The 70721-nt window shown below is 34.0% G+C and overlaps 7 protein-coding genes and 2 non-coding genes across 13 annotated transcripts; 6 read left to right on the forward strand and 3 right to left on the reverse strand.

The window, feature by feature from the left end:
- Positions 1–1922: 1922 nt before the first annotated feature.
- LOC114424639 (mitochondrial-processing peptidase subunit alpha-like) lies at positions 1923–6073 on the reverse strand. 2 transcript variants are annotated; one of them, XM_028391503.1, is made up of 8 exons: positions 5645–6073; positions 4829–5099; positions 3488–3632; positions 3170–3242; positions 3019–3089; positions 2365–2427; positions 2234–2290; positions 1923–2148 (listed from the first exon to the last, which is right to left on the reverse strand). In XM_028391503.1, exons 3-8 carry the CDS (start codon positions 3557–3559, stop codon positions 2074–2076), a joined length of 411 nt encoding a protein of 136 aa, XP_028247304.1. In that variant the 5' UTR covers positions 3560–3632; positions 4829–5099; positions 5645–6073; the 3' UTR covers positions 1923–2073. The 2 variants fall into 2 exon arrangements, 1 of the variants encoding a protein (XP_028247304.1); XR_003669045.1 differs by having other exon boundaries at positions 2234–2285; positions 3019–3242.
- An 8081-nt stretch (positions 6074–14154) lies between these two features.
- On the forward strand, positions 14155–25449 carry LOC114423295 (PH, RCC1 and FYVE domains-containing protein 1-like). 2 transcript variants are annotated; one of them, XM_028390000.1, is made up of 9 exons: positions 14155–14781; positions 16408–16494; positions 18178–18267; positions 18948–19028; positions 19459–19653; positions 19749–21887; positions 23104–23250; positions 24069–24445; positions 24882–25449. In XM_028390000.1, the coding sequence occupies exons 1-9, from the start codon at positions 14701–14703 to the stop codon at positions 25012–25014; spliced, it is 3330 nt and encodes a 1109-aa protein (XP_028245801.1). In that variant the 5' UTR covers positions 14155–14700; the 3' UTR covers positions 25015–25449. The 2 variants fall into 2 exon arrangements, with proteins under 2 accessions (XP_028245801.1, XP_028245802.1); XM_028390001.1 differs by lacking the exon at positions 18948–19028.
- A 746-nt stretch (positions 25450–26195) lies between these two features.
- LOC114424197 (homeobox-DDT domain protein RLT1-like) lies at positions 26196–27931 on the reverse strand. The gene is made up of 5 exons (XM_028391049.1): positions 27703–27931; positions 27443–27550; positions 26691–27353; positions 26326–26405; positions 26196–26222 (listed from the first exon to the last, which is right to left on the reverse strand). The coding sequence occupies exons 1-5, from the start codon at positions 27737–27739 to the stop codon at positions 26196–26198; spliced, it is 915 nt and encodes a 304-aa protein (XP_028246850.1). The 5' UTR covers positions 27740–27931.
- Positions 27932–29033: 1102 nt separating this feature from the next.
- On the forward strand, positions 29034–29194 carry LOC114424860. Its single transcript, XR_003669150.1, has one exon. It is a non-coding gene; the product is annotated as a U1 spliceosomal RNA (small nuclear RNA).
- Positions 29195–31357: 2163 nt separating this feature from the next.
- On the forward strand, positions 31358–31508 carry LOC114424840. Its single transcript, XR_003669133.1, has one exon. It is a non-coding gene; the product is annotated as a U4 spliceosomal RNA (small nuclear RNA).
- A 5543-nt stretch (positions 31509–37051) lies between these two features.
- Positions 37052–40216, forward strand: LOC114423296 (reactive oxygen species modulator 1-like). Its single transcript, XM_028390002.1, has 3 exons — positions 37052–37228; positions 39090–39127; positions 39827–40216. Exons 1-3 carry the CDS (start codon positions 37156–37158, stop codon positions 39938–39940), a joined length of 225 nt encoding a protein of 74 aa, XP_028245803.1. The 5' UTR covers positions 37052–37155; the 3' UTR covers positions 39941–40216.
- A 1490-nt stretch (positions 40217–41706) lies between these two features.
- LOC114423297 (pentatricopeptide repeat-containing protein At3g49710-like) lies at positions 41707–44248 on the reverse strand. The gene has a single exon (XM_028390003.1). The coding sequence runs from the start codon at positions 43976–43978 to the stop codon at positions 41810–41812; it is 2169 nt and encodes a 722-aa protein (XP_028245804.1). The 5' UTR covers positions 43979–44248; the 3' UTR covers positions 41707–41809.
- A 1609-nt stretch (positions 44249–45857) lies between these two features.
- On the forward strand, positions 45858–51824 carry LOC114423299 (pre-mRNA-splicing factor CWC22 homolog). Of its 3 annotated transcripts, none has more exons than XM_028390005.1 (8): positions 45858–46103; positions 46229–47499; positions 47607–47796; positions 48606–48709; positions 48836–48938; positions 49032–49333; positions 49746–50051; positions 50263–51824. In XM_028390005.1, exons 2-8 carry the CDS (start codon positions 46237–46239, stop codon positions 50608–50610), a joined length of 2616 nt encoding a protein of 871 aa, XP_028245806.1. In that variant the 5' UTR covers positions 45858–46103; positions 46229–46236; the 3' UTR covers positions 50611–51824. The 3 variants fall into 3 exon arrangements, with proteins under 3 accessions (XP_028245806.1, XP_028245805.1, XP_028245807.1); XM_028390004.1 differs by having other exon boundaries at positions 45858–46052; XM_028390006.1 differs by having other exon boundaries at positions 45858–46006.
- A 10487-nt stretch (positions 51825–62311) lies between these two features.
- On the forward strand, positions 62312–65882 carry LOC114423300 (cellulose synthase A catalytic subunit 1 [UDP-forming]-like). The gene is made up of 7 exons (XM_028390007.1): positions 62312–62472; positions 63253–63448; positions 63530–63714; positions 64140–64251; positions 64580–64760; positions 64847–65003; positions 65535–65882. The coding sequence occupies exons 1-7, from the start codon at positions 62392–62394 to the stop codon at positions 65595–65597; spliced, it is 975 nt and encodes a 324-aa protein (XP_028245808.1). The 5' UTR covers positions 62312–62391; the 3' UTR covers positions 65598–65882.
- Positions 65883–70721: the final 4839 nt, after the last annotated feature.

The raw sequence follows: 70721 nt of genomic DNA on the forward strand, positions 1-70721 counted from the left end.
CTATACCTTATCGTGAGACGTGAGGTCATCTACACCTTGCAATTGTGTATTAACTATTAAGTACTATTCAGTTAAAAAAATATAAGTTATTTGTTTTTATTTTTTTTATTAAATATTATTGTGACTTTAATTCAATCATTTTGTTTAACATATAACTAGTCAATATAACTAGTTAATAACTCGTGTGTACGCATGGGTCACTCGATCAACCAAACTTCAAAGGTTGATGTTCATGTGAATTTGAAATCCATTCTTTATGCGAATTTAAAATCTGTGCATACACATAGATAACTTGATTAAGGAAACTTGATGTTCATGCAAAACAATTGTTTCAGATCACAAAATTAATAAACTATATTAAGATGAATCTCATAAGGCTCAAACATAATAATCAAAATAAGTGTTTAAAACTAAAAGGGTTAAAAAGTAAAAAGAAAGTGTAATTAAATATAGAATTGAAATTTCAAATAAGTAAAATAGTTTTTTTTATAAATATATCACAGTATGTCAATTATAATATAAATTACTTCATATTTACATTTGTCAGGTCACATAACAATTGTTAATTTACAGTTAAACACTTGAATTTCAAGCACCTCAACAGTTACCACACTATTTTCTCTAATTACCTGACATAAGAGAGAAAAATTATCAATTTCAAATCCATGTTCATGTTCTATTAACTGCATTTAAAGAAGAAACTATACACATATAAATAAACAATTCTAAATACAAATCTATTAAAATGCTGAAATGAAAATATATCCCATGTGAAAAATAAATAGCTTTTAAAGTGCCACAAATTTAAAATTACTCACTATTAATTTTTAAAGTGCTAAATAAACAATTTTTTATATAATTACTCACTATTGTATATGTCTGATTTTAAAAATAAAACATCAAAAAAGATATATAATAAGTTGAAAAGTTAATAAGATAAAAAATAAATACTTTTGCTAAAGTTAAGTCAACAACACATTATAATAATAATAATAATAATAATAATAATAATAATAATAATAATAATAACAAAATAAATAAATAAATTAATTAAATACAAAAAGAGAAAGTAAGGAAAATTGCTACTTTTCATTGCACTACCGACGTGATTTGTCTCCCGTGTGAATATCAACATTAAAGTTGGTAGAGTATTTTCAATTACAATAAATAAGAAATTCAGAGTATAATTTGATTTCACCCATAAATATAAAGAGAAATAATTAAAATACACAGAAAATCAGAAATATATTATGTAAATAAAAATACAGGAAACAATCAGCAAGATAAAAATAGAAACATTATAAATTAACTGAAAAAGAAAAATGTGATTTAAAAAATAAAACATCAAAAAGGATATATAATAAGTTGAAAAGTTAATAAGATAAAAAATAAACACACTTGCTAAAGTTAAATTAACAACACATAATAATAATAATAATAATAATAATAACAACAACAAAATTATAGCAGCGGGTCACTCAATTATTATTAGTAATAATAACCAATCTCCCTTTTAAATTTGTGGCACTTTAAAAATTATTTATTTTTCACATGGGATATATTTTCATTCCAGCATTTTAATAGATTTGTATTTAGAATTGTATATTTATATGTGTATAGTTTCTTTTTTAAATAACACTGATATTCGAGCACTATGAATTTATATATGAAATCCTCTTTTGTCATGTCTATTCCCATTGTCTGTAGGATTATTTTTAGTAACACTTTATTTAATTAAAGACCAAACCTTATTTTGTAATCATCAAAGCTCAGGGGAACATAAATATTTAACTTTGTGTATATCATTTACGTTGAATTATCTATGTAGCCTTATGCTCGTAATTTTTTAATTTGCAAATGCTTTGACCAGTTCTTTTGTGGCATGAAGTTTTGTAATATGGAAGATGATATAACCAACAAAGTTTCCTTTATACACAATCAAATAAGAAGAAGAAAAATTAACTTTCTTTTCATTTTCTCTCCTATCAAAAAATCATCTCAATTTTCACTCTTTATCTTTCTTTTTCCTTCCACTTTTCTCTCCCAAACTAAGCATAACCTTAAAGTAAACCACTAATTCTCCTGAGACGGATGACCATAGCCGATACATGTGTAGAAAGTAGTTTGCCCTTTGTCTGCTGATCTCATCTGAAATTAGAATGATTAAAATAAATAAATTTAGACTGTTAAATAAGAGCTTCAAATTGAATTGGCAAATATACATTAAAGATACCAGTCTAGTATAATAGGTAGCTTCCCCATGGCCACATTTTTCACATTTCTTGCTGACCTGTCAAAAAACAATAACATATAAACATACAAAAATCTGCTAAAAAAACTACTAAGTATTGCAGGATGCATCACCTTAGAATATTCCATCACCATATGTTCCTCAATTATTTCCATTCCAAGCTCTCTTCTGATATCCTACCAAGCACATGATAACATAAGGAACAATTGCCAATACTCAACATAAAATGAAATATGTTCATGGTTACGATGAAAAAGTCATAATACTTAAATCCAATTTGGTAGTGTGTGGATCCAAAATCAGTGCCATAAGAAAGCTTTTCTATAATATCAAAGTAATGGTATGATGAACTCAAGAGTCTCTTTCCTCCACTGAGTCCAATAACTGCAGCAATAGCCATTATATCCTTTCCTAGCCACTATGTACGATCACCATCAATTTTGCCTATTATAACAATGATCCTAAACAGTATCCACTACTCCTTCTGATAAACCAAAGGATATAAAAAATATTAATTATTGTAATAATATAAATAATGAATTATTCAAGATTTCCTTTATAAAGAAGATTAATAATATACCTAATTTCCCTATTTACATTCAATCATTTTTTTTGTTGTTTTGGGGATTTGGCAAAATATATCATAATATTGAAGGAAGCAAAGATGCAAGAGGGACACATTATTTTTAATTCAGGTGCGGAGAGAAGAGTAAATGAAAGAAATTAGATATCATTCAAACTACCAGTGAGAGTTAGAAAGAGCATACTCTGGACTCTAAATTCATTAGAACTGCAGACTTCGTGGATACCTTGGCACGGTCAAGCTGTACCTGTGTAACTACCATTGCAGGAAGCCTATATTCAATTTGGCACATATCAGGATTCACAGCAAGAGACAAAAAGCAACGCAGATCAAACCTTGTCCTAGTGATGCACTTGTTATTAATTCTCTGGCTGCTAAATCCACAGCTTTTGCCACAAAATCAGAGCCCTATATTGATGCATAAGAAAAAGCACTAAATTTTGATATATAAAGCAGTAACTACTATTGTAAAAAATTCCAAAGAGCCTAAAAGGAGGGAAAAAAAAAGAGAAAGTTGTCATGGTTACACGGTATCCATATAGCAAGAGTTGAGCAATTATTATATAGTTGTAATTCTTCCCTAATTCAGGGAAACCATTTGAGTCATCAGCATTAAATCACATCTAAGAAGAGCCTACAGATGCAATTTTTACCTCCCCTTTACTAATCACGACTGATTCCTTTGCTCTTTTTTTCCAAGAATTCTTGACAACCTCAGCCAACATATCATTGGAATCCCTACCCGGCTTTGCATGTTAACACTGGCTGCTCAAGGCAACCAATTCGACCTATTAAAGCCTGCAACAATACATTAATATTATCAGCCAATATGTGTGCATGATTTAGGAAAAAAAATGGGAAAATAGAGCAAGGCAAAGAATGTGTTTAAAAGAATTGAGAAATATCAGTAAAGTACTAAGCAATTTCTTTAACTATATATCAACGTTCCAACAAAAATACTTGTATGCATCAAAAACCCCAGGTTTGTCGAGGTAAATGTATAAAAAAGGGATAAATTTTAGCGGATGGCGAGGAGTTATTTTTCAAAAGAATGAAACAGGTACATACATTATAATTTTTTATATCAAGGGATGCAATTTAAACATTTTTTTAATTAAATACAAAATATTGACTAAAAGAATGAAACAGGGAAGCAAAAGTTTGCAGCCTCATCAAATAAAAGTGAATAATTAGTACAATGGATATATTATGAAATGATAGAAGTTCTTGTTTAATGTAAAAATACATTCCCATGTGTGTAACCCTCAGTTGCACCCACCATATCAAAATCAAAATAAAAAATTCAAACAAAACTTTAAATGAATAAGAACAAATTAACAATACCCCACATTATCTTCTTAGTATATGCCACTACAACAAATTAGCAATACACCACATCATTTTTAGCATCAATAATGCAAGAAAGAGATCAATGCTCTTAACCATCAAGTCTCTCGGGAGGCTAACAATGGTTGGCAGAACACACAAAAGTTAAATGTGATTGGCTTTCTCATTTGTCTCTTTACTGATGCCATTTTCCCTAAAGAATGCTTATCCACACCAGTGCTGTTTATCCACGTCCTAAGCCAAACTTAAAAGGAGGACTATGATTTAGGTGCATTAGTTACTCGAACCCATTAAAAGAAGTGAACCAATCAAAATAAAATAAAGTGTGCTTCTTTTCTACTGCTTGAGAAGCAAAATGTTAAAAATAATTGCCCAAAGAATTTCCTTCATATGTTATAAACTTAAAATAGATATTAGAGACTATTTAATTTCAAAGTTCACTCGGTCATTATAACAAAAAAAAGGACATCCAGCTAAATAATAATAATAATAATAATAATAATAATAATAATAATAATAGCTTCTAAAATGGTCTCTATAAAAACTCACATTTTTCAGAATCTTAAAATCATTTTTTTTAAAGCTTTTGACTAACAATAGTTATAAAGACTTTAAGCACAGGCAATAGAACCAAGTCAAGGGAGTACCTTTTTAATCTTCTACGACCTTTTTTGGTTTTCTTTATTATCACCACCTACACACACCAGGAACCTCAAAGAAAAATTTCAAAGTTCACTCGGCCATTATAACATAAAAAAGGACACCTAACTACATAATAATAATAATAATAATAATAATAATAATAATAATAATAATAATAATAATAATAATAAAAGAAAATAAAAAAAACACAAACTAAGAGAGAGCAAGAAAAAAACCTGCGCTTCTTCCTGTTGAACAAAAAACCTGGGCTTCTTCCTGTTGAACAATAGATTAAAATAATTAAAGAATATAAATGATATCAATACCAATCAATTGTTACAATGATTATCATCAAAGTCTTGCATGTATCATTCATTAGACACCCAGCGTGGAATTTGCAGGATGCGCACTGATGCACATGAATTTTTAAGATTAAAAACTAAAACTTCATTTAGGCATTTCATCAAACACATAACTTACAACCCATATGGGGAAGATGACAAAAAAATTAGCTCGGGAAAATAAAAAAGGAACCAAAAACAGAGTTGAAAAATCAGTAAAAAAAAACTATTATTAAGAAGCAAACATGCATAACAACAAACAAAATTAGAACCTTGCAAATAAAAACAAATAGCAATGAAACAAACATGCATAACAGCAAAAGAGGAAAAAACATGCTTGTTGGATGCTTCTTCGTCGATAGCCCGACAAAATAAAAAGGAACCAAAAACAAAATTGAAAAATCAGTAAGAAAAAATATAACACTGAGATGTTAATGCTATAAAAGGACACTCGTGAAGAAAACTGCAAAGCAGTGAAACCTGATAATCTTCTGAACTGAGAAGAAGCCATGGCAGTGAGAATAAACGGCTCCATTCAAAACACCCTCTGTCTCCTTAACCCTCCCTTGTTTTCCCTTCGTTACAGAGCTTTTCCCCTGAAGCTGAAACCTCAATTGCATTTTTGTCAAAACCCCTCTCGAGGAGCTTTGTTTTGAGAGAGAGAAAGCTTCCAAGTTGTACAGAGAAAGAAAGTGAGTGAGAGAGAAAGAGAAATGAGTCTTTTGCCACGGGAGAAAGAGAAATGGAAAAATAAAAAGAAAACTGAAAAGACTTGGGATGAAGATTGGAAAAGGAGACACCTGCAACAATACGTGGAGCAACCAAGGGAGTGAAAAATGAAAAGGTTAGAAAAGAGGACATCTGGAACAATACGTGGAGCAACCAAGGGAGTGGGAAATGAAAAGCCTAAAAGACAAAAAAACCAAGGAAATGGACCAAAAAACACATGGCAGCAAGGTGACAGAAAACCAACCCAACCTAGAAGGGCATAAATGACCAAAAAACAAAAAACTTGGACAGGTGTCAAGCTCTCAGCTATGGGTATTTTGACCAAAAAACCAAAATTTTGGACAGCTGTCAACCTCTCAGCCATGGGTATTTCAATATTTTCCATTTACTTCTTTTTTAGTATATATATATTGATTTTACACATGCAGCGGACATTTTTTCTCACTTTCATTTTCATATATACAAGTTACAAGATATGAAAGCAACATAACTGTTATATATGGAAACAAGGGGTTTTAGCCTAGGCCCTTTACAACATGTGCTTGGCCTTGCAACCTCTCCCTCATAGACACACATTACCACCCCCACAGTGATTTTGGGACTAAAAAGAACTTAGAAAGTCCACGGAAATTAGGACCACTTGGAGCAAAAGGAAACCATAAATTCTCTTACCTATGGCTAAGCCAAACTCTTCTTATAAAGTGTAGAAACAATGCTGAGTGTTGTTGGTCTCAATCACTACCAAAGCTTGCAAAAGACAATGCAATAAGGGCCTTATCCATGGGCTCTTGCGAACTCCATCCAACAACCATGATGCACATGGATCTTCAACTTGGTTTCTACATTAGCCAATTAATATAAGTGATGTGGATTGTTCTACATTAGTAGGTCCTTGCATGTCCTTATTGCCATATCTTTTAATAATTAAGTCACTTTATTTATTTATCGGAGTTTTCTAAGTTGTGAATCTTGATTCCAAAACATCAACCACATCAAATAATGATGAAAATAACCCAAACATTTGATTAATTAAACGAAATAATAAGAAGATGAGTCAATCCTTTGCGATGGTTACGATAAGATTTCAATGAATTTTCATTTGGTTATCATATCTCTAGGATATTAAAATAACATAAAAATCTTATTATCATTTTGGGGGGGGGGTGTTGTCATTCCAAAAAGGGGCCATAAAAGGGAAAAAATGATGACATTGATGGTTTCATTTGTGCAAATAAGAGCATGACCATTCTTAGATGTTTTGACATTTTTATAAATTCTTGAAGATTTAAGCATGGTCGGGCTCTTCAAGGGCTTGATTCCAGTGCCTTTTTAAGTTTTTTCATATTTTTTTACTTATGCCTTAGTTATTCCACACTTAAAAAAAATGTGAGTTTGGCCAATAAATTTAGTAAAAAATAAATATAGGTGAAAACTCATACTCAAACATGCATAAAATTTCAGTTTGACTTATTTATCATACTCCGTTGGTTCAACTTATCATAGGTAGGCCTTTGTGTGTTATGCGTATGCATGGCATGGGACGGGACGAGTTTAGTCTCGTCAATCCCCGCCCCCAATTCCCCAAGTTCTTTTTTTTCGTCTCCGATCTTATCTTTTTTTTTTATTCATAAAAATAGAGAAAATAAGATAATTTTTTTTGTAATTGGACTGAATCTATTACCATATGTTAAATTAAAATTTTCAAGTAAAAATTGTTTGATCTCATTTATTTTGATAACTTAAAGAAATAGTAATCATGACACCTTGTTTACCAATGTTGAAATTCCAAGTGCTTAGTAACAGATTAAGTAAAAATTGCTTGCTCTCATTTATTTTTTGAGCTCAACATGAAATTAAATAAAAATTGTACACAATTATAAGATAAGCAATAATGTTATGAATAAAATAAGCATTAATCCATTAAAATTAATAATAGGAACTAGGGTATTGTAAGGTTATAATAGTAATTTAAAATATTTATTGTATCAGAATAGTAGTGGGATAGGAGCGGGGGTGGGGACCAACATACCCGATCCCATCCCCGAACCTAACTTTCTCAATCGAGAAAAACCCAAATTCAACCTTGGTCAACTCGGTTTTTTCCATCAAAGTTGGGGTAGGTCTAGGTCTATCTCCGTGGGGACGAGTACACTTGCCATGCCTTGTTGTGTGAAGGGAACCTAGAAAATGTGTGGCATTCCTTTATTGATTGTTCACAAGCCCAAGCATGTTAGGTAGAGGCAAATCCCTGACAAGTTGTTGAACCTTTCCTATTGCAAGCAAAGAGCCTCATCGAGCTTATTTTCTTGATTATGGACATGACTAATGCTCAACAAAGATCAAAGATTGTTATGCTTCTGCGGAGACTCCTAACTAGGTGGTTACAAGAGTAAAGGATGTTGGACAAGTGACCTCAATAACTTAAGAGAGGGGTGAATTAAGTTTCAAAATTTCTACTAATAAACTTTTAACCCCCTTCTAAATGTGCTCAAAATGCAGAAAAAGAAACATCAATCAATTTAATTATGTTCTTTATGTAACTACCTGTCTCGTCGCTACGATATCACCACTCTAATAACTCAAGAAATTAAATTCTTTTTCTTTCTTTTATGAAAACTCCATTATTTTTGCTTATGAAAATCATAGTAAATTTGAATTTCACAGATATATATATATATATATATATATATATATATATATATATATATATATATATATATATATGTCCCCAAACACGCACCAATGTTTAACCGAATACATGAATATTAATATAGTAGCTCGGTACACATCATACACATAATGAAGATTAAACCAGTTCGTAGATATAATTAAATCTGTGATTTATATCCTTAATCCAAAAAAAAATCATGAACCACTATGGAGGGTTGATTAACAAAACACAACTTTCTTCCCAAAATAATCCCAACGTCATCACGTCGGCTTGGCGGCTTCTCAACAGAATCTCATCCCTTCACCCTACTATTGTCATTCTGCTCCCACAAACAAGGTTCGCGATCATCACAGGTATCAACCACACGATACAAAATTGCAAGGGTGAGTTCATTATAAAAAGAACCAATGTTAAATCCAAATAATCACAGTTAGCAAGAAAACATAAGCAAACATCATGAGCTTACACAACATTCATTATCCAACACTCACATCCAACAATTGTTCATTGTCCACATTCAACAATTACTCATCATCCATCCATGGATCCAATCAAGACTGTACAGAATGATGAATGCACCTGACTCAACTCTCAGATGCAATGTGGTACGTACCAACAACCAAATCCTAGGAAATAGCCTAAGCGTGTCCACACAACACTCTCACTTAGGAAACCATTCAGAGTTCGTCGAAGCCACCCGGTTGTGCACGTAACTGCCCCCCCCATAGGTGATCAACCTGGGGCCCAAAGGAGTTCCTTACCAGGTGACAAGCCCCCTCAGTACAAAGTACACTCTGCCATAATTATTCTATTTCTCGTGTCATATGAGCTATGAACATGGCCAAAAGCAAGTGTCAAAGACCATGAACCAATTAAAGCGCCTAAGCATCCCCTTAGAACTGCTTAGATTCTTTAACCACTTTAGTTTCCCACACAAGGAACGTCCGACAAGGTCAATGCACCCCCCATAAACATACACTACATACGACGTATGAACGTGGCCAAAAGCAAGTGTCAAAGACCATGGACCAATTAAAGCGCTTAAGCATCCCCGCAGCGAATGCTTAGATTCTTTAACCACGCTTGTCCCCACGAATGGGCCATCCGACAAGGTCAGTGCACTCCGCCCCCCATGAACATACACAACATGCACTTGTCAATGCATTTTCCAACATCATCAACATTCCATTTCAATGACATCACCAATAACCACAATAACCTCATTCCATATTGACATAACCATCAATAATAACATCAATTCATGTTGACATGATCACCATTAACAACGTCATCTCAAATCAATATCATCGTAAATATCAACATCACTACATATCAATTAAAGTCACCAATAGCAACATCGACAATGAGTCGCATTCCACATATAAATATATTTTCCATGCATGAGGTTCGCACTCCCCAGGTCTTCAAACAACACAAGTTTAATAAACAATAATGTTATTCATCAACAATAGATATATCGCATCTCATTCGTTAAAAACATAGTTTTTCTTGAAAGAAAATCAGCATGCAATAGGGACAGGCAGATATTCTCATAGCTAGGTTCCCTGACCCTAACTATGGTGTCAAAACGGTAAATTTTATAATGACTCCCCTCACCTATCGTGAGCTCTCCGTCAGTTCCTCTTTGTGTCACTTAGAGGTCTCTCTCTCGTTCGCGCTTGTCGGTCCAACGCAAGTCTCTATTACGCCAAAACGAAAGGAATTTAGTATGGATTTCAAAAACAAGGTCAAAGGTAACATTCAGGGTCAAATACTCCTGTCAAAATATAAAGGGCTGAGGGGTGTTTTAGATTCTACAAATGGAAACATCATTTTAAAATTCCGATCACGCCAATGTGACTGGGGTTCAATGAATGCCACAAAAATAACCTCAATGTTATAAAAAGATAACTTTTACAATGTCTCATTCTCTAGGGTTTTTCAAAGGAAGTATAAAAACAACCTATTACAGTACCTAACACATAAGAGACACTAAGAGGAACTCAACTAGTTAGGAGAAGGCTTAGAAGTCAAGATCACCTCAGAGAAACTATGAAATGGAGGATTGAGGGATTTTCTCCATCGAATCTTCGAGGAGGATTCTGAGGATTCTGCTCCGATTAAAGTGTTCCTCTTGGTGTGGGGGTCCAATGACAAGCAACGGTGGCTCACAGCGGCCACCGGTGGTCTTGGGTGGTGGAAAATAAGGTTTTAAGGTTTGGGAGATGTTTTTGGGAGAAGAGGAGAGTGAAAATTGTATTTTTCACGTTAAGGACGTATTTATAACTTACAACTTTCGCTTAGCGGGCCTGTCGCGCTAAGTCAAAGTCCACTTCTTGCGCTTAACGCAAGGATTTAGGCTTAGCGCAACCCCCTCTGCACTAGGGCTCACTTAGCGCACCTTTTGGCCACTCAGTGCAATTTCCCTCGGTTGGAGTTGGGCTTAGCGCAGCTTTTGGCCGCTCAGCGTAATTCCCCTTGGTTGGAGTTGCGCTTAGCGCGCCATACTCGCTTAGCGAGAGACCAAAATTTATTATTTTCAAGATCCCAACAGTCAGTCTGTAGAAACATATCTTAGAGATATCTAGGAAAAATTTGAAGACGATCCAACGGTTAACGAATCCGGTATCGTGATTTCATCGAACTAGGTTTTGGTAAAATCTAAAATCTCATACTTTCAACTTAGCTCAACAAAACTCCACATAATTCAACATCTATATCAAGAAATTCACACATGAATAGTTCAAGGCATACTTCAACTTATTCAAGTCTATCATATAGTCAAACAACACAATAAATGCAATTAAACATTGATTTATAACTTATAATATCTCAGGGTGTTACACTTTAAACATGCAAGACAAAATTGATTGTAATAACATAAATGAGATAAGGGAAGAGAGAAATGTAAACTCGATTTATACTGGTTCGGCCACTTTCTGTGCCTACGTCCAGTCCTCAAGCAACCTACTTGAGATTTTCGCTAACTTTGTAAAAAAACCTTTTTACAATTTCTGAACACCCAAGGAATCCCTTTCCCTTGTGTTCAAGAAACTCATAATTCAAGAAACAATCAGTCTCTTGATTACAACTTACTTTCTGAGATGAACAAAAAAATTTCTCTCTTTTAGAGTGGATAATACAATTTAATGTTCCTGTATGAACTCTCAATAGATTTGCAAGTGTTTGCCCAAGAGTTGTTGAGAGAGCATTTGACAATGAAGTTCTCCTAGACTATCTCTCTCTTACTTTTCAAAGTCAGACACACATATATATAGACCCTTCACGCCTTTTCAAAATGGTTTGAAGAGATGTGTCTTTTCAAAAAGCTTTTTTTGAAATTCTTCACTGGTAATCGATTACAGGTTTCTGGAAATCGATTACACAGTTATATTTTGAAGGGTCATGATTTTTCAAATTGAATTTCAAGAGTTCCATTGTTGATAATCGATTACACATCAATGGTAATCGATTATAACTTTTAAATTCAAATTTCAAAATCTTTCTAAAAGCTGATTTTTTAAAATTGTCTTCTGGTAATCGATTACCAGAGCCTTGATATGTTGGAAACAATGTGTTTTGAGGCAAAAACTGATCTTGAATAAATCTTGAAGCAATGCTTATTTGTTGATGCAACCTTGTCTTAATCTTGAAGCAATGCTTAACCTTTGAATGTTTGTTGAAGTGATCTTGAAAGCAACCTTGTTTGATTATTCTTTAACTTCATCAAAATCATGTATTCATACATTCATAATCTCCCCCTTTTTGATGATGACAATCATTATCAAGTGAATTCTTCTCAGCATCATCAAAACCTGCATTACTCACATTCAAGAAATCCATTTCCCAAGGAATCCCTTTCCCTTGTATTCAGGAAACTCACAATTCAAGAGACAACTAGTCTCTTGATTACAACTTACTTTTTGAGATGAACAGAAAGATTTCTCTCTTTTAGAGTGGATAATACAATTGGATGTTCCTTGATGAACTCTCAATAGATTTGCAAGTGTTTGTCTAAGAGTTGTTGAGAGAGCATTTGACAATGAAGTTCTCTTAGACTATCTCTCTCTTACTTTTCAAAGTCAGACACACATATATATAGACCCTTCACGCCTTTTCAAAATGGTTTGAAGAGATGTGTCTTTTCAAAAAGCTTTTTCTGAAATTCTTTACTGGTAATCGATTACAAGTTTCTAGAAATCGATTACACAGTTATATTTTGAAGGGTCATGACTTTTCAAATTGAATTTCAAGAGTTTCGTTGCTGATAATCGATTACACATCAATGGTAATCGATTACAACTTTTAAATTCAAATTTCAAAACCCTTCTAAAAGCTGATTTTTCAAAATTGTCTTCTGGTAATCGATTACACTGCTTGACAATCGATTACCAGAGCCTTGATATGTTGGAAACAATGTGTTTTGAGGCAAAAGATGATCTTGAATAAATCTTGAAGCAATGCTTGTTTGTTGATGCAACCTTGTCTTAATCTTGAAGCAATGTTTGACTTTTGAATGTTTGTTGAAGTGATCTTGAAAACAACCTTATTTAATTATTCTTTGACATCATCAAAATCATGTATTCATACATTCACAAATGAGATTCTGGAGGATTGGAGTAAAACAAAGCAATCTAGAAGACCATTGGCTCATCCAATTACTAGGGAGGAGCTTAGATGGATTGCACCACCAAAGGTTTCTTTAAGTATATTGTTGATGCAATGTTCTTCGCTAAACATGTGTGTGTGTGTGTGTTGGCTTTGACATATGCATTAAGGATGAGCTTGATAGATTCCTACAGAAAAAATCGAGCAGAAGATAGTTTTTGTCAAGGTGGACGAAGTGGAAGTAATGACGTTGGAAGAAACCATCTCATAATTGAAGGAACTAGATATCCATGATACTATTATTGAAATAGTCAGAAGATGATCAATATAATAAATAACAATAAGAGATTTGACAAAATTTAAATAAATAATAAAAAATATAGCTTCCTTTTTAACGATTTATCTAACTTTAGTCTAAAGATTATTTTGTTAGGAGACAAACAAGTTTAATTGCTTATTCTCTTTTTGCTAAGACAACTAATATTAATGCTAGTCACCAAGTGTATTAACAAATACCCCAATGTATTGCTGAACAGATTTGTATTGAAATAATATAAGGCAAATTTCATAAAAAAAGGTATTATAATAAAGATATAACAAAAAAACAAAATATAATCATAGAAAAGGAGAATACTAGTATTAAATACCACCCCCTTGGGCCATTGACTCAACAACGACTAGAAGACCCTCACTAATTTCTTTCAAAAATTAATTAAACAGTCAATTCGTACCTTTTTCTTTCCCACTCACTCTCGATTTTCTCGCGAAAAATCACCGAACAAAACGAAAAAGCGCAGTGGCAATCTCGCAATTTAGCCCAACAGCAAGGCCAATCTTCTTCGTCCCTTCACTTTTATTAGTTGCTTTCCCTTTCGCCCATTTTCTTTTCCTTTCTTTATTTTTTCACTTCCTTTTCTCACTCACACTGAAGTTTTTTTTTTATGCTTTTTTTTTCCCCTTCTTCTTCACTCTATCTGTCTAACACACACACACACACACACACACTCTCTCTCTCTCTCTCTCTCTCACATTCGATTTCTCTCTCTTCTCCAACTTCGCAATCAGATCACAGCTTCGTCGGAGATTTTCTCACTCCGATTTCCTCGGTTTTGTTCAATCGCCGGAAACCGCAGAGTTTTCCGATCGTGTCGGTTTTCCGTGACCTAGAAGCATCTTCCGGTGCCAATCGGCGCCGGAGCTAGCCGGAGTTCGCCCGAGCTGTTGTCGTGCTCGGTGGCGTGGAGTTCCAAAGCATTGCGATGACGACGACGACGACGGTGCCGTAGTTGCGCGAATTGGAGTTCGATTATGATGGCGGAGGTTTCGAATTTGAGCGCGCGTGAGGAATTTGAGGCTTCGGAGCGTGCGAATTCGGGGTTTAGCGAGGGTTTGGGAGGGTTATTGGGTGAATGGAAGGGTTCGGGTGCGGGCACGAGAACGGGTGAATGAATGAGTGAGTGTGAAATTGGTGTTTGAATTTGGGGGAAGAATAGTTTTCTTCTGAGCGGTGAATTTTGTGTTTCGAGTGATGTCACGCACTGATACGATGACAACGACGATGACTGCGGATCTTAATAGAACTGGTCCGGTGGAAAGAGACATTGAGCAGGTATAATATTGGTTAGTTCGTGACTACTTAAATTGTTAAATATTTATTGATATTTAATATTTAGTATTCAATAGGTTTTTTTTAGTTTGAATTTATTTTTTTATTTAATTGGATTTTATTGTGAAATATTTATGGATATTCAAATAGGTTTTTAAATGTGTTAATAAATGATGATAGCTTGGTACTATACTGGAAGTCAAGTTTGGTTGGTTCATCAATTTGCTTGACTGCCAGGTAGGGGGTGTTTGTCATACTAAAGTCAGCTTTTTGGGTTTTCTTTTGGCCTTTTCTAGCAATGGGTTTGATTCTGCATTGAATATATACGTGTGTTCTACAACAACATCTTGCAATGTGGAAATTCTTTGTGATTTTGCTTATTTGTTTGATCTCTGTAATTGTGAATGGTGGGAGAGGGGTAAAACTGACATTTGGTTCAGTGAGTGGAAATGTTGGGTGGCATTAGCATTTAGTAGTAATGCTTGGAGAAGGGAAAAGGTGGTAGTGTGGTGTATGATGCTTACTTGCAATATTTTGTGATTTGGGAAAATGAATGAACATGTGGAATCAGAAAACTGATGCTTTATGGATCTTAACACATGAACATTCTGGTTTCTTGTTAGTGTGGAAGGAGCATTTCACTCATATTGTAGATACTTCAGGGATAAGGACTTTGACTTGCAGAAGAGCAACAGTTTTGCAAGTGTGTTATATCATATATAGGGAGAGGATAAAATATAAGCATTTTCCAATTATATATGGTCTTCATTTCTAAATGCCATGCCAAGTCTTTTTCTACTTTTAAATCTTTTGTTTGCAGAAACCCTGGCCAGTTTTTGTATCTGTGAAGTATTGAGTTAATAATCAATTTGGTTTTGATAAGTTTCTGTTTGTGTTGCTTTTGTCTTTGAAACTTGAAAGTGCTTGTCTATACAAATTGGTTTGATGAAGGATAATCTAACAACTAGAGGTAAAGATAGGCCAAGAAAGATTGATTCTAAGGCAAATGATTAAAAAGGATGTAGAATTGTTGAAGAATTTGTTTTGTTCAAAACAAAATGACATCATTTGATTCATATAGTTGAACCTGCATAGTGGTAAATGGCTTTGGTTATTGCATCTGACTATCTGGTTATTTATGCTTTGATGAGCTCAACACTGTAGTGGATAAAGTTGGCTTTGAAAATTACCATAGGATCTATTGCTCTTTAAATATGGATTGTGATATTTAGGTTGTAGCCAAGAGTGAGAGCAAGTGCATCTTCTTGAATTTTCCTGTCTGCTTGTGTCCTTGCTTGTTGAGATGCTAATAGCAAATCAGGATAAAAGAAGGAACAGTCTCTGCAGAACTAATGGGTTCATGGTTGTCAAAGTTTTTTCCTTCAAAATTTCTAGCTGCTTCTTTTGGGGACTAAATTTTTCAGAGATTTTCCAAATAGTAAAGGGTATGGGATAATAATCTCATCATGGTAACGTATGCTATAAAGTTTTTTCATTTTTCATCTAAGTTGATGTGCATTCAGTCTATTGTTGTTCTGTGCTGTGGAATTTGAGACTTCATACATAATTTTGTGCTTGCCAAATGTGCTGACTATATGGACTGAGGTTCTTTATTGGTCTTAACTACAGGCTATTACTGCTTTAAAAAAAGGGGCTTACTTGCTCAAGTATGGAAGGAGAGGGAAGCCCAAGTTTTGTCCCTTTCGGCTTTCCAATGTGAGTTTTGTGCTCCTTTTTCTGTACATATAGATTAATCCTTGTGAAAGTGTATTTCACTCTTTTCTTCCTAAGATATGTGTTTGCCATTACTCTGTCCCTGTATTATTTTGAAAGACAAACTTAGAGCCTCAGTCTCTTTTTTCTTTTAGTTTTGTATTTTAATATTTTACTCTATAAATAGTTGTATCAAAATTTCTTGATAAGGCAGAAGTAGGGAGAAATATAGTAGATGGCCTTGAAGTTGACAGATGAAGAGTGTTTGTAATTTGTTGAAGAGGGGCAAAAATATATTCATCCAACTAATTATAGTGTAAAAGGAGATTTCAAAAGTGCATACTTAAAAAGTTTCAAATAACCACAGATATGGATTAACTACAGTAAGATTAGATAGAGATTAGGTTTCTAAAATGTTTGCAGTATCACTGTGAAATTATGGGAAATCACGGACTCACGGTTGCTATGGCTGATTACAAAGTTTCAATCAACTAATTGAAAATGTTAAAACTTGATACTGCTTTAGCTAAACCATGGGGAGCCTTGACTAGTTTATCAGAAATATAATTTTCATCACAATAATATTCATAGTAGAAGATGGGGGAAGGACTTCTCTCATTCATGAGACTGCTGATTGGATCTGTGTTAGACACCCTTCATGCAAATGCTAAAAAATGGAAGCTTTACCTTGCCAAAGGCCTTATATATTAAATTTGGAGTGATGCAAATCTACTTTTACCTTATTGACTATATCAAGAATCAAGATCTGCTGCATGGTGTGATTATGTGTATTGTGTGGTATTTATAGAATCTACTTGCTAACATTTCGTTTCTCCCTAGCCTCATCCTTGTTTTGTTATTGCTATAGTATTGCTTATGGTTTATTTTGCATTACCTTCAATACGTTATTGGTTTATGTTAGATATATCAAACCATTTACATGGTCTTGCTAAACAGTATGCTTTTGAGAATTGAGATAATTGAGTCATGATGACATACATGGAATCAGAGTTTAGAGCTTCTTGGCCTAGTGGTCATGACTTCTATCCTTGACACTCTTCTTCTAAATAAAAAGTTGAATTTCAGCACAGGGTATGTGGGGCCTGTGCATTATCCATGCTTTGAGCCTGAAGGACTTTTGCGTGGGGTAGTGTGTTAGATATAAGAACCATTCATGAGTCTTCACCTAATTGCTCTAGTTTTTATGTGAGTTAGTTCTTGACCATAGAATTAGAGCTTCTGGAACCAAGTGGTTAGGAGTTTGATCCTCACCATCCCCATTCTTCTAAACAGAACCTGCACAAGATAGATTGGGCATGTACATTATACATGCTTCAAGCCTAAAAGGGTTTTACATGGGAATGTGTTGGAGATATGAAATTGTAGTAATAATGTAAAATGTCAAAGATATTTTTAGGATAGATAAATATCACATTGTTTTGTTTTGATATTTTTTTTCTCTCAAAAAAAGGAAAGTAGGAAAATAAATACCTAAGATACAATGTGATATTTATCTATCCTGAAAATATCTTCAAAATTTTACTACAAAATTTTTTCACCTGGTAACTTAAGTTTTTGGGATAGTTGGTTCGTGACAGTTTCTATTTTTTGCTGTTGTTTTTTTTTCCTTCCAATAATGTTGGGTTATCAAAAGTTGAAAGTATTTGATTTGTCTATTGCTTTCAGGATGAATCTGTTTTGATATGGTTCTCAGGGAAAGAAGAGAAGCGCCTTAAACTAACTAATGTTTCTAGGATTATATCTGGACAACGCACGGTGAGTATTTTAAAATCACAAGGAAATCATTGATACTATTTTGCTGTTTCTGGTTTAGCCAAGAATGTCATTCCTTATCTAAATAAATAATTGTAAGATAGTTGTGTAATTCGTACAATTAATAAAACTTGCATTTTATGCATGCATTATTGTGATCTCACAATTTGTTCCTAGTTGATATATATAAATGAGTTGTCATTCACTGTTTCCATCTTCTACTAAGAAGCTTGGTCTCTGTTGTTGTTCTGAATCATTTCCATTATATACCTGTTTATGGAAATTTTTGGATCCTGTTTCCCTTTAGGACTTAGGAGAGGCTTCAGATTTATTAGGATTTATTGGTTACAGAGGATTAATTTGTTTGGGTTGTGGATTTTCTCTTTCCCTTGCTATCATTTATGTAATTTCTTATAGCAACTATTATGCTGTTTCTTTCCAGGAATTTATATACATGCTGATGTACTTTTGTGCTGTCTTTTCTAATAAGTTGTCATTTATGTAAAAGTTACACTACACACGGTCATGTTGTTCCGGTGAGCATGAGCATGGGTTTATTTAATAATTTTAAATATATTCAGAGTTCCTTCTTGACTGAGCATCTGCAGTGAATTCATCACAAGTGATAAGGTTCTCTTGTTTATCTCTGTTATGACTGATTAAACATGACCCTTTTTTTTCAGCCAATCTTTCAAAGATATCCGCGGCCTGAGAAGGAGTACCAGTCGTTTTCTCTCATTTACAATGATAGATCATTAGACTTGGTATAAATTTCTATATTCCTCTCCCCTTCCCCCTCTTCTTGAAAAATGGCCCATAGATGGGGCTCAGGAAAAAAATATGATTACCTAAGTATCAATTAATTTAATCAATAATCTACCCTACAGTCAACCACAAATTTGTAAAAGGGGGTGGTGGGCGGTGACAGAAATGTGTGGTAGATTCATGGTTAACTATGGATAGATTATTTGTTAAATTAAATTGATGCTGGGTTAATCAAATATTGTACTCACAAACTATAAATGGAAAACTTTTTTACAAGCGTATTATATGGGTTGTTTTCCCACTTTTTTGGGGGGTTGTGCTTGGCCTGCTGCTTTGATTGCACAGATTTAATTTATATTATGAGCATTATTGAGGTATTTTGTTTGTAGAAGCTTTATATAATGTTGTGATCTGATTCTCTTGTACCAGATTTGTAAGGATAAAGATGAAGCTGAGGTTTGGTTCAGTGGATTGAAAGCGTTAATTTCTCGCGGCCATCACTGGAAGTGGAGACCAGAGTCAAGAACTGATGGTATTCCGTCTGAAGCTAATAGTCCTCGAACATACACTAGAAGAAGTTCTCCCTTGAATTCTCCATTTGGTAGTAATGAAAGCTTGCAAAAGGTATTAATATATTATGTATCCTTTTATTTTCTCCCTGTTTGACTACATTTCAGTTAAAGATGTTTATTAAGAGGATTTTCATTTTCCATGTTCAGGATAGTGGGGATCATCTTCGCCTTCATAGCCCATATGAAAGCCCCCCTAAGAATGGTTTGGATAAAGCATTTTCTGATGTGGTTTATTATCCTATTCCTCCAATGGGTTTCTTCCCTCCAGATTCTGCCAGTGGTTCGGTCCACTCTGTGTCATCAGGAGGATCAGATAGCATGCATGGTCAAATGAAGACAATGCCTATGGATGCTTTTAGAGTTAGTCTATCAAGTGCTGTTAGCTCATCTAGCCAAGGTTCTGGTCATGATGATGGTGATGCCTTAGGGGATGTTTTCATTTGGGGGGAAGGCACAGGTGATGGTGTACTCGGTGGTGGGGCTCACCATGTTGGGAGTAATTTTGGTGTCAAAATGGACTCTCTGTTGCCCAAAGCCTTGGAATCAGCAGTAGTTCTTGATGTACAGAATATTGCTTGTGGTGGGGAACATGCTGCCATGGTGACCAAACAAGGTGAAGTTTTTTCCTGGGGGGGAGAATCAGGAGGAAGGCTTGGACATGGAGTTGATTCTGATGTTCCCCATCCAAAGCTTATTGAATCTCTAAGTAATACAAATATTGAACTTGTAGCTTGTGGGGAGTATCATACATGTGCTGTGACACTTTCTGGTGATCTTTATACATGGGGTGATGGCACTTACAATTATGGTCTTCTGGGGCATGGAAATCAGGTGAGCCACTGGGTCCCAAAAAGAGTAAATGGCCCTTTGGAGGGCATACATGTTTCATCTATTTCTTGTGGTCCATGGCACACTGCTGTTGTTACCTCTTCGGGGCAATTATTTACTTTTGGTGATGGTACATTTGGTGTTCTTGGTCATGGAGACCGAAAAAGTGTTTCCTTGCCTAGGGAAATAGAGTCCCTGAAAGGTCTTCGTACTGTGCAGGCTGCTTGTGGTGTTTGGCATACTGCTGCTGTTGTGGAGGTCATGGTTGGAAATTCAAGTTCCAGCAACTGCTCTTCAGGGAAGCTGTTTACATGGGGCGATGGAGACAAAGGTCGACTTGGACATGGTGACAAGGAATCAAAACTTGTTCCCACCCGTGTTGTGACTCTTGATGAACCTAATTTTTGTCAAGTTGCTTGTGGTCATAGTATGACTGTAGCACTTTCTAGATTAGGCCATGTCTATACAATGGGCAGTTGTGTCTATGGCCATTTGGGAAATACTCAAGCTGATGGGAAGCTACCAACCCCTGTCGAAGGAAAGCTTTCAAAGAGTTTTGTGGAGGAGATAGCTTGTGGTGCATATCATGTTGCAGTTTTAACTTCAAGGACTGAAGTTTTCACATGGGGGAAGGGTGCAAATGGTTGTTTAGGCCATGGGGATACTAATGATAGAAACACCCCAACATTAGTAGAAGCGCTGAAAGACAAACAAGTAAAAAGTATTGCTTGTGGTACAAATTTCACTGCAGCTATATGCCTGCATAAGTGGGTATCTGGTGTTGACCAGTCCATGTGTTCTGGCTGCCGTGTGCCATTCAACTTCAAAAGGAAACGCCACAATTGTTATAATTGTGGACTTGCTTTTTGTCATTCATGCAGTAATAAGAAATCTGTTAAGGCTTCAATGGCACCAAACCCCAACAAACCTTATCGTGTCTGTGATAATTGTTTTAATAAAATAAGGAAAACTACAGAAACCGATTCTTCATCTCAGGCTTCTATGAGCAGAAGAGGAAGTGTTAATCAGGGGTCACTTGAGTTTAATGGTAAGGATGATAAATTGGATTCCAGATCTCATAATCAACTTGCCAGGTTTTCTTCAATGGAATCCTTGAAACAAGTGGACAGCAGATCTTCAAAGAAAAACAAAAAATTGGAATTCAACAGTAGCCGTGTCTCACCTGCTCCAAATGGTGGTTCACAGTGGGGAGCAATGAATATTTCTAAATCTTTTAATCCTGTTTTTGGATCATCGAAGAAATTTTTTTCAGCTTCTGTTCCTGGGTCTAGAATTGTTTCCCGGGCAACATCCCCAATATCTAGACGACCTAGTCCACCCCGTTCAACTACTCCAACCCCAACACTGGGGGGACTTTCATCGCCAAAGATAGTTGTGGATGATGCTAAGAGAATCAATGATAACCTCAGTCAGGAGGTTGTTAAATTAAGATCACAGGTATTTTATCTTATGCTTTCATTGATGGATGGTACTACCTCCGGTCCTATACATAAGAAACAATTACCTAATTCATGAAAACTAATAAAAGTAGTTAGATTAGTTAATTTGCCATAAATTTTAGTTTTATTCCAAGACTACCAATAAAAGTGATTGATATGATTAATTTTCAAAAGATAATTTTTCAACCAATGAGTGTGCCTTGTTTAGTTAATAGCTCAATAAATGCACCCACTTTCATGGGGAAAAGAGAGTAATCATTAGGTGTAAAAAGGAAATTTAGCAATAAAGTAGTCCTATGTTTCTTATAATTAGGACTAAGAAAATGTTGTCTTTTATTTCTTATATATAGGACTGGAGGTAGTATTCCCTTGCTGAAATGAATGTTGTTTTATACCTATTATGCTTTGCTGTGTCTTGCTAAATGCATATTTAATTTGAAGCGACTTCATTATTTGCTGTATTATCTGTTAATGGTTTAATTGGATAATAGTTTACAAGCCAGATAATATATAATTTAGATATATGTGCAGAGATGTAATATTGTCATGTAAATTTTAATTTTTAATTATTGTTACGTTTGAGCATGTGCATGCAACTGTTTCAGAGAGGCTGGTGATAAGTGAAGCTAGCTCACAAACAATTCAAGATGCAGTTAGCTCTATAAGCTCAATAAGCTAGGCTCATGAGTCATGATTTGAGTCTGATTTGAGAATTCAATTTTTGACCCTGTTTAGTAAATGAGCTGAGCTTGAGCTTTTAATGATTTGTTCTGATAGAGGTCCATTAGTAGCAGGCCAAGGAGATAGACCTTGGATATGCAGGGTTTACATTAGAGAAATAAAGAAAGAAAAACAAAATTAAATAGACTAGGCTAGGACACATAGTCTTGTCATATTTCTTTTTTGGTTGGGATGCACTGATAGTGGAGAGGTAGTTATATAGGAGTAAAACAGGAGGGCTATGACTTTTCTTTCTGTTGTTCCATTCGGCATTTTGGCTTCTAGCTTGGGCTGGGATAGTTTTTCTGCGGAGTATAGCTCTTGGGCAGGAGTTAACAGTCTTTTCTATACCCCCACAAGATGTTTAACTCTCGCTTTCATAGGGTGGAAATAGTTTACTTCTCATGTTCATTTATTTTTCTAAACCATAACTTGATGAAATCTCTTGGCTATCTATTTGTAGTGAGCCTGATGAATTTTTTATCCCCTATTAGGTGGAAAACCTGACTCGGAAAGCCCAGCTTCAAGAAGTTGAGTTGGAAAGAACAACTAAACAGTTAAAAGAAGCAATAGCAATTGCAAGCGAAGAAACTGCCAAATGCAAAGCAGCAAAGGAAGTGATCAAGTCACTCACTGCCCAGGTAGAAACCCTTACCCCTCTAGCCATTTTTCGAAACTATATTCCTATGACAGCTAAAAGTTCTCACTCATGAAGCCAAATATGAACAACCCCCCAAAAAATTCATTTTCATGCATTGCATTGGGTTTGCACACAAGTAGTGGGTTGGTAACTTTTTTTTCCCCATTTAAAATAAGCTAACTATATCTAGAAAAACTATATTCAAGTGGATTCTATGCCTATTTATATTTTCTTGAGTTGTTTGATTAGCCCTTGTCTAACTCAAGTTTCAACAGGATGAGTAGAAAAGCAACACTAATGGATGAAAGGGTTGTAGATGAAAAAATAAATGTTATTGCTACTGTAAATGTGATTTGTTGGCTGTAATAGAGTCTTATTCCAGGCAAGTAGTTAAGAGCCTAGGTAATTGCCTTTGTTCATCAGAAATAATATCTAGAAAATTTTCATTCAAGTACCATGCTTACTTGGAGACCAAGTAGTGTACATTAATAAATAACCAGCCTCTGAAAACAAGCCTAAATGACCACAAGAATGAGGAAAACCTCACAAAACGGATGCCTATGCATTGATTTGACATAACTATACCAAAGTTTAATATCCTAATGAAATTTGCAAAACTAACTCTGGGACTAAAAGTAATATTAACTGAATTAACACTATGTGAAAGCATGAATGGTTACAGTTGGGCTCAATTCAACTATAAACTGAACTGGAGGATTTTTAATTTTAAATTTTAAGCTTATGTCTTATCGATTTCTACTGGATGTATCAGAACTAGTCTCACTAATCTTACATGTCTTTGTTTCTTGCACTGAATAGTGGAAGGACATGGCTGAGAGGCTACCTGTAGGAGCATCTAGGAATGCCAGATCACCACCCTCTCTTGCTTCCTTTGGCTTAAATCCTGGTTCCAATGACCTTACTAATGCTTCCTTTGATCGATTGAATATTCAAGCAACAAGCCCAGAATCAGACTTAAATGGATCCACTAACCAGTTACTTTCAAATGGATCAAGCACCATCACCAACCGGAGTGCAGGTCACATTAAACACAGTCAATCAGATGCAACTAGCAGAAATGGGAGCAAAACAAAGGATAATGAGACTGAATGGGTTGAGCAAGATGAACCTGGTGTATATATTACTCTTACCTCCTTACCAGGAGGTGTAATAGATCTTAAAAGAGTTCGCTTCAGGTATAGAATGCTTTATCGTACTAACCTTTTTTTTTTTGGTCAACTTACATAACTCCACCTCCAAATTTTGCTGATGCAGAGTAGAGGAATGCTAGCAATATACCGTCTGATACACTTTTCCTAACACATTCTCTAATATTGGTTGAAATTCATGTGAGTTCTACAATTGTAGATATAGAACTACAAGTGAGACCTACACGAATTTCAACCGACTGTGTTGGAAAGAGTGCGTAATGTGTTGGCATTTCTCATGTTGAGTATAATATACATAGAGTGTAATCTTTGACAAGCAATTTCCTACCTAGATGCTATATTCTTTAATTTGGTTAATGATGGGGAAAAAAAAGCTTTACAAGCAATTCAGATAACTATGTTGCATTTCAAACGTTGAGCCATATTATAACGAGGGTTTAACCCTTTGAATTGGTGAATGCAGCCGGAAGCGGTTTAGTGAGAAACAAGCAGAACAATGGTGGGCTGAGAATCGGGCAAGAGTATATGAACAATACAACGTGCACATGATTGACAAGTCGACAATTGGCGTTGGGAGTGAGGACCTGGCTCATTGATGTGATATCCTGTACATGAGGATTTTTAACCCGTTTTGGCAGGACCTGAAGCAAGAATGTGCCATGAATTATATTTGGCTTTCATCCAAGATAAAGCATCAAGGGAAGCTGGGATTGGCATAATAGGAGAGAATAGGGATTTGATTGTGATTTTGTAATTCCACTTTCATTTTTTTTCTTTCTAATTTGATTACACTTTTCATTTTTTTTCCCTATATGTAGCTTGCGTGGGGGTTGAGGGTGAGAAATGTAAATTCGTGGTAGGTTATTGGCTCTTGTTTAAAGTAGCTGCAATGTAAATTTCACAAGCAAATGCATTCACTAATTTTTCTTTTACACCAGTTATATAATACCTTAAGCCATGGGATAGATGGCTTTAAGTAGTTAATATAGATAGCCTCTGGCAAATGCTATATTTTTCGTGCTCGTACAGTATTTCAAAGCATTATTGTATGGCATTCATCTATTATTTCCATAGGTTAACATCGGCCACTTCCGTCTGAAAATTGGTGAACTAGCTAAGTCATTATGATATATAACCGAGCAATATGTAAACTGCAAAACAAAACATCAGTGAAGACCGATTAAATTAGTCCAGAATTACGGTTTGATTTTTTTAAAATGTTTTTTTCTTTTGTAAAAATTGTATATTTTAAATAAGTTGAGATAAAGAAAGATTTATCGATGGAGTTAATGTATGGATTGTTGTTATTTAATTTTTATCTGGTTGAATATATGTTTTTTGTTAATTTATATTACTTTGTAATTTACCACATCATATAATGTTTAAATGGTATATTTATTACTCATTCTAACGTGATTTAACCGTAATTTGACTCTTGAACCTATTATTTAAAGCTTGATTTGATTTTTAAAATGTTTGAATGTACTTTCTTTCTCTCGTGTACCACATGTCAAAATTTATTGAACCAAATCCGATTCAGTAATTTTTGGATTTAATTATAAAAAAAAAGACATTCAAAAGATTGGAGGGGGAGCAGTGCGAGTCAGTAGTGAGTTTACTTGGTTACAACCATTCTCATTTTGTTTGTTGTGGAATAGACCTGATCCTCAGTAGGGGAAATCCTTGACTACACATGCATGGTACTTTCTTTTTGAACTTTGAACTCACGTACCACTTTTGAGTGTGTGACATGATTGTTATTTCAGATGTGAATTATTCACAACATTAGCTGCTTTTTACAAGTCTGCATAAGATTAAGACAGTTTTAGAATTGTTTTACTATTTGTTAACATTGTTGAACTTTCAGAACTTTCTAATGCATATAAGCATAAGAAAGTTCAACTTACAGAACTGAGACTGGACTGTTTTTTCACTGCAGAGACTTCTGGAGAATTTGGAAGAGCAGGATTTGCAGCATAGTATGCTTCTGCCATAGCATTCATCAGATTAGACAGGTAACAATCTCAATCTATTCTCATAATGACAGTATGCAATCAGAAATTAGATTTAGAATTAAGAGAATCAATATAATAAAGAAAATACACCCTTACACCTAACCTAAGATCAAATCTATCTAGTAAAACGCTCAAACTCAAAGATCATGAACTTTCTTGACCTGATGTGACCAACAATATTCCTTCAACCCAAAGCATCTGCAAACCTAGTGAGCCTTGGAAAAATCGGATAACTGAATACATAGAGTACAACCTACCATTAGCTAGATCTGCAATTTGACATTCAAATGCCTCAGGAGGAATTGTATCAAATTCAACACTAAGTAGTGGACCATCTTCCCGATAATGCTTTCCTAATTGCTTTTTAACAGCAGTAATAGCAGCATGCTCTATCTCTCCCTTCACTTTCAAATATCCTGATGGTTTATGTCCCATGTTATTTGCACCCTTGGTATTGGGAGGCAGAAGAGATCCATTAGGTGTTACATGACTAGAAGGCTCCATATCATACGGATCCTGTCCTTGACAAAGCAATCGATCTTGCAAAGATGAGCTACTCTCAGATGATGTGTTATCTGTTGCACTATCATTTTCTGCATAACGATGGTTTTTGTGTCCATAGGTTATATCTGCAGCTGAAAATCCATGGTTATAGAGGCCATGACTCTCAACCTCTTTGGGATCCAGATACCTATAGTGAACATGTTTAGTGCTTCCGCATGAATCCTGCACTAGACCACTGCCACGATCCTGAATGACACCACTTGAACGATCTTGTCGTCCATTAGCACATACTTCATCATTCAACATTTTTTTATCTTTCAATCTTCTGTGGCAAAACCATCCAGATATTTGCTTTTCTGTCAATTCTAACTCATCGGCAAGTTCTGATTTCATTTCCTCCGTGGGATATTTGTTATCTGGAAAAAAAGGTGAAAAAAGAAATTCGTCAAGAATTAGCACTCGGCAAGATGCATTAACACCCATGTGACAAAAGAAGTACACCTACCATTATAAAAATCTTCCAAGGCCTTAAGCTGGGCTGGTGTTTTGAGCCTTCTTTTCTTATTTTTCTCCATAGACAATTTATTTTCTTCAGACTGCAACTCAGTTACTTCTGAATACCAACAGAAAAGCAGAAGTAGTGTTAGGATGGAAAAAATAACAATAGTATGCAATAAAAAAAAGACAACAAAACAAGAAAACAATGTAATGCAATACAATCCACTTCAATTGATAAAAATGTTATGAAATCACACGGTTACATACTTAACTGCAATGACAACATGGAAAAGGATGGATGCATGGACAATCAAAGTCGACCTAATGTTGGGAAATTTTCCTTAAGTGCAAGAAAGCTGCTTCCTTTGAATCTTGAAGAGGAAATATACTTGTTTTGTTGAAATATGTATAAGGAAATGATTTCATAGCAAAAATAGGTTTATGAATTTCAAGAGGCTGCTACAGAAGATCACTAGCAACACGTAGTTAATGAATTTCATTCTTAACTGCCAAGAAAAATTCTTATCAGTGGATATAAAATATAAAAACAGAACATCATAAGCAACCATTTCATTCTACCCTCACAATTTTTGTCAACAAAGTTATTTAAAAAAAAAAAAAAAGTAAGTTCTAGATAAGTTAATATGCATGCTTCATATTTACATATTATACAACAAAACTTGATATTTGAAGAAAAAATAAAAAAAAAGGAAACAACTTTAAAATAAAAATTAAAAAGTTGCAAAACCAGTATTTTGCAAAAGCACATGGGATACAGTACATGCAGTAGATCCAACCGTAGGCATCATTTTATGACATTAACAAAGCAAACAAAAGCCGTTCCAAATTAAGGTCGTAACAAAAAATGTAAAAGACCTAAAAATCTGAACACATCAAATATCAAATTTCAAATTATAACTGAAATTCAACCAAATCCCAATTTCCCTTCACTTTGATTAACTACCCCAAAACCCAAAGATCCCAAATTCAAGACCTTGATGCCAGATTAACCATCAAAACAAACACCCCACAATGCAAACAATTCACTTCCAGGATCTAGATTCGAACCAAGCAATGAAAAAACAGTCCAGTCTCAGTCCTGGACTTTCAGAATTGTTGACATCTTTTAATATTGCTATAAGCATATTCTGTAAGTTGAACTTTCTAATGCAGACATCTTTTAAGTTGAACTTTGATTTCTAAATGCTTTTTCAACAGCCTTTTGTTAACTTGATTCGACTTCCTTCATCTTTTGAATAAGTTTATAGCAATATACCACAATATGCATGCTGACCAGATTCATCTTGTTGAAATTCATATTTGTGATATTATTTTTTGTTCTTCAAAGTGTGTAGCCCGTGAGAAAACATGCATATGGATTTCTGTGAAGAAAACAAAGGATCTTTATGCTCATGTGGGGTAGTGAACGTAGATGAAGAGAGCCACTTTTAAAGGTGAATGGTGTTGTTCAGTTAAAGCACTTGCGAAGGTAGCACACCAATATAACTATATGAGTGTGTAGAGTCCCACATCGCTGAAGATAAGTGAAGCAGGGAGGAGCCAGTGCTATAAAATACAAGTGTGTGTGATAGGGTAACATACTTACCTGGATGGGGTCAATGGGTGATCAAGAAGGCCCATGGCCTAGGGCAGTGACCTCCATTGCACTTAGGAGGGGTGCTGTTCTAAGGTCTGTCCAAGTGACAGAGCCTACATCATAATTTGTGGTAGAGGGGGCCTGCGTTCGCGCGGCCCCTTTCAATTTTAGTTCCGAAATTTTTCTATTAAAATTTGTGATTTTGAACTGTTGAACTTTAATATAAGAATGTTACAATAAACTGTTTCATTACAATGAAGCAATTGTATAAATGCTTTCTTGTTCGTGATTTTAGGAGATATCCTAAACCTGCTACAATGGAACGGGAATTGTGCTACTAATCTCCAATCCGCTTGTGTTAAATGAATGAAAGTGTAAACGACCAAACCCTGCAACAACAAAAAAAAATGGAGGACTAAATACTTGGTGTGGTTCCTTTCTGATTTTAATTGAATTTTCCCCCTAACAGGGTTGGTTTTGGTGGTGAAGGGAGGAAGAGATAGGTCTTGAATTCAAATTTTTCTAACTAAAACTAACAAACTAAACTACCGATTAACATTTATTGATAAAAAAAGAAAATAGCTGAATTTCTGCCCAAAGCAGTCCATGTTTGAAGTTCAATAACAGTGAATTTTCCTTTTGTGAAGCACTTGGCAATTTCAGTGTGAGAAGTTCCACATCGCTGAACTTGATATCAAAATTATGTGTGGTAGAACAGCGTTTGCGCTTGAAAGGAGTTACATTTTTTAATTAATTATAATTACAATTACGAATATATTGTATATTATATATTTGGATTTATTTAAGTTTACTAATTAAGGAAGAAGACCCTTCTATAATTCTCCAGTCACTATCATTGCCCTTACAAACTTATTTTAAAAATTCCACAATGGTAATTTATTTCTGTTGCTTTTATTTTCTTTTAATTATTTACTTTTAATTTTTTCCTAATAATTGTTTTGCCATAATTGGTTTAATTTTTTTTTATTTTTCAAATCTTTTAGTATAATAATCCTTTTGTTGCCACAATTCATTGCCACCCTAATTTACAACTAGAGGAGAAATTACATTTTTTTTTCTTTTTGTTTAATTTTTTTAATGATATGATGTGTATTTTCTTGTTAGTTATGAACAATATATACTGAGTACATATCTACTAAGTTTCATATGCTTAAAAAACAAAATTATACGGAGATAAAAATGTTAAATGAAAGTATAACCAGAAAAGGATTAAACAAACTCATAAAATTATTAGAGTAGAATTTATGAGTTTCTTAATAAAATAAGATTCAGTCGTGGAAATTCTGTCGCGGCTTCCGGTGAAGGTTGTCATGCAATTCAGATGTATTTCCAAGACTTGAAATTCCCTCTTCTTCCATCCTACATTCATTAAATTGCACCTTCAAAGCTTGTCCAGAAACACTCACGTCCTGATAACATTCAGGGAAGCTATGAAACGTGGACACAAACACTTCAACAACACAACTAATGTCTAAAATATAGGATACAGTAACATCGCATAGATACACAAACAGCTAAATTTCTAACATATTACAAAATATCTGAATTGATGACATTTTCATTTTTTTAAAACCAACCTTTTATATTTTTTTTAAGTGTACGAGTTGTTTAAAAGTAAAAACTTAAGTGTTCAAGCCAAAAAAAATAATTTTTAAATTAGACACTTGACAAGATAAGAAGTGTCGGGATGTGTCGTGTTGAAAATATGTTCGACACGACGAAATTTTGAACAAAAGAGGTGTTCGTGCTTCATAGCATGAAAGACATAGAATGCCAAGATTGGCATGCAAACCCATCATCCACTATTGATGATTGTTGCCTCCGATTCGACCACGATCACAATGTCCTGGGTGCCTGCAATGGTATGGTTTGCTTGCAGGATTGTTTAGTTGGAGATGAATTTGAAGAAAACTGGTTCTGATTTTGGAACCTAGCCACAAGGATCATGTCCAAAGATTCCACATGCTTACACCATTCGAGTTATCATTATAAATTGGAAACTGTTACCATTGACCTGATTGTAATTTTTTCATATGATCTAAGGATGCCTGCTGGTCTTTTTAAAGTGTCTGATTTGAATAATTTGTTGGATAGTTTTATTGGCTATTGCTAATGGTTGAATTTATTTTTGTGTGTAAATCAAACACAGGTACATAGAGAATGCCATGAAGGTCAGATTTGATCTACATTTTGTGGGTGTCTTAGAACAACAGGGATATTGGCCGAAGTCCCACATCGACTATACCAGTAGATGAGACTGACATAGGTTATTATAAAATGACTTGTCAGACGTTGTAGCAAACCATCTTTGCGCTTGGGGCAATGACGCAGCTAGTGAGGTTCTAACCGAGGCGCGTCTATTGCTGGTTGAAAACTATTTCCAAACCCCCTCTTAGGCCTGGGTTTGGCTCAGGCCTTTGAGAATTTCTGAAAGGGCTCCCTTTGGGGTAAAGCCCTACAATCTAGTTCAAAAGTGGAATGTGAAATGGTTATAGACTTTGGTGGTTGTGTTTGAGTTTTGTAGTTTCCAGATGGGTAGTGAAATGTGTAATCTCTTATGTCCCTCAAACTTCAATTATGCAAGCTCTCTTCATACAGGGATTTGAGGAAGGGGGTGGGGGTGTGCAAGAAAAAGTTATGCAAGTTTTTGTTTGTTACCTTGACCTGGACAGTTAAATTCTTGTCTTTCTACTGTACAGTTTTGGTTCTTTTGAGTTTCTTCAAATAATGAAAATATACAAGGATGAAAAGTAATAAAATACTTAAAAAAAAAAAGTTTCGAATAATGATTACTTTCAGTATTATATGCTTAAAAATTAATCTTTAATTTTGTTAATAGTATGACAGCACCAGAAATATTTTACTTCTACTTCCCAAAAAAAAAAGTTGAAATTTCTCCAAATAATGAAAATATATAAGGATGAGTAGTAAGATACTTGTTAAAGAAACAGAGAAATAAAATACTTGTTACAAAACAATAATAATGATTACTTTCAATATTATACTTATAATTATTTTTTTTAATTTTAGTGCTTGTATTACAGTACCAGAAATTTTTTACTTTCAATTCCAAAAAAGTCTTATTTTTGAATTGATTTTATTTAATACTCCTATGTGACACGTATATTAATGTAACACAAATAATAGGTAACTTTTTCTTTCCATAACTACCAGTACAAGTCATGATTTACATATAATGATGTTAACATGTAATTTTCTGTTCTGTAAATCCATTCTGGTCCCAAGTATCCCCCCTCTTTGGTACAATAATGTGTGCTGAAGGAAAAAAAAACAAGACAGGAATATATTACATATATAAGCACACAATTTTCGGGTTGACAATGTCTATTTACTTTTTTTCTTTTGGTACAATGAAAGTAAAAGGCCAAAGGGTTTGACCAATTAGCTCCTAAAACCTATTGAAACCCCTCATCAATAATCCCTTCCAAGTGGCATAATAAATGTCCTTTGCGTCCATCGAAATCCGCTTTGATTTCAAGACAAATTAATTGAAAATGCATTGTAGGCAGAAAAACGGTTCCCTTACTCCTCAATTCATCACCTATCAGGAGGAGCTCTATAAAATGTCGGTATGGATATGGGGAAAAACATTTGCCTTACTCCTTCACCCTTTATGATGGGAAATATTATGCCAAATGCACACTGAAAAATATTAATTGGTTAAGACTTACAGAACTGAGACAGTCACTGTCATCATATACTACTAAAACAATGATCATCGACACTGCAAAAGAAACCTCAACTTCTGTGAATATAATGAAAAAAAGTTGAAACAAGAATGATACAATTTTTTGTGAACTATGCTGCACAATGGTCAAATTATTGCATAACAGGCTTCCTATTCAAGCTTTTAGAAGATAAGGAAAACATGCTACAACGAAACTTGTCAATAGAGAAAAATATTAACCAAAAGCCAAATTCCATGACTAGAAACTAAATGAACGGTAGATGGGTGGAAGTATTAAACCCATAGAAAGCAACAGCAAAAAAATGGAGAATTAAACCCAGCGGGTTAGGGTTTAGACCAGAGAGTAAAGCAATGGGTCCACTTAAAAAAAGATGTCCAAGGTCAATAGTCAAAACATGCTTGTCGCAGTTCCTTTCTGGCTTCATTGGGTGAAGCCGAAAAAACCTTGTATAGGGTACCTGCCAGAGTATTTATGGTGGATGCCATAGGCTGCAAACAGCATGTCAAGTCATGAGTTGAAGTCCACATATTGTGAAGACTAGAGATTCTGAATTTACTTCCATATTTTAATGTTAGAAACGGAATATAAAACTATTCATGTGTCTTTTGTCTTCACCTTTCAGGTTTAAGCCTTAGGAATAACTGGTTCGTGATGTGTATCAAAGCCTCTATGAGTAAGTAGTCTAAAGTTCAACTCTTGCCAGTTGCCACCCCAATTGCTCTGAGTTGAATTTCAGCACAAAGTAGGTGGCCTGCAAATTATCCATGTTTTCAAGTTCAACTTGATCCTTTAATTTTGTTTTAGTTCAATTTCATCTTCTAATTTTTAAAATCGATTCAATTTGTTTGTCAGGGAACTGATTTTTATTATTTGAATATTTGTTTGTCAGGGAACTGATTTTATTGAAGGTATAACTTTAGATTTGGATTTGCATAATTTAAAAAGGGATCTATGTTTGAACTTCAATTCTCTTGCAAAGATGACTAACCTGAGATTTCTTCAAATAATTTTTTTTTGGAGAAACAAATTTAATTTGCACCTTCCTCCTACTGGTCTTTAGTCATTGCCTGATAAATTGATGTACCTTGAATGGGATAGATTCTATCTCAAGTCTTTGCCGTCTAACTTTTGTGCTGAACAAATTGTAGAGCTCCACATGCCTGATAGCAAGCTTAAAAAGCCTTGGGACGGGGTTCAGGTATGAATGTTGCATACATGCTAATTTTTCTTTCAATTTGTAAAGGTACATGAGAGAGTTGTCAATGGTAACTGGTTTTGTGCTGCCTCATGTGAAGCTCATTCGCAAGAGTCATGCTTAGGTTTCTCTTTCAGTTAAGGCTCATGGTTATGATTTTAACAATTTCTGAACAATGTGATGCATCTTTCTTGTCACAGAATCTTGCTAATTTAAAGATAATTAGCCTTTGTGGTTGTCGAAACCTTATTGAGATCCCTGACTTATCCAATACAGAAAAACTTGAATCTGTTTTTCTCCACGAATGTGTAAGCTTGCATCAGCTCCATCATGTTCATGCAAAATCTCTCCAAAGACTTTTAGCCTATGGTTGTTCATCTCTCAAGGAATTCTCAGTGATATCAGAGGAAATAACAGAATTGAACTTAGGTCACACAGCTATATGTGCATTGCTGTCATCAATTTGGCAGAAGAGGAAACTTACTATTCTTTCTCTAGACAATTGTAACAATCTTGAGTTTGTTGGGATCAACATTGTCCACTTATCATCTTTAGAAAGGTTAGACCTATCAAAATTAACTGCATTTCTCTGGAGACAGACTTTACTCGACAGCTAGTGTTACAACACATCTTACAGAGCCACATACCGTACTTAAACCAACAATATCTTAATAATCCTTCTTATATTGATGATGGTGCATGTTTCTTCTTCCCCGGAGACCATGTCACTAACGAGTGTGGGTTTTGTATAGCAGACAGTTCAATAACTATTCCTTATCTTCCCAAATCTGACTTGTGTGGTTTCATTTACTGCGTTTTTCTTACTAAGTGATCAACCAAATATGGTGGACGTGTTTCGTGTTCTATCTATCAAGATGGCATAAAGGTTGGCTGGGTTCTGAAATATTACAAAAACTTTATTTCAGATCATGTGTTGTTTTGCTATCATGGCATCAAAAAATTTGACAGAATAAGTTAAGTGTGTGATCATTTCAGCAACATAACATTTATATTTGAATATGAACACAACGACAGCAAGACAGAAAATAGTATATGCCACAGAAACAGGGTTCAAGCTGGTTACTAGTAATAACAAGGAGATTTTTGAAAGGGAATCCATTACTCAAATCCCTAATGATCATGAGTCAGAGCCCAGATTAATCGGAGTTGGAGTTGGTGGCTCTAATAATGAAAATGAAGAAGACAAGGAACAACTTCTTCCCACAACCAAGACGATGAGAACTTCTCCATAAATGATAATCTTCCTGTGATTATTTCATTGGTATCAAACTTCAGCCACTCCTTGATTGTATGCTTATTTAAGTGCTTTTTTCATAAATGAAATTAGTTCTTCAAATATAGAAATTATCAGTTGCAAAAATCCTTGATTCTAGAAAATTATGCAAGTGTTTTGCAATAACATTGTGTTGTACTTAGATGTTGAGCAGGTTTTCTTTTTAAACACTTTTTTGGAGAATATTGATGGGAAATGAGCTATGAAGCACCAACACTCCAGTCTGTTGTCGTGTCCGGTGTCCGACATGCGTCCGAGTCTATGTCCGACACCGACACGACACTCGTGTTACGTTCTATATTTTGGACATTATAAGTATTTACGTGTCCATATCTATGTCGTGTCCGGTATTCGTGTTTCATAAAAAATGAGTACTAGCTTGCTGGGAGAGCCAAAGCAGAACTCAAAAGAATTGTTTGGTGATCTACTTCTCTTCATTCAGAAATAAAAAGGGATCGATAACATTATGGTATTCATTCTACATTCTTGGACAAAATATATGAGTGATACGATGAAGTTGTATGTTGCTTATGACGGATACCTTTCTAGCTATCCAATTGTGGAAATTAATTGTGATTTTGGTTCTGTACTCGGGTGTTTTATACATCTAACATCATGATAGTGTAAGAAAGTTTTTGGCATTCATTTATTTATATTATTTGCCACAGAGATCGTTATTAAACCAAAGTAATAGAAAATATCATGAGGAGATAGGTATGAACTAAGCTAAAAAGATATGGCAAAATTCTATTGCAAACAAAAAATTAAGGTGATTGAGTCTCAAGATTATACATCAAAATTCTGGAGATATAATAAAGTGAAATTCGGTTGTAAAAAAAAATGAAATTCATATCGATAAAACTCTTAAATTTTTAAACAGAATAAACAAAATATTTTCTAAATATCATATTTAAACCAAACCAAGTGAATTTAGCTTAGTTAGTCGTAAGAATTATTATACAACAACAACAACAATGCCTTATCCCACTAGGTGGGGTCGGCTACATGGATCAACTTCCGCCATAATGTTCTATCAAGTACCATACTTCTATCCAAACCATTAATTTCGAGATCCTTTTTTATAACCTCTCTTATAGTCTTTTTGGGTCTTCCTCTGCCTCGAATTGTTTGTCTTCTCTCCATCTGTTTACTCTCCTCATTTATTATCTCTTCAATTGCCTATAGATAAAAAACAAAAACTAATCCATTTTAGCTTAGATTTAATCGGAATATCAAATTCATAAAATAAAATTCCTCCTCACAAAACTACCATAATATGAAGAGAATTGGTTGTAAAATTTCCTTTTCACTTTAATTTTCATGCACTGTTAATATAAAAAAAATTACATTATCAACTAATCAGAAATTATGATAAATATTTTTCTAAGAGAAGTTTTGCAAAAATCAATAAATTTATAATACCTGCCAATTTAGTTTAAATGACACAAATAAAAACTCTTTATATTAGCAGTGTACTATTTACGCTCTTTTATTTTACTTATCAAAAAATTAAAATATTCTTTTATAACATAGAGAAAAAAAAATCTTACATTTTTAAAAAGTGGATATAGTAAAATGTTTAATTAAATTAAATTTTTAATCTGTGTTATTTTTTACATCACCCCAATTTGTTTCCTTAGTCCAAAAATGTACTGTTAGTTGATTCTAGCTGAAATAGTCAAGTAGAATGTGTTAATTTTGTAAACTCTTTAATAGGATATAAAAAATTCATTAGTTAATCCATTTTAAAAATTAATTCGATGTATTCCCAAAACAAACTAGAGTTAGGCTAGGGATAGTAAAACGCAGAAGCAACAAATTGGTTCGGTTTTCACTTTCAGACTCTTTTTTCTCCTAACAACAAAACACGTCACTCGCAGTGTGCCTCTCACGCCGACTTCCTATGGCAAGGGATAGCTGCCTCACTCGTGTCACCGCCGGCGCCGCTATGGGCGGCGCTGTCGGCGGCGCCGTCGGTTAGTCACTCATACCCGTTATCTTCACCTTCTACAATACCTTAAGCTTTATTTCTATTCCATTTATAGTTTTTTTTTTAAAAATAAATTATTTGTTTTGGGGCTGATACGTGTGTTTAGCATTACTTATTGTAGCTTCGGTCTTTTAATTTCAACGCCTTTGGCACTTTTGAAGTTCGATGGTTCAATTGCACTGATTTGATTTTATTAGAGAAAATTATTCTTCTATGCATATCTGTTTAGTTGGTATGGGTGTTAGGGCTTGTTTGGGTAAACTTTTAATAAGTACTTAATAAGTGCTATGGAAAAAAGAAGTACTTATAAGAGAAGGAGAAAAAGAAAAAAAAGAGCTTCTCCGTAAGCTAATTTTGGAGAAACTTATTTCATTTTTCTCACTCATAAGTGCTCTGGCGAAGTTTACCCAAACATGTCCTTGATAGATCTTCAGGTGTTTTCTTGTTGGTGGTGCTGCTGATGGTGGTGTTGGAGTGGAGTAAAGGGCTTCTTTTTCCGTTTTCACGAAAATGTTAGAAAATATTTTGGCTATTGGTTTGCGAAAACATTTTTTATTTTTGTCTTTATTTTTAAAAATGTTACTCTGTTTTCACTTTATTTCCTGTATCTGTTTTCTGTGCAAGCTTTTGAAAACAAGAAATATTACAAAATTTCTGTAATTGAAAGTCAAAACAAAAACGTCCTCTCAAACCAAATGGTTCTAACTTTTTTTTTATATAATTGTCAGGATGTTTGTTTTTGTGTCTTGTTGTATTTTAAGCACGTTCCACCTCAGCTCCTCAAGCAATATAGCTTCTGCAAAGTTGGAGACATTTGATTTGATTTTATTGGTATAAGTGCGTATTGAATGGGTGTCCAAACACACTGTTTTGGAAAATAGGAAATGAAAATAGAAAACGATTTGCCAAAACTAAACAGACCAATTATTTTTATAATTTATGGACTATGGCTAGACTTGGCTAAGCGACAGATTTGAGTGTCCATTCCTCTGCATTTTTATTATAAAATAATTATTCTTATGTAAATAACTTTGTTTTTAAACCAAGAGCTTTAATTTAGTGTGAGGGCTATCTTTTGGGACTAGTTGGTACTGGGTTTCAATTTCAGCAAAGCCACATTGTCTTCACTTTTGCCTGCCTTTTTGCTCTCCACACTTGGTTTTAGACCTCCTTTGTAACCAAATAGATAAATTTGATGCTGGTTGGATATTTTAGCTCAGTTTTTCTGTGTTTTGGGTCTCCTTCCTCCCTATTTTATTGCTACCAGTTGTAACTTGTAATGGTCTTTTAGTTTATCTGGAGATGTTTCATATTCCTGGACCTTGGGGATTCTGAAATAGGAAATTGACTATGTGTTCTTTTTTTACAAAAGGTTGTTATAAGAAGACACTTCTATGAAAATCTCTCAAATTCAATTCTAGACATACAGAATGTTTGTATGATGCACCTAGGGTCTATTTGATGAAGTCTTGAAATTTTTCCTGGTAGAAAGGAAGGGGACTGGGTGCTTCCTTGCACATTGATTTGCATCTTGTTTTGTAATGAATCTTAGTTGTACATAAATTCACCAATCATCAGTACATTATGTTGCCCAATTTTTTTTATCACAAGTATATATTGGTTAAGTATCATCTATGAAGTTTGTGAAGTGTGCATCATCTGGAATCTTGCTTTAAAAAGTAGTGGAAATTGTCTGCCAGGTGGTTGTGTAAAATTGTATTAACTGCTGGAATGCTATGGTCAAATGCATTTATAGAATACATTCATATTGGGTTTACATTAGATCTAATTTACTTGCATTGAAAAGTTTTAGAACATCATTGCCTAATCTTTTGGCTTCTTTCCAGGTGCTGTGTATGGAACATATGAAGCTATTAGGTACAAGGTATGTCACTTGATCTTGTTCTTAACTTCAATAATAAGATTATTTAGAGCTTCAGGTTGGGTTTCCTTATGTCTCAAGATTTTTCATACTATCAACTAATAAAAAATTATCATTAGTATGACTTTTATGATAGTTATTATAAAAGTCAACAAACTTATCATACATAGTTGTTTGTAATTGGATGATAGTGTAAAAATCTTTTACATTGTCAAGACATACACACATATTCTACTAAATATAAGGCATGCAAATGAATTATGTGTATTTATGTTTCTGTATAATTAAGTAATTATTAACCTTACTTCAAAAAATGTAATTAACCTTGTAATTGATTTTATTCAAATATAGATACAAAAATGTGTGTAAGTAAACAACACACAATTCAGAAATTCTATGTTATTAATACTCTAGGCTGAGATCATCTCAATAGCAGGCCCTAATTTCCCAAACAGTAACCGTGCCTGTCCCAGCTGTGCATCAACTGGTTGCAAACTTTCTGGCAATGCCTAATACTGTCGGCAACTACAGTAAAATATTAGAAAAGAAAAGTTTACCTTGGTTGTCAAAACTTACATCTTCAATCTTTTGTGCTGATATTCATACACATTATTATAGACATGAAAATGAGTTACTTCATTCATGGTCCATAGTCCATACGCAGCAGCATTCTTATCTATTAATTCATTGATATGCATGCAGGTGCCTGGACTATTGAAAATTAGGCATATTGGACAAACTACACTTGGAAGTGCTGCTATTTTTGGTCTTTTCTTGGGTGCTGGAAGCTTGATACATTGTGGGAAATCATACTGAGGATAAAGATTTGTCCTCCCCCCTACTTACAGTGCTTTGGTTGCTACACTTGTAAAGTATGAGTAGAGCAGGGATTTACTGTTTTTTTGGTTTTCTGGATCATGGAAAAGGTTTTATGGCACTACTCCTATGAAATTTTGCATTTATTTCTCCCAAGACATTATTACTGTTGAAATTTCTTTGCTGGGGCTTTCCTTCTACTTTTTTGATTCCTCATTTTCTTCCGAGACAGTGAATTGCTCTTGCAATAAAAAGGAGTGCAGATGTGTGTGTTTACAGTGTTGTGTTTATGTCACTGTCTTTAAGCACTCCCCTCCCACAAAAATTACTGACTCAAACCTAGTTCCAGACTCATTTATTAAAATGCCCATTAGGTATTGGTTGATGATCCATTCCCATCACTATTTCTGGCTAGAAGTATACTACATGCAAAGGAGAACTTACGAAAGTATGTTCGAATTCATTTAAAGGAATTTGGATTAGTTGGTGCTAGAGAAAGAAGAAAATTGAATTCATTAAATCTAATTTTTGAAACTCACGTTTAATTTAAATTTCTTTCCTCCATCTCATTTTGGTAGCTAGAGATTTGAGCCACATAGAATCACATAAAAGCTGCAATTTCTTTCTCCATCACTTGGCTTTGAAAAATCACGTTGTGTTGAAAGTAGGACACCAACTTATCATCTCAAAGTTGAGTGTTATGCTATGAATTTGATTACGTTACCAAGTACTAACTACATGGGATATCAAGCTTCATACTGATATGACACGTCAAATTAAATTAAAAATGTTTTATACTGATAATAGGTCACAATTAAATTATTTTTCTAATAGATATTGCTCGGCATGATTGAGTTATGACCATTTTCATTTCCCAGTTCTAGTGAACACAACCAAAATACTCTGCACTTCAACATTTAGAATGCACATGCATTTAGTTTCTGTGGCAATGCCATAGGCTGAAAAGACTACTAATCTATTTCTGTTTTAAGAAAATTGTGCGACAAGCCTACAACATAGTCCAAACTAAATGTTAATGTCTAAGGCGATGTTTGGATTTCCGTTCAAAATGCGGTATACAAATTTTAAGATAAATTTAATGGTTCACAAACTTAGTTTTGCAAAAGGAAGAGTCTGGATGTTTTTGTAAATCTCATTTTGTCCCAAGAGTGTGTTTGCAACAATAAAACAAACATGCGTCGATTTGTTAATTCAAAATCCCCAAGGTCAAAAGATATAAAACATGTATCGATCAACTAGATGAGTACAGAGGAATGGAGACCCAAAGGACAGAAAAATCAAGATTAGAACCCCAAATAGATCCAATTACGAGACTTAAGTATAAGATTGAAAGTACGAGATATTTAGTGTAGAGTTTATAAAGCCTTGTGTTCTCCAACATCAATGACTAGTTTATAAAGCCTGTCGTAAAACAGTGACTTCAGGCTTTCATTTAGCCAGAAGTACATAGCTCTACGCTAACTTGTGTGTAGGCTTCTACAAATAAGCTCTGAAAAGCATTTGAGATTAAGTTGTGCCAGCTTAAATTTAGAATTGGTAATTTGGTATTGTCAATGTGGTCAATGTGTTTTCCTGTAGATAAACCAAAAACTATGTTGGTAACTGTTACATTAGCTTTAGCTGCTTTGAAAGAACTTCTACCAAGTTCATTTGAACTTATGAAAGACTAAAAGTGACTTAAGACCTTCCTAACACAGTGCATTTTTTAAACTTATTTCAGTTAGCTTCAATGTCAGGCTTATGAATAAGCTTTCATTTCATGTGATAAATTTCTATTGAATAAGTATTTACCCACACATGCAATAGGTGTATATAACTAATATGATAAAACAATATTTATTGTTTTTATCACCAATAGTCCCTGCATGAACAGTGCCCTTCCTTAAAGCAATGAAACCTGTGGGTATCTCTAACAGTGATTTCCCTGCCAGTGAGGGCTGAAATAAGTTTGACGGCATTGTGGCAATCACCACAAATTCTTAGGTTCTTTACAACCAGTATAGGCACCCCTTCTTCAGTGGAGATCAAACCGAATGCAACTGCTAGCTTCTCACTGTGATACAATAACCTTCTTTCTCTTTCATCTGGCTCTACCTCTTCATCTTTCACCAATGCCCATCTTATATCTGGTACATACCCTGCTTGCTTCATTTTCTTTAACATCTTCCCCATGTACACATGAATCTCTTTTATCATTGGATGTGAAGTGTCTTCAGCCACAAAGACATGCACCTTCTTGTCTATCTCAATCCAACTACAACCTGGTTTCTTCTTCACTCCTCTTTCCCGCATCAGCCTTTTAACTGTTGCAGCCTCTTCCCATCTGGCAGCGCTGGCATACGTATTTGATAGCATTACGTATGGAGCAGCGTTATAAGGTTCCAGCCGGAGGAACTCATTGGCCGCTTTCACAGCTAGCTCCACATTTCCATGCTTCCTACACGCACCAAGCAAAGTAGCCCATTCAATAGAACCAGGATTAAATGGCATTGTCTCAATAATCCTCTCAGCCTCCTTGAGTTTGCCAGCCCGACCCAAAAGATCTATCATGCACGAATAATGTTCAGCTTCTGGTTCAATATAAAACCTTTCTTTCATCATATTGAAATATTTCTGACCCTCCTCAACTTTTCCAGTGTGTACACATGCAGAAAGAACAGCTATGAAAGTTATGCTGTTAGGTGCTATATCTTTCTCCAGCATCAGTTCAAAAAGCCTGAGCGATTCAACCTCAACACCATGTTGTGCATAGCCTGCAATCATTGAATTCAGCGACACTGTGTTATGCTCTGGCATTGTATCAAAAACCCTTCTTGCATCATGAACATTTCCACATTTGGAATACATAGCAACAAGAGCATTATTCACTGAAACACGATTGTAAGGAACGTCAGATTTGATAGCCAATGCATGCACCTGCTTTCCCAGAGAAGGGGATGACAAATTAGAACAAGCACTAGTCACACACACGAAACTACAATCATCTGGACGAAAACCATTGCGCTGCATCTCCCGGAAACACCAAAGACCATCTTCAGACAAGTCCTCATACAGTGAAAATCCAGAAATCATCGTGTTCCAAAGAACCAAATCCGGTGCAGTAATCTCCTCAAACACCTTCCTACATTCCACCATACTGCCAGCACACTTGGAATACAAATCAATCAACCCACTCCCAACATGTGAATTCCCATGGAACCCACTCTTAATCATCATCCCATGAAACTGCCTCCCCCCAACCAAATCCTTAACACAAGTAAACGCAGTCAAAACACTCGCCATGGTAAACATATCAACCTTCAAACCCCTCCTGACCATCTCCCTAAACAACCCCACTGCCTCCATTCCCTCCCGGTGCTGCCCACATGCCACGATCATTGCATTCCAAGAAACCTCATCCCTACCCCCACCCTCCCCCATCTCCCTAAACACCCTCCTCGCCTCACTCAAAAACCCCTTCCTACTATAACACGCGAGCACCGCATTATTCACCGAAGCATAACAATCATGCCCACAGACCACCACAAAGCAATGCAGCTGCCTCACCAATCCAACATCATCACCACACGCAGTGATCACGCCCGACAATGTAAACCCGTCAAGCCCCAAACGAAGCTCTCTAACTTCCTCAAAGAGCCTCAACGTGGGCCCACACTCACCCCTATCAGCATAAGCAGCTATAAGGGTGTTGTAAGAGACAATGTCTGGTTGGGGAATTTCATCGAACACCCGGCGGGCAATGTGGATAAGGGAGTGTTTGGCATAGGCATTGATGAGGGTGTTGTAGGAGAAGACATTGGGGTATTGGGTGAGGTGGAAGGAAGTTTGGGCATTGTGGAGGGAGCCACATTTGGAGTAGAGGAGGGTGAAGTGGTTGGAGAGGTAGGTGGAGGGTGGGATGAGGGACTTGAAGTAAAGGGCATGGAGGATTTTGCCAGTTATGAGGTCCCTTTGGGCTATGCAGGCTTTGAGAAGGTTGCGGAAGGTTTGAAGTTGAAGTGGGTATGTGCATTGCATGGGAATTGGGTCATCTAATATGGAAAAGTAATGTGTCAAAACAGAATCCAATCATGAAATGAAATCAATGACTTCAACTAATAGCACCATAATGGAATCATGTTCAAAAACTAATTTGATGTAAGACTAAGAAGGCACGAAATGAAATCAATTACTTCAACTAATAGCACCATAACGGAATCATGTTCAAAAACTAATTTGATGTAAGACTAAGGGGGCCCGTTGGTTTGGTTTTCACTTTCAGAGTTTTCAACAACAAAAAATGCGTCACTGTGACTCATACCTAGGCTTCATATTTATTCCCATTTTACTCAAACTCTATTATTTATAGAAAATGTTTATTTTGAGGCAGATAAATTATATGCTTCTAGCATTAGCTTTTTAATTCCAACGCCTTTGCACTTTTTTCTATTTTATATTTTACTTTGAAATGAAATTCGATATTTCAATTACACTAGGTCTTAACTTTGGGCAATTTCGATATTTTGTCTTTGGGGAGTAGTTGGTGCTGGATTCCAATTTCACCTGGACAACATTGTCTTAACTTTTGCCTACTTTTTTCCTCTCCACACTAGGTCTTAGACCTCCTTTGTGACCAAATATATAGATAGATAGATAAATTTGATATTGGATATTTTTCTCAGATTTTGTATGTTCTGGGTCCTCATGCCTCTGTAATTTATTGTCATTATTTGTAATGCTCTTTTAGTTGTTCTAGAGATTTGTTATAATCGTGTCTGAAACAGGACACCAACATTGATTTTGTGATGCAGTGATGCACCAAGGGACTAGGGTCTGTTTGACAAAGTTTTGAAATATTTGCCTAGTAGAAAGGAAAGGAGACTGAGTGCTTCCTCCCACATTGATTTGCATCTTGTTTTGTACTGAATATTAGGAGTATAGTTGTACATAAATTCCCTTGTTCATTTGGTTCCTCGATTGTTTGTCACTTGAGCTTGACACAATATCAAAAGTATATAATGGTGAAGTCTCATCTATGAAGTTTTGTGAAATGTGAAGTGTGCAATATCTGGAATCTTACTTCAAAAAGTAGTGGACATTGCCAGCTAGGTTGTTGTGTAAAACTGTATTAACTGCTTAAATGTTTAGTCAAATGCATCTATAAAAAAATGTTCATCTTGGTTTTTCATTAGATCTAATTCACTTGCATTAAAAGTTATAGTACACCATGACCAATTAATCTTTTGACTTCTTTCCAAGTGTTGTGTAAGGAAAACATATGAGGCTATTAGGTATAAAGTGTGCCACATGATCTTGCTATGAACTTCAAATTTAAGATTATTTAGAGATTTAGTTTGTTTTTCCTTGTGTCTCTGACTTTACATACTCATGCATTCTGTTATATGAAAAACAATTTTAAATTTTGTTTGTATTCATACACTGAGTACTCAGAAGAAAAACTACTTATATAGTTTCCTTTTGTTAGTTGTGGCTACACCGAACAACAACTTCACATTGTAAAACTTATAACAAATAAATAAATTGTGTACTATATACAATAAAATATAAGGGTTGCAAATGGATTTCATGTGTGTTTATGTTTCCTTATAACTAAGTAATTGAACTTGTAATTAATGTATTCAAATGTAGATGCACAAGTGTGTACAATAGAAGTATGATTTTGTTACACTTAAACAATGAAATTATGTTTCGGTTGTGTTTTGATATTTTCACTTCCATTTACATAATGAAAAATATGATTTTGTTGTATTTTCGTCCAAGGGGCAAATTGGGAATATAGCTAAAAGGCACCCATGCAGGTGGTACCAATAGCAAAACGGATAGTGCCATTAGCAATACCTAACTTCAAACACAAAACCAATAATCGTTTATGTATGGTTTTTTTCTTTCTTTTCAAATCAGAACCCTTGCATTGATCTGACGGGTATTGCTTTTGTTGGAGAGAGCGGAAGAGAAAACCCACGCTGGAGAAGATCCGCTTGGAAGTTGGAAGCGACCTCGGTTCGCACCACCCACCTCTCAGAAAAACCTAACCCTAACCCTACCGTTAGTTCTCTGTTCTTTGTCGTTCTTGTGTGATTCAAAATCCAAGGTTACTTGAGTTTTCGTGTTCTTGCTTAGTTCAATTACTCTTTAGCATTTTGTATGTGCTTTCTCTTTCGCACTTCTTCATTTACAATGTAAACGACTTTGGCAGTTATGTCTCTGCAATTCGTCGTTTCTCTGTGTGCTCTGAGTTTGGATTTAATTTTTGTTTTATTAAATTAGGGTTTGTCATGGCGAGAAGACACAGCCGCAGCAGCGAGTCGAGTGAGGATGACGTGAGGAAACGCCGTGGTAGTGAATCTGAGGATGAGGAGAGGGATAGGAGGTATCGGCGCGGTGGTTGGAGTAATAAGAAGAGTTCCGGTCACCGTAGTAGCAGGGAGAACGGTGATGGCAGTGATTCGGGAGAAGAAAGAAATGGTGCTAAGAGGGATGGGAAGAGTAAGAGTAGGGAGAGAAAGGAGTCTGAAAGCTCTGAGGAGGAAGGTCAGATTGTGAGCAAAGAGAGGGTTAGGGAGGAGAAGAAGGAGGATGCAAGATTGCAGCGGCGTCATGATGGGCGTGGAGGGAGAGACAACGAAGGAGATGACCGGGATGGTAGGGAGTCTCATCGAGGGAATGACCAGGATGAAAAGCGAGGGGAGACAGAGAGTCACAGATTGCATCATGGTGATAGATGGCGTGGAGGTGATGAGGACAGGCGGAAAATTAATGATCATCGTGGGCGACATGATTCGGAGGAAGAGGATTACAGGGTGCTGGCCAGGAAATCGGAAAGGGATAGAGATAATAATAGGGATAGGGATAGGAGACAGAGAGTTGAAAAGGGTGGTGACAATGAGAGGGATCGCCGCATGCGTCATAATTCGGAGGAAGAAGATGCTAGGGAGTTGGCTAGGAAATTGGATAGGGATAGGGATAGGGACAGGGACAGGGATAGGAGGCGTAGAGTTGAAAAGGATGGTGGCAGTGAGAGGAACCATAGGGAGAAGGATGTGAGCAAGCGGCAAGAAGAAAGTAGGAAGAAAGAGGATGGAAATGGAAGAATGGTTGAAGATGAAAAACCTCAACGACAGGCAACAATACCGGGAGGTAACCTGAATGGTGATGCATCTAATTTGGGAAAGAGTGGAGGTGTTTACATTCCCCCCTTTAAGATGGCAATGATGATGAAAGAAGTTCAGGATAAAAGTAGTGTTGAATATCAAAGGTTAACGTGGGATGCTTTGAGAAAGAGCATTAATGGGCTTGTAAATAAGGTTAATGCTACTAATATAAAGAATATTATTCCAGAATTGTTTGCGGAAAACCTGATTAGAGGAAGGGGACTCTTTTGTCGGTCATGCATGAAGTCGCAGATGGCATCTCCGGGATTTACAGATGTTTTTGCTGCCTTGGTTGCTGTCGTTAATACTAAGTTTCCTGAAGTGGGGGATCTTTTGCTAAGAAGGATTGTTTTGCAGCTGAAGAGAGCTTATAAGCGGAATGACAAGGTGTGTAATTACCACTCTTTTTCTTAGATCAATTTTATGCTTCAAATTTACTTTTATTTGCCTTTTGTTTCTCATTGTGTTCTTCATTTGTCTTTCATCATTTATAGCCTCAATTACTAGCAGCTGTTAAATTTATAGCGCATCTGGTGAATCAGCAAGCGGCTCATGAGATCATTGCTCTTGAGTTACTCACAGTTTTACTCGAGAAACCTACTGATGACAGTGTTGAAGTAGCTGTTGGTTTTGTCACCGAATGTGGTTCAATACTGCAGGACCTCTCACCTAAAGGCCTTCATGGTGAGTATTCCCTCAATTTATGTGGCAACAATGTGCTTAGGTTTATATTTGTAAATATGCTAATGAATTTTCCATTTGTCTTTTTTAGGAAGGATGGTAAAGCTAAATAATTGATATTTGGGTTAAAATTACCTCCTTCTCTGCTAGAGAGGGGCAGACTGGATTATAGGGTTTTAAGATTCAAGTTACATGAAATTGTGTTAGAGTTTTAGGCTGGGTAAATTAAGGAAACAAGTTAGATCAAAGGTGCTGTGAATGGTTAAAATAGGAGCCATAGTCCCTTATTTACTGAGTGTGGGGTATGTAATTTTTATTTACAATGTCATAGCTGTAATATTATCATTCATTTATTACTAACACCTCCATGTGAACTTTTGTAACTTGTTTTTAGTTATTTGATTCCTAGAATTAAGTTTCCCAACTAATTATAATGCCCAAACAAAAGCAAATATGTATGTTTCTAGATATATTTATGAGACTGGGTAGCTTTGCTTCTTTGACACTTTTTCTTATCCCCTTTGTTTGTATCTTCTATTTTTAGGGAGGATCACATATCCTCATATACAGCTATACCTCTGTAATCTTATATCTTTATGTATTTTTTTATCAAAACAAAAAAAAATATGTATCTAATTATTGCTCTACCCAAGTGCTCCACTTGCTACGGGTGTTCTGTTGGTTAATATTTGTTATTCCTGCATTCTTGCATAAATATGCTAATGCAAGACACTTATGTATATGTGCAAATGATGCTTGAGATCAATTTTAGTCTTGGAATTTTTTGCTAAATAAGATTTATAATTTTGCAGGTATCTTTGAGCGTTTTCGTGGAATTCTTCATGAAGGAGAAATTGACAAACGTGTTCAGTTTCTGATTGAAGGTTTATTTGCAATAAGAAAAGCAAAGTTTCAGGTACTTCTTTTTTATTGTTTGCGATACCACATTTACAAATAACACAAAATTCAATGCTTTTGTTAATCAATTTAAAGGAATAGTTTGAAATTGAAATGTATTATGATGGTTACATTGCATTTGCAGGGCTATCCAGCTGTTCGTCCTGAACTAGATCTTGTGGAACAGGAAGATCAGATAACTCATGAAGTCTCCTTGGATGAGGAGATAGATCCCGAGATTTCCCTTGGTACATTTTGTACTGAAGTTTGTATCTGTTTCTAATTTGATTGAGGTTATATGTCATTGTGATTTCTGTATTTTCCATTTTGTTTTTACTCAGATATATTCAAGCCAGACCCCAATTTCCTGGAGAATGAGAAGCGTTATGAAGAGTTGAAGAAATCAATGCTGGGTGAGGAATCTGAAGATGATGAGGAAGGCTTGGATTCTGAGTCAGACGATGATGATGATGAAGATGATGAGTCTGACGAAGAGGAAGAAGAACAGATGCAAATAAAAGATGAAACAGAGACAAACCTTGTCAATCTTCGAAGGACAATATATTTAACAATTATGTCTAGTGTTGATTTTGAGGAAGCTGGTCATAAGCTTTTGAAAATTAAGCTAGAGCCAGGTCAAGAGGTGAGCTTGGAATCTCTGCTAGCAGTTACTGTTCTGTTGCTAAAACTATCTACTTGCTGCATTTTAATAATATGGAAGAACTTTAGAATCTATTTCAACGATTGGTGTGATTATATTGAAAAACATGAATGCTCTCTTTCTTTATCTCTCCCTTGTATATAATCACTGATTTGCCAATTTGTATCTTGGCATTTACTGATCTTTTAGATATCTAATTTAATGTTCTTTTAAAGAACTAGTGCTCCAATTACATCTTGTCTAACTGTTATAATTTATAACCATTGTAAGCATAGGCTGCATCTATACTTAGTTGCTAAGATTGAACATTCATTTCAAGCATCTGTTTTATCATTCTCCGTTTGGTCAAGTTATACCTGTTAATTACTTAAAATAACTATGATTTTGGTGACAGATGGAATTGTGCATTATGCTTTTGGAATGTTGTAGCCAAGAGAGAACCTATCTCAGATATTATGGTCTTCTGGGGCAGCGTTTCTGCATGATCAACAAAGTACACCAAGAAAATTTTGAAAAGTGCTTTGTGCAACAGTACTCCATGATTCACCGGCTTGAAACAAATAAACTGCGAAATGTGGGAAAGTTTTTTGCTCATTTACTTGGCACAGATGCTCTACCTTGGCATGTTTTATCATATATACGCTTGACTGAAGAGGACACAACTTCTTCTTCACGTATATTTATTAAGATTCTTTTCCAGGTACTCTTTCAATCTCACATATTCCTCTTTTTGTTTCTTTATACACTTGCATTATTATTTCACCAATTTTGAATTATGTGTTTTAGAAATATACTTTTCTTATAGTTAGGCCTGCATAAATTTGGGACTTGTCTTCTAGATTGCATAAATTAAGCCTGCATCTCTGTATGTGGAAGTTAGACGATGTTGATTTCAGTTTATGATGTTGCAGGAATTATCAGAACATCTTGGAATTCGGCTGCTAAATGAGCGGTTAAATGATCCGACGATGCAAGAATCTTTTGAATCCATATTTCCAAAAGATAATCCAAAAAACACACGATTCTGCATTAACTTCTTTACATCCATTGGTCTTGGTGGTCTTACTGAGAACCTACGTGAGTATTTGAAGAATATGCCACGTCTTATCATGCAACAACAGAAACAAGTTTCAGAATCTGAATCAGATGATGAGTCAGGAAGTTCTGATTCATCAGATTCTGGAACAGCTAGTTCAGACTCAGACTCAGCTAGTTCTGATGAAAGTGACAGAAGACGAAGAAAGCGGAGGAGAAAGTGAAGCTATTTTATGCTATTGTCGAATGCCCATGCATCCACAAAACTGATTGAGTATCCATGGTTTCTCCATCTTTAAATCACTGAATTAACTTGCCTTTTTATGTAATGTAAAAGGGATATGGGGGCTCTGCTGGTTGAGATGTGGAGCTTGCTTTATGGATTTGTTTAATTTTGTTCTTAAGATCATATTCTTTGGAAGGGTATATTATTGATGTTCATATAGATACTTTTTTTTTCAGTGTAAGTGAACTCCTTCCTGAGTGGTTTTGTTGAGCATGATTGGAAGAATTATCATATAATGTGTAAAACAATAATGTCACATGTTTTCTTTAAAGAGGCAAGGATTTTGGAGTTAGATTGTGTAGGTTGTGATTGTCCATATTAGTGCTGCATCCTGTGTCTATTATCTTTCTTCTCTACATCAATTTTCAAATATTGAATGTTAGGACACTTCTTGTAGCATCCATTTCTTTAGCAGATTTAAAAGCTTCTGAATTGGAATTTAAAGGCAACACAAGTTTTTTTTTTTTTTCTTTTTTAATGACTGCTTAGTCTTCACTATTGTCTCAATACATTTTTACTTTGGACTCCCATGTTTGGGTTCAGCTTAATAGAATCTCTGAAATATGCTTTTCATATGACTTGTCTTGTGATTTTTCTTGTATCCAGGACTGCTAACATGTTCTGGTGGTTGCTTGCTGTTTTGAGGCAATTTAATAGTCATTATTGAAGGTTGTTATTGTTCAATTGGGAAGTATTTCTCTGTTTGGGAGGAGTGTTATTAAGAGACTCATTGGGTATTATGTGTTGGTAGAAAGCAGTTGCATCTCCAGCCTTTGGGGATTTGATTACTGAATCTGTGGTTGCTGTGATATTTTATTTTATCATTAGAGTGCTTCACAATCCATTAACCAGGTTCAGAAGTAGAAGTCTGCCGCCACAGTGAGGGAAGTTAGCTGTATAAATAGGAAATTATATGCAAGCACACAAAATGTGACAATCAAATACTAATAAGTCATGCTTGGGATAAGACTGGTGGTATTGCAATAACCAAGGAAGTCAAAATATTCTCTATGGTTGGTGTCATTGTCCTTATAAATTGCATTGACTAGATTGTGTCTTCTGCTATGTGTCTTGTGCAGGATTAGTCTTTTTTTTCTTCTGTACTTTACTGATCTAGATATTGTTATGCTCAGTTCTGACTTGGAAATGCTATATTCTGTTACACTTGGATCACTTGGATGACATACTTTGTTTTGTTCACTGTATCTGAGGGTTAGTGTTGATGCCTCACATTTGCTGAGGGTGGAGCATTGGTGCAACATTGGTGTTCTTTCATTGAGGGCGTGTAGTGTCAACAATTGTGGAGTTTGGGGACTTTTTTTTCTTCCTGTTTTTAGTTGTCTTAATCGTGTATTGGGATGGCTCTTTTCCCTTTTTATGCTTAGTTTTGGTTTGGGGTCTGATGTGTACCCTTGCAGCCATATGCTGTAATGGCTAGGCACTCCAGAATACAAGTTATTTCCGTTCACTTTTTCTAATGGATTTTTTTTTAACTGTTAGTAAATATCTACAATTTTTTCCATGTTAACTGTTTAGTCAGTTTTTATCTTCAAAATGTTATTAATTATAAACTTTATCTCATAAATATCATTATTGACAACTCAACCATAATAATAAATTTATAATAATAATAATATTTGTCAGCAAATATATAGCCCCAGAGAACGCAAACATCTTTAGTCCTTAGCTTTACAAATTTCTGTCATTTTAATTTCTCAAATGCCTAATATATTCGGTTTATATGGTCTAAAAATGACAAAATAAACTGAGGGGTACGTAGAGTCTTGGACAACTACATATGTTGATCACAAACTACAGAATACTAATACCACAACCAAAAAAAAAACACTAGTCTTAAGATTTCCTTATTACTGTTAATTAAACTTATAACAAAATAATCCAAGAGACACCTCCTTTCTTTCTTCTGCTTACAAATGGATAGTTACCAAATTCTTTAAACAATCCCGTATCGCGTCTCACATGTATTAAATTCAATGTACAGCATACCAAGTTCACTACACTTCAAAGAGTGTTAAAACATTATCTAAAACGACGAATTCGAATCACGTACTATATGAACTGCGTACCGATAAGCATGAACATACCGTGTGGCTTGAATGGTCACAGTATTTGTGGACCCAACAATATAAGTTGGCTTTAAATCAGTTTTGGAAAAGTGGCAACACTGATTGGGATGTTGGTATAGCGTTATGAATTTGCTACTACTTGGTTAATAAGTTAATATGTGCTCAACAACTTGTTAAGTACTTTTGATTGAAATTTTCATTTAATTTCTAGATTTTTTTGTTGAAATTAGTAGTTCTTAATTGTATTCTAAAATTTCAATATATATTTCTATTGATTTTCAATATATTGGTATTGATTACAAATGAGTATTTAATATAAGGCCCTGTTATGGGTGGGTGTGAGTTTTCGATTTTCTGTTTTTGAATGCATTTTTGAAACGGAAACGTGTTTGACTAAATTGGGATTTAGTTGGTTTTTTTTATTATCTCTTTTTAAAAGAATTTTTACACCAATTGAAAAACAACAAAAATTAGTTTGTGGATTATGATTTCTGTTTTAACCCTTAGGTTGCTCTCTCCCTTGTCTCGTATGTTGGTCTCACTCCTCGCCTGGCACCCCAAGTCACTTAGTTAAGGCTGAAAATTACTGTTTCAGATTGCATTAAAGCTAGAAATTTGTAAATTGGGGATTAAGACTAGAAATTTGTGTTCTGTTGTTCTGTCAAATGGAAAATTATTTATTGTGTGAATGTGCATGAAGAGGATTGAAATTATCCTTGCTGGTTTGAACGTACATGATGTGTGGCCAATATATTTTGTGTTGTTCTTTTATTGATAATTTTTCTGAGTTGAATTTGATTAAATGATTATACCTGCTAACTAAGTTGAAATTATCCTTCTTTGAGAATGCTAAAATACAGGCATGGAAATGGTTAAAAGGGCAAAAAGAAAGGGATTCTGTTATGCACCGTCAGATTGGATGCTTAATCCAATCACATCTTTAGAGGGCATGTTTGTATGATCTTAAGGAGGTTATTGAAGATAGAAAGTTAGGTGGACATGTGATATATGGTGGTTGACGATTGTAGTTGGAATTGTGTAATGTGGCTGGATGAAGAAGATATGGGCATCATATAGCAGAAATTTCTCTCTCTGCTTGTTATGGCAGTTGGTGGTAGTTGTGCAGGGTTATAGCTAGGATATATTTGCATCAAACAAGCTCTCGAGATATGATGAAGCACATATGGGATAAATGCATTTGCTGTGATGGAAGATTGAAACTTGAAAGAGTAATAAAAGTCTTGCTCTGAAATTCTTGGTCACATTTTTTTAAGGCAATTATGATTTTCTGTTTGTACATGGTTTATCACATTTACTCTTTAATATTATTGTCATGTACATGGTGGGAAAGATGACTTTTAGAGTCCTGGATGCAGTACACACTTTACAACAACAATAAGGATATACAACTATATTAGCTTGATTTGAATGAGCACATTTCTTCTTTAAACTTCAAACAACATTTCTAGCACTAGAGATAAGAAATGAGTTTAGCTTCTCTTTTGTTTTTGTTCCCTTTGTTGTGTGTCATGTCCTTATTTCTGTTGATAAGGTGGTCTTTTACACATGTCACACCCAAACAAATTAATAATTACTTTTAATTATAAAAGTATTTTTATAATTGTAACCAAACACAAAATAATTTCTACTTAAAAATAAATCACTTTATTTAAAAGCACTTTTTTTTCAGCCTAAACAAACTCACCCAAGATAGAAGTTGACTTATTTTATCTATTTTCAATTTACAACAACTTTTTAAAATTTCAAAACAAAAATACTGAAAACTCAAAACATAAACTTGATTTAGTTTTTAATCATTTTAAAATTGGAAACAGAAAATCACCCGAATGGGTCTAAGTTTCTTATCGTACCTCATTGCCCAGAAGCTCTTCGCTATGCGAAGGTATGTGGAAGGGATATTGTACGCAGCCAGTGTCTTTGTTTTTTATATTAATTTTTGACAAATAAGTTGTACAATTTTGTTTATGCTGAGATATGACTCAGAAGCTGGGTTGGCATCCTCTTCAAGTGTACGTAGGCTTGGTACGTAGTATATATCCATCATGTGAACGTGATTACTTGATTTTGCTCTTGGACTTGATTGGTAGTTAGATAAAATTAATATGTAGTGATGGTGGTTTATATGAATTAATGTCACCACCTAGCATAAATTAATCTTGAAGGCAATCTCATAGATTGCAACACTTGTGCTAATTAGAAGGACATACTAGTATAGGAATGCCCATTAGCTTCATTTGCAGTGTTTACAAGGCCATAAGATTAATACAAATGTCCTCTTTGAAAGAGTCATGCCAAATATCATTTTGGAGAACCAAAAGGTATTATTAATGTAGGCTGACAAATTTTGGATTTACGTACTGATGCAATTGAGGTGGTATATCGATGATATGAAAAAGTAGCTAAAGAAGAATTAGTTCTAGATGTATTTCAATTGACTACTATATTATGTTTTATGTAATTATGAATGGATCGTTGAAATATTTTTGGTAAAAATAACACTTTGGTATGTATCAAGCTGAACGAAGAGACAGTCAAACACATTTGGTTAAGTGTGGGTAGGTAATTTTAAAATTGGCACACACATTATATCAAATCCAAAAACTCCACAAACTAAGTTTTAATATTCAGTGGCCTACACTGAATGAAAATAATTGAGACTGTACATGTGAGCATAGTGAAAAACAATGTAGTGCTTATGATGCTTATTCCATATTGAATGAAACAATCTAGAAAACATATATTGTGTGTAACATTCCAATTTTCCTAAAATAAATAAAAAGAATCTTATTTTAAAATTAATAGAATTTTTAGAAATTAATTAAATGAGAGGAAATGATTTTTATTAATTAAAATAAGGATTTTATAGTATTAAAAAATAAATAGAGTAAAATGATTTTTTAGAAAATAAAAGAATATTTTAATAGGTTATTTATTTAATGAAAGAGTAAAATATGATTCCTTTTTATAAAAATAAAATTAAAAAATAGAATAAATAATAGACTCAAAGTACCCTATTTATCGAGACATATTACATCAGTTTTTATCATTACGATCTACATTCTTTCTTCTTTCCAAATTCGTTCTCTCTTTTTTACTTCTCAAAACCCTCTCTTTTTTCTGCATACACCAAACTTGTCAAAGTATTATCCCAGACCTGTTAACTGTTGGATCGTCCTGCAATTTAGACACCACTTTTGGAACTCATTTACTCATATTTTTACCGTTGGGATTTGCAAAATTATGTCAGTATAGAGAGAAATGTCCTTCGCATAGAGATAGTGAAATTGAGGTTTCAATTTCTTCTCCTTCTCTCTAACGCTTAAAAATCCTAACAGAGTAACCAGAGAAAAAGCTTGAGGAATTTTAGGGAACTGCTAAAGACGTCTTTATCGCTGCCAAACGATACATGTGAGTCCACTTAGAGGTAAGAGATGAGTTTGTCGCAATTGGGGTTAAAGTGAACATGTGTAGGGATCCTTAAAGGATCAAATTGGGATTAATTTTGGGGTGTTTTATGTGTTTTAATTTTGTCCGTACAATGATAACTATGAATTGCTCATGTTTGACGATAAATTGATGCTCTAATGCGAATTGGATGATTTAATTGAATGTTTGACTTTAAATGTTAGAAACCTAGAAATTTGAGAATTCTTGATTCTTGCATGTTTTCTTGAAATTGATTAAGGGGTTTTGTTTCCCATGATGTGATCACATGTTCTATGGTATTCGTTTTGAATTTGTGTGTGTTTTGAAGTTTGAATTGTGCCTCTTTTGCTTCACAAAACAGAGGTTTTTAGCGAAGCACGACCGTTATTGATGAGAGCACACCCGTGCTTGGTTAAAATCAGTTGTTTTAAGCCCGTATTATTTTCTTGACAACATGAGTTAACTTGTAGCCTGAAAATGACTAAGAAATTGATTGAATTAGATTTTGTGGTATTCATGAAAGTTGTAGCCCTGAATGTTAACTAATCAATGTCGTTGGTCAATTCAAAATTGTATAGCCCCCTAGAGAGTCAAATTAGTGAGCAAGGTAGAGCTATAAAGATTAAGCAATGATCCAATGTTTCCTTAGGTTTGGACATAGTTAATGGTCAAACCAGTTTTTGTGATAAAAAAGAGTTGTAGATAATTGTCTTAGCTTTCAAACAAGATAAGTATGAACTTAATAGGATTAGTACATCCCCTATACTTGTAATTTTACTCTACAAAGGTCATAGTAACTTATGAGGAAATGTAAGGATATACTTGTTTACTATATATGTATGTGTGGTTGCTATTAATTGAATCAATAAGTGAATGATTATATGTCTTAAATGTTGGAAGATTGCTATTGTATGATATATATATGTGTGTGTGTGTGTGTGTGTGTGTGTGTGTGTGTGTGTGTGTGAGTGTGTGTGTGAGAGAGAGAGAGAGAAGTCATAATGTGTTAGTGAGAAGATGTGATGAGACATATGTTGTGAAAAAGAGAGAGAAGTGATAATGTGTTAGTGAGAAGATGTGATGAGACATATGTTGTGAAAAAGTGTGAGATTAATATATTCTTCAAGGTGATTATACATGTTATTTTGAAGTGTAAAGTGATGACATTGAGTTGTGAGTTATGAACTGTACAATCACACAATTGTAAGACCATTTAAGGGTAACGAGTTAATGTACGACGAATATTGTGATGGGATCCATTGTGTGAACCCAATGAGTTGAATCACTTTGAGACGCGATGAGTTAAAATGATTTTGAAAATAATTGAATAGTTGTGTGTATTACATAGTTCAAACTCCAGTGGCACATATATGATTTTAAATGTCTGTTTTAATGAGATGATTAGTCATATGAACATAACATATTAATATTATTACTATGTGATATATGATGCATGAGGCATGATAACGTAATGTCTTGGGATTATGAAAATGTGATGAATTGTGTGTAAGTGACAAGTTGAGTATGCGGTAAGTTGTGAGATCACACGTGTATTGAGATATTATGTACATTGAGTTGTGAGTTATAAAACATACAATCACACAACTGTAAGACCCTTTAAGGGCGATGAGTTGATGCATGATGAATATTATGATGGGATCCACTTAGGAACACGACGAGTTGAATCACTTTGAGGCACGAATAGTTAAAATTATTTTGAAAACAATTGAGGAGTCATGTGTTTTGAATGATTCATAGATAAAGTCTGTGTGTTAAAATATTTTCTAGGTTAGACTTAAATCAGGAAGGAGAAGCCCCCTAACGGACTCTTCGGAATCTAAGTTATAGGGGTAAATACACTCGATTTGAATACTCCTTTAAGCATGTGCCGATCTCACATGGTTGAAGCATTCTCGCAAAACAGCAGGACCCTGACTAGTCTCTATATGATTTTACCTAGTGAGAGTCATTTGACTTATCGGTGTGTGGTCTATCTTGTCATGTACTCCTAAGTGTTTAACAAGATTTTTCACTAACATAATACCACATTACATATAAGATTGAGTCTTATATGCATGTTGGGGTATAAGGTATCACAACACTTGTATCTCGAGAAGAAAAATGGAGACAACAATTAATATGGCATGATTTGATCATATTGGGCAAATTGAATAGATTTCGTTCTTGCATTGGTCTTAGTATTTCCACTTTCTTAACTTCTTCTATGTGTATCCAATCACCAATTAATTGAAGGTCTCAGCTCGTTAATTTGTAGGGAAAGAAGAAAGAAAGAAACAAGAGTTATAGGAAAGAAGCTAGAATTGAGCTTTTTTTTTCTTCGAGAAAAGAGGGCCTTAAATATTATCTCTTTTACATATAAATATCTTAAACTTTAATTTTATCCTAATTGATGCTTAAACTTTATTTTGTTTGCAAATAGACACGGTAAACTTTGTTTATTTTTTCAATATATCCATAATCTTTACCGTTTTTGCACATAAAAACCTTACATTTTAATTTCATTTTAAAATTTACCCATTTTGTAAATAGTCTTATATTGAGTTTGAGTCAAATTACTAATAAGGAGGAAAAATCAATCATTTTTTATTTATTTTAAATCCCAATAATTTATTATTTTTATTTTTATGAATCATTTTTCCAAACATTAAAATGTAATAAAATTTTGAATTAAAAAATAAGATAAATACATTTTAATTTTTTTTCTTTTTCTATGATTCATATTTATTATATTTTAATATATAAAAAATGAATTGTAACAAAAGAAGAAAAATAGTAATGAATGAATATCATTTAAGATAAATAATTTAACTCTATTTGGATATAAATAGCCATTTATAAAAAAAAGGATAATCTTTATGAATTAATTAGAATGCAATTAAAGTTTAAAGTATTTATTTACAAAAATGGTAAATTTTTCCGTTAAAAAATGGTAAAATTTAAGGATCAATTGAGACAACATTAAAGTTTATTGTGTCTATTTGTAAACGGAATAAAATTTAAGATCAATTAGGATAAAATAAAAGTTTAACTTACCTATTTATAAAAGGGGTAAAGTGCAGGGGGTTGAATATTTTTTTCTCTTTTTTCCTATTACTTGCATTTTTCATCTATTTAATCTAAATTATGTTGGATTTTAATCCTTTCAAAATAAAATTTTGAATAAATTAAATCTCTATATCTCATGAAACTAGTAGTCATTCATGTATAAGGGTAATATATGTCAAAGTATTTAATGTAAGTATTTTAACAACTAAAAATGAAATATATTTTTCAACTCCAAAGATGAATAATTTGGGACAAACATGTGTAAATGAACTCTAGAAGATTTTACATTTGTAGTCATCCTTGTGAATATTTTAACGGGCTAAACCATCTTGCAAAATAAACAAGTTATATTTAACTTGGTCTACATCTATCTTGCTTTGTCCATGATTAATGGATTTACCCCATAGACTAAAGATAACTAAGTTGAAAAAAAATGTAAAATTAACTAAAAATCTAAATATGATTTTTGTTCTTGTGGTATATTACTTGTCCATGATTGGTGAGTTTTAGTAATATAATCACTATATTAACAATGCAAAACCAAATAATTAATAAAAAGTGTACAAATAATTAAAATGAGACAATGGACAAACAAAGGATATAATGAGATTACCATTTACCAATAACTAACATTACTAAATATATATAACACACCAACAAAATATTAAACATTTTAATAAAATAAACTAATTCTTAAAATGAACTTCTACATTCAAAATAAATAAAATATAATGGTTTATGAGCAAGTTTATTAACCCACAAACCAAACATGCTAAACCCACATGTTACATTAATCAAGCTAGAAAAACTTAAGTTCTAAATAAGCCTCACTTATCAACAGGGGTTGGGTCTAGCGAAAGGGACTAGTTTCCTACAATGTGATGAATCAAGGTTTAAATTTTCATTGTAAGAGATGTCCATATTTAGTGTCTGACCGTGCCTCAAACAAGATTGCTTATGAAGGAGGAGAATTGTGGGAAACAAAAACAAATAGGCCTTATTTTGTTGAGCTAGTGACCTATGCATATTGTTAGCTAGCCAAATCATATGTTGTTGGTTGCAACCTATATACCTAACTCTAGATCTAAGTGGCTCGTCATTGAAGTTTAGGTCTTGGTATGATCCCTATTCAACAATGTGGCCATTAAGAGAGGGCATAGGAGCAACCCTAAGTGTTGATTATGAAAATACCTTTATAGACTCCCAAATATGTCACTAAAATGATCTACTTAATTCTTCTCAATAAAAAATCCACTAAATTTGCTTTAAGTTGAAAACAATGATGAGAGTTATGTTGGTCTAACAAGGAGGTGAAAGTGTGGATACTTAAAAAGGCACTTCAATGTACAAGTCAATATGTGTACAAGGTGGTAATATATGGATAGCATTTTTTTATCAACAAATGTTAGTTATTAGTTTATTAATTTTTGTTAGTGGAAAGTTTCGATACCATAACATATCCTTCCATTCCTTCTATCTTCATCACTAAATCAACCTTATATCTCCATATATAAATAGAGTTAACATTGCAATTTTCTAATATGTTATTAATTATTAAAATAAATATTTTTATTCCTCTAAGTAAGATTTCATCATTTTTCAAGACTATTTCTAATTATTTTCACATTTCTCAAAATTATTTTTTTTGCCTAACTTGTATGACATGCATTTATAAATTTTGTCAAACTTATTTTGATTAATCTTTCACTAATATTTATTTTTTCAAAAAAGAAACAAACCTCATAATTAAGGGTGTTCAAGTGAACCTAGTCCAACCCAAAACTAAAAAAATCGAGAGAGAAAAGTGTAATTTGGGTGGGTATACCACGATGTAGGAGTCATAAAAGCGGGTTGGCACATGTATTATTAGGCGGGTTCATAATGACATTTTTACATCGTCAGTACCTAAACCTGACCAAGTATATGTGTTTGAAGTGCTTCTTATTGAGCCTAGCAAAAAATAATACATACAAGTGTGTCTTAGCCTAGTCCAGATTAATCTTAACTCCTTAACTCTAGACTCTTCACTTCCCGTCTTCTCTAATTCACCTAAAAACTAAAGCTTCACTATCATCACTACCGCATGCCCCCACCCCCAAAGCCTCTCCTCCAACCACCACCAACCATTCTCGCTCTTGAAGCTTGCATCGCTTTGGTCTCTTCTCTATCCTCCCTCACCACATCCTCCTCACCCTTAGGCACTAGTGTACCACCGCTTCATCTCCCTTTATCTCCCCCACCAACTTTCTCCTCACCCATATCTCTCCCTTCGGCTCCCATTGCCTCCAACCTCTCTATCATTGGCAAAAGACCCCGCTAACTCCCCTATTGCTCTTGGCACTGACCTCTGCAGAGTGCCAAAGTCTTTATCTCTAGATATGTTGCCACATCGGTTGCCTTGAAGATGTAGATCTAAAATTTTTTGTTTCATTTGTCTTTATACATATATCACCCCACTCGCTAACTCGACACTCACCCAAACCGAACATATACTTGAGCGGTTTTAGATGTAGAAATAACATGTTGGATTAGGTTGAATGAGATTTTTTAGTCTCGAACCAGACCAACCCGACCCATTCTTACTTATAAGTAGAGTTTGTTCATAAGTAATATTTTAATAAAAAAAATGAGAAATTTTATTACTTAAAATGTTTAGATTTTCCATTAAGACCTTGCTAACAAACATCCCAATGCACTTTAATAGAAAAACAAGAATGGAAACACTTCTATAGAAGTACGTTGGAGGAACCCATGGGAAACCAAATAAGCAACTATTTATTGAGTTTTCTTAAAAAAAGGGGGGGTGGGGGGAAGCAAAGCACATGCCACATGGTCCCCCATTCAATTACCCCCATCCCAAGTCTCATCCGTTCGATGCAAAACAAATCAACAGTCTAAAATCGTCCACGATCTCTCACAACCAGCCTTTGATTAAGCGAATTCGACATGGTTCACGTTGCTCCACGATCACCCCTTCATCACCGTCAGATCATTGAAGATCCAACGGCTACAGTTACGCTTAGAACCACAGAACATGGCAGCGGGAACAACAACAACTAAAGTAAGAAAGAGAGAGAGAGAGAGAAGTGTGAAGTTGGTGAAGGTTTTTGAGAAGAAAGATGGAACGAAGTGGCGGAATGGTAACTGGGTCGCATGAAAGGAACGAACTTGTTAGAGTTAGACACGGCTCTGATAGTAGGGTCGGTGTTTCTGGCTTTGTTTCAACACTTTTCTTTTTTTTTGCTTCATGGGACTTTTGATGGAGACTATGTTTTGTGTTTTCTCTCGTTTGGGTCTCAGAATTTTTTTCTTTCACTGTGTGTGATTTGACTTCAAAGTTTGAGTTTTTATACTTGCAATGGAAATGGGTCATGCAAGTTTTATTCTTTTTGAATAGTATGTAGGAGTGTCTTTTTTTTCTTTGCCTTGCTTTAAGGTTTGGGTTGGGTTGTTTTTTGCATTTTTTTGTGGGTTGGAATTGTTGGTAGAAAGTGTTTGCAGGGTCTTTAACTTAGTTAGGATGGTTGGATCTTAATATGTTTGATTGCTGGTGTGCTTTCCCATTGATGGTGTTTGTCTGAATGGGGTGTTTTGGGGTCGAATTTGATGCTTTAGCTTGAATTTGTAACTTGCATTTAGTGTGTGGATTTTAATCTATATGTAGTAGGTGCGAATTGAGAAGTGTGTCATTGAAATAGTGCGGCTTAGTCTTTGGAAGAGGCCATTAGCACTTGGAAGAATTGTGATTGTAGTTTGCAGTCTGTTATTGCCGTATTGGTAATGAAAATTGGTTGTTAACCGCGATTGATTGTTTGATCCCGATGCATATCAAAGATTTCATCACTATTTTTGTCAAAAATCATGTTCATGATGAAATCTTGTCAGTTTTGCATATAATCTTGTAAGAGATTGAACTGCATAGGCTTAAATTTTGGTTATGCAATTCTAATTCTGTCTTGTATAATTACTATACTCTGCAGTCTAAACCCTTGAAGAATTTGAATGGTCAGAGTTGTCAAATATGTGGTGATACCATTGGATTAATGGCTACTGGTGATGTCTTTGTCGCTTGTCATGAGTGTGGCTTCCCACTTTGTCATTCTTGTTACGAGTATGAGCTGAAACATATGAGCCAGTCTTGTCCCCAGTGCAAGACTGCATTCACAAGTCACCAAGGTTAGCTTGTGCATAAATGTTAAATTTTTTGGTCTTTCCCTCATCAGAATTTACGTTGAACAAGATGAATGTGGATATCAGAGGGTGCTGAAGTGGAGGGAGATGATGATGATGAAGACGATGCTGATGATCTAGATAATGAGATCAACTATGGCCAAGGAAACAGTTCCAAGGCGGGGATGCTATGGGAAGAAGATGCTGACCTCTCTTCATCTTCTGGACATGATTCTCAAATACCAAACCCCCATCTAGCAAACGGGCAACCGGTAATGTACTTTGCTGATTCTGAGATTCTCAACTTGGTTCAAATCACAAGTGTGATCTTACTATTGGTTAAACATGCTCAGACTCAATTACTCAAACTTGGACAAGCTTTAGTGAACTTTGAAATTTATGAAAACTTTGATCTAACTCTACGTTTTCACTTTTAATGTTGTGATATGCTTACTTATACGTAACTGTACATTTTATTTCTAGTAAGCAATTATGTATTTATCACTTAGGTAGCTTGATTAGATATTGGCAAATATGTTATTTTGTTTGAACTTTGTAGTCTATTCACTGTAATCAGTGTTATGTATGTTATATTTCATGAAATAATGTGTGTATTTTACTTGTAGACTCTGTTGACATCATTTATTTGGTATGCGATTTTATAATAATATTAAATAATGGTGTCTTTTATGGTCAGATGTCTGGTGAGTTTCCATGTGCTACTTCTGATGCTCAATCTATGCAAACTACATCTATAGGTCAATCCGAAAAGGTTCACTCACTTTCATATGCTGATCCAAAGCAACCAGGTATTGAATTAGCCAGAAGTGATGGCAGCATATCACATTTTATGGTTATTATGAGTTCTTTAAATGAAGATATCTTTTTATTACAGTTCCTGTAAGAGTTTTAGACCTATCAAAGAACTTAAAATTCTTACTTCAATTCCTTTAAATTTGAATTAGAGGAAAGTCTCTTTCTATATAAAAGCTACAAACTTTTTCTGCATATAGTATTTTCCTTGTTGAATCTTCTTTTCCTTTAATCAAAATATCCCTCCTGTCGTGTTGTTTTCATATAAATAAACAAAAATGGTTGTCGTGGGTTTGAACCTAGTGAAAATTTGGCATAATCCAGGTCCTGAGAGTGATGAAGAGATAAGAAGAGTGCCAGAGATTGGAGGTGAAAGTGCCGGAACTTCGGCCTCTCAGCCAGATGCCGGTTCAAATGCTGGTACAGAGCGTGTTCAGGGGACAGGGGAGGGTCAGAAGAAGAGAGGGAGAAGCCCAGCTGATAAAGAAAGCAAACGGCTAAAGAGGTATGTATATATACTTGGTCCTATCTGGCATCTACCGAAACCTTTTTTTCCTGTGATTGACTGAGGGGATTTGAAAATGGGAATAGGCTACTGAGGAACCGAGTTTCAGCTCAGCAAGCAAGGGAGAGGAAGAAGGCATACTTGATTGATTTGGAAACAAGAGTTAAAGACTTAGAGAAGAAGAACTCAGAGCTCAAAGAAAGACTTTCCACTTTGCAGAATGAGAACCAAATGCTTAGACAAGTACATTTATGTTATCATGTTATCATTGTCATCATCATAACGTTATATATACATGTCTCTAGCTCATCACTGTCACCATGATGATGCAATTGTTCTTTAAGTGGGCTGCCTGATCTTATTTACTTTCGATAAAATTGACACACCAAAACCTTTTAAAATGGAATCATGACTAACTCTTGTCTATTGTTGACTTGTACTCTAAAAATTTGTTTTAGAAAGGAACAAAGGGGATATTCATGTTATCTTAGCTATGTCCATTATCACCAGTATCATATTAGACTTTAGATAGGACTTTATGTGATATCATATCAAATATGGTTTAGGAAACTGTGTGTTGGTTCAAGTGGAAGGAATTCAAGTTCTTTTAAGGATGTTTTACTGGGTTATACTGAGATTAATTTGCATGGAAAAAATACCAAGATTCATATGCTTGCAACTTCTCCTATGTGCCAATACCAAACCATAATTTGCATACTATGTGTCACTTTTGTCTGGCTTTATTTTGCTCAATCAGGCAATTGCTCTTTGCAGATATTGAAGAACACAACAGCAAGCAGGAGAGGGAGCAATAATGGTACCAATAATGCTGAGTGAACATAATGTCAAAAGATGGCAGAGAAAACTTATAGATGGAATAGATTTAGAAAGAGAGAATACATTAGCCAGAAAGAGAAAAAAAAAATTGATCATTAGTTGATGATTCTTTCTAGGTGTGCGTTTGGAATACAATGAAGTAAAGGATGAACCTTAAGACATGCTTTATCCTAAAATAGTGTGATCTGATATTCCATGGTTAATGAGTAATGTAATTATCATACAAACAATTTGTAGTCTCATTTTAATTAATAATTATTAAACTACTTGATTACTTATGGTTAACACCATTTGGTGGAGAGGAGATAAGGTGTGGTTGATTAATCGTTTGTCAAATATATTTAATTGAATCACTAATGAATTTGAAAAAGATTAATATTAACTTACTGGTTGACTATAAATAGGTGGTTAAATTGGCTTGATAATTGGTTAAAATTCATTAGTAATTTGGCCAAGGCACTTGCACTTAATGGCGGAGTACCACCGAAGACGTGAATATACTTTTATAAGATTGTTTTAGTTTAACTACTAGCTTAGAGTTCAAGTCTCTGGATGTTACTGCCTTGATTATTTAGAGACAAAACACGGTTGTCCATGATAGTGTCTCAACTCAAGTAATAATGTCTTTCATAATGGATACATGTGGTCTCTATCAATAATGGTGGAGTTATGATTAAATGGGGTAAAATGGTCACAATTGTGATGGACTATTAAAGTAATAACTATTTTCAACTATAAAGTTCTGACACATTGGCGTTAAAAAGAAAAAGTCTGACACATATAATCGAAGATAAATTATCCAATTTATCCTTAATGTAAAATGTTGATCAATTAATCTTTAAAAGATAAAAGAATTTCAAATTTAATCATTAAATGTGTAAAAACTACAATAAATTAATTTTGTAGATAATTTAATAATAAATTAGTTCATGAATTTTGTAAGTTAATATGAAATTGATTCTCTAAAAATAAAATTTACTATTAATTTGGTACTTAAATATTATAATTAGATGATAAAATGATTTCATAAATTTAATTGGAGGATTAATTTGTCATATTTTTTGAATATTCAAGAATTAAATTCTTATTTTTGAATATTCAAGAATTAAATTCTTATTTTTCATCCTTGAGAGTTGAGTTTATCACTGCATCACACTTTCAAAATCGATTTTACTATTTACCCTTTACTTTACCTTAATCTTTTGGGTTTTGGTTCTAGAATTTTTTTTTTAAGTATATTGTATTAGATTTGCTTCCGATGAGGAAAGTGCTTATATAGGTTTAAAATTTTAAAAAGAGGCCTTTTTATTGGATTAGATTTGGGATGTAATATCATTTATTAACTTGTAACCAATATTATTTGATATTTTTACTGAATAAAAATAATTAATTTAATGTCTATTATGACATTATTTATTTTAGATGAGATTTAATTACTTTTTTAGTTTTGAACAATTTATTTTCAGTGGAATAACGGTTAATACTTGTTGAAATTAACACTATTTTGTAACAATTGTATGGAGAGAGAAAATAATCAAATCTTCTTATTGTATGTTTAGTCGTTTTCATTATTTATAACACTATATAATGAAAAACATGTATTTTAATTAACACTATTTTGTAACCATAGACGGTTTCAAGGCCCGGCTACCCTGGGCAATTGCCCAGGCTCTGGCCCAAATTCATTTGGTAAGAGCCCAAATTCATTTGGTAAGTATATGCGTTAGTTTGTTATGTTTAGCCTGATCCATTTTGGCTTATATTTAGATGATTTACTGACTCACCATTAGGAGGGTCTACTTCAGTTTAGTAGTGTGCCTAAGTTGTTATTATAAATTTTTTATATCTGAGTTTGATTCCTATGATATAAAAAAAAAGTGATTCACTTGCTGGCTTATTAGATGTACTATGTTTTTGTTTGGTCTACGTGACTACATCAAGTCCAGTTAGCTTGGGAGCTAATGAATTGGTTCACAAACTCAATGATAAAAATATTGAAAATTGAAAGAAAAAAAAACTGAAAGTATGAAAAAATATTAAAAATTGATAAAACTGAAATATAAATTTTCTCATTAAAAATTGATAAAACTTTAATATAAATTTTCTTATTAAAAATTGAAATGTCTAATGTAATATTAACAAAAATATAAAAAAAATATACATGAAATAATAAAATAGTAAAATCAGAAAGAAAACTCCATCCACATCTAACATCACTCAAAACATTAAATAAGGCATAGAAAGCTAAACATCTCTAATTTTTTAAATCAAATTATAAATATTCAAATACAAAGAAATAGGTCATACACATTAATGAAACACAAGTATTAAATATTCAGGTATAGTAGTAAATAATCCTCATGATACATTAGATAGTATTGTTGAGTAAATAAAAGCATTAAACTATAAAATAATAAATAATTTTTCAAAAAGAGATAATTGGTCTGCAGATTGACCCATTAACCAGAAAACAGCAAACTAAACCCATTTAAATCACGGAATTAAACGAACTGAACCTAATAAATCTGCATTTAAATAGACCAACATTTTAACTAATCTTAATCTGCTTAGACTTAAAAATAAACGGACTGTGCACACGTCCAAATCTATATACCCAGCCACATACATAAATTTATATTATATACAATGTGAATTTGTTATTTTTAAATTTTTGCCCAGGCTTTATAATTTTTCTGGCTCCGCCACTGTTTGTAACCATTGCGTGCATACATAATAGAATAAAATCTTCTTATCTAATATGTATTTTTAGAGAAATGTTAATTATATTTTCTCTCAAACTCTCTTTCTCATGTTCTTTTTGTGTTTGATTAAAATTTATTGAAGAATACCAAATTTGGTGGGTCTCACTTGTAAATCAAGAAAAATTATCATTTTTAATAAATTTCAACCAATCATAGATAATACTTAAAAGAAAATTTCAACCGCGTGAGTGGCCTTTCTCACATTTTTATAATACTATACTTTCTTTGTCCTTTTTTATAAGAAAAAAAAACTTATTTCACACAGTTAATTTATTTCATTATATTTTGTCATTTTCAATTAAAAAGATATATTTTTTTAAAAATTATCCTTCATTAGAACTTTGAGAGTATTTTGAACATAATCTTTATTAAGTACAACCATCTCTATAGAAAAAAAAATTGAATTTTTTTCTTATAAAAGAAAACAGAGAAAGTATATGCTAATAAGTAATAAAACTTTGTGCAGTAAAAAAAAGTAATAAATTGTATACTTAAATTACTTAATAATTTTTTAAAAATACAATTTTAATCAAACTAATTGTTGAATCGTTTGTTATTTCATTTCTTATCTTGTATATCAAATTTCACATGCCTCCTCTAATGGAGGATACATGTATAAAAAAAATGGATACATAAAAAAAACTGTCAATTAAACTACCAGATAATCAATCATTCATGGAAAGAGAATAAAAATAATTCTTATAGATTCATAACACTTAAAATTTGTGCAAATTCATGTAAATGTTTTTTGTACTTATTATTTTCCTTAGTATAATTTAGATGGGACCACAGCATGGTATTGAAAAAAAATGTTTTTTATCTATGTAGGGCAAAAGAAACATTTGGGAGTAAATAGAAACTTTAGTAAAATGCTAAGGACCAATACAATTGATTTTATCCAAATGCATATTTAATACAGTTGATATAGTTGCTACCAATAACTCATAACATGTTTAATTTTTCATTTGAAAAGTCTCAAACTATATTTTAGGTAAAAGCTCTTCTTTGACAACTCTATATATCACCGTAAAAAATACTAGAAAAAATAATAAATGACATTCTATAAGAAGAAATTTTTCAATAGTATTCTAAGGACGATAATTCAAGACAAGATATAATAGAGTAGTTCTCAATAGTGTTAAAGGAATCTTTTAGGACAATAATATATATAGCTCAATTTGATAATTTATTCCAAGTAGTGTATCTTTTCTTGTGCATTAATAAGACACATCTCTCCTTAAACAAAATAAATATAATTGAAATAAATGATGGTGTACCCTCATGCTCTTGTAAACAACTTTCTATTTGTGAATAAAGTTTGAAATGTTTAAAATCTTCCGTATAAAAACTTCTTTAATTAACATATATCATAACCCCAGTTTTGTAGGTTGTTTGTTACGTCTTACCAAAACATGGCTCATAAAAACTGGGTGGATTCTTTTGTGTAAGCTAATATGTTAGCTCAACACGAGAAGCAACAACGACCAAAAACAGAAAAAAAAATAATAAATAAATAAATAAAGAGAAGGACCATTGATCAAAGGTGCCACGGACACGTTACGCAGAATTCAATGCTGAAATTTTAAAAGACTCAACTTAAGTAATACTGTAATTTCTCTCTCAAAAAAAATAATGCTGTAATATATTAAAGTATTTTTAATTATATTTTTAATAAAAATGATAGTTTCGCGTAGTTTATATAGCACTAATTATTGAGATAAAGTATTGATTTCAATTTAAAAATAACTCTAAAAATACGAAATATACTACATTTAATTATTATTTTCCTTAAATCACCTCTTATCTCGTCCCCAAACTCACCTTTTTCTCCTAGAGGGGCTAATACAACAACTTACGTGTGAAATTAAAACTAACCCTAAGGAGTGGTTTGGTTGCAATTAAATGGGTGAGAAAGGCAAAGAAGTGTAGAGACATAGGAGGATGATGGTGGTTTGGTTGTGATGAGTCTTTTCCTATCACATAATAATAATAATAATATATTTTTACTTAATATTAGTTTTTCTTTTTTAATATTTTTTTTTTACTTATCAAACCACTTTAATTCAAATATTTCTCTTCAACCAAATTACTTTTATTTTTACTCTATTTTATTCCATTTCTTACCTATTTCTCTTATCACATATTCTCTTCTCTCCTCACAACCAAAACACACCCTAAATGGTATTACAAATTTCAGAACCATAGAACTACCAACAGGTCAAGAATCTAATTAAGCACAATTTGGAGAAGGCAAAGATGGCAAACCCATCCAGTAAATGGGCCCTTTGTTGACCAATTGGACCAGGTGGCGGACCTAACAAATCCATCTAACAAAATTGTTGTTTTTTGGAAAATTCATTCC

Source organism: Glycine soja, chromosome 8, assembly GCF_004193775.1.
Source record: "Glycine soja cultivar W05 chromosome 8, ASM419377v2, whole genome shotgun sequence".
NCBI classification, from domain to species: Eukaryota; Viridiplantae; Streptophyta; class Magnoliopsida; order Fabales; family Fabaceae; genus Glycine; species Glycine soja.

Coding starts and splice junctions, on each gene's coding strand:
- LOC114423300 (XM_028390007.1), top strand. CDS start 62,392: ATGGAACGAAGTGGCGGAATGGTAACTGGGTCGCATGAAAGGAACGAA. Junction 62,473..63,252: donor GACACGGCTCTGATAGTAGG/GTCGGTGTTTCT, acceptor TATACTCTGCAG/TCTAAACCCTTGAAGAATTT. Junction 65,004..65,534: donor AGAACCAAATGCTTAGACAA/GTACATTTATGT, acceptor TGCTCTTTGCAG/ATATTGAAGAACACAACAGC.
- LOC114424197 (XM_028391049.1), bottom strand. CDS start 27,739: ATGCATCCATCCTTTTCCATGTTGTCATTGCAGTTAA. Junction 27,551..27,702: donor CATGTTGTCATTGCAGTTAA/GTATGTAACCGT, acceptor GTTGGTATTCAG/AAGTAACTGAGTTGCAGTCT. Junction 26,406..26,690: donor AATTGCAGATCTAGCTAATG/GTAGGTTGTACT, acceptor ATGCTATGGCAG/AAGCATACTATGCTGCAAAT.
- LOC114424639 (XM_028391503.1), bottom strand. CDS start 3,559: ATGTTGGCTGAGGTTGTCAAGAATTCTTGGAAAAAAAGAGCAAAGGAA. Junction 3,243..3,487: donor TCGTGATTAGTAAAGGGGAG/GTAAAAATTGCA, acceptor GCATCAATATAG/GGCTCTGATTTTGTGGCAAA. Junction 2,291..2,364: donor TGGTGATGGAATATTCTAAG/GTGATGCATCCT, acceptor GTTTTTTGACAG/GTCAGCAAGAAATGTGAAAA.
- LOC114423295 (XM_028390000.1), top strand. CDS start 14,701: ATGTCACGCACTGATACGATGACAACGACGATGACTGCGGATCTTAAT. Junction 16,495..18,177: donor GTCCCTTTCGGCTTTCCAAT/GTGAGTTTTGTG, acceptor TATTGCTTTCAG/GATGAATCTGTTTTGATATG. Junction 19,029..19,458: donor ATGATAGATCATTAGACTTG/GTATAAATTTCT, acceptor CTCTTGTACCAG/ATTTGTAAGGATAAAGATGA.
- LOC114423296 (XM_028390002.1), top strand. CDS start 37,156: ATGGCAAGGGATAGCTGCCTCACTCGTGTCACCGCCGGCGCCGCTATG. Junction 37,229..39,089: donor CGCTGTCGGCGGCGCCGTCG/GTTAGTCACTCA, acceptor GCTTCTTTCCAG/GTGCTGTGTATGGAACATAT. Junction 39,128..39,826: donor ATGAAGCTATTAGGTACAAG/GTATGTCACTTG, acceptor ATATGCATGCAG/GTGCCTGGACTATTGAAAAT.
- LOC114423297 (XM_028390003.1), bottom strand. CDS start 43,978: ATGCAATGCACATACCCACTTCAACTTCAAACCTTCCGCAACCTTCTC.
- LOC114423299 (XM_028390005.1), top strand. CDS start 46,237: ATGGCGAGAAGACACAGCCGCAGCAGCGAGTCGAGTGAGGATGACGTG. Junction 47,797..48,605: donor CTCACCTAAAGGCCTTCATG/GTGAGTATTCCC, acceptor ATAATTTTGCAG/GTATCTTTGAGCGTTTTCGT. Junction 48,939..49,031: donor AGATCCCGAGATTTCCCTTG/GTACATTTTGTA, acceptor GTTTTTACTCAG/ATATATTCAAGCCAGACCCC.